This window comes from Terrapene carolina, unplaced genomic scaffold, assembly GCF_002925995.2.
Source record: "Terrapene carolina triunguis isolate 2854851 unplaced genomic scaffold, T_m_triunguis-2.0 Scaffold629, whole genome shotgun sequence".
NCBI classification, from domain to species: Eukaryota; Metazoa; Chordata; order Testudines; family Emydidae; genus Terrapene; species Terrapene triunguis.
Genome location: NW_020664980.1, coordinates 12,689,797 through 12,747,361, shown reverse-complemented (window position 1 = coordinate 12,747,361; position 57,565 = coordinate 12,689,797). Strand labels below are relative to the sequence as shown.

At 40.9% G+C, this 57,565-nt stretch overlaps 1 protein-coding gene across 3 annotated transcripts; it reads right to left on the bottom strand.

The window, feature by feature from the left end:
- Window positions 1-6,313: 6,313 nt before the first annotated feature.
- RUFY1 (RUN and FYVE domain containing 1) lies at window positions 6,314-38,419 on the bottom strand. 3 transcript variants are annotated; one of them, XM_026659353.1, is made up of 18 exons: window positions 38,152-38,419; window positions 25,659-25,832; window positions 25,170-25,287; window positions 24,352-24,453; window positions 23,033-23,156; window positions 21,783-21,844; window positions 20,197-20,262; window positions 17,245-17,314; window positions 15,992-16,093; window positions 15,391-15,507; window positions 14,451-14,618; window positions 12,605-12,702; window positions 11,311-11,430; window positions 10,288-10,417; window positions 9,159-9,253; window positions 8,782-8,830; window positions 8,478-8,555; window positions 6,314-7,147 (listed from the first exon to the last, which is right to left on the bottom strand). In XM_026659353.1, exons 1-18 carry the CDS (start codon window positions 38,417-38,419, stop codon window positions 7,004-7,006), a joined length of 2,085 nt encoding a protein of 694 aa, XP_026515138.1. In that variant the 3' UTR covers window positions 6,314-7,003. The 3 variants fall into 3 exon arrangements, with proteins under 3 accessions (XP_026515138.1, XP_026515139.1, XP_026515140.1); XM_026659354.1 differs by lacking the exon at window positions 38,152-38,419 and adding an exon at window positions 29,129-29,222; XM_026659355.1 differs by lacking the exon at window positions 38,152-38,419 and adding an exon at window positions 28,323-28,343.
- Window positions 38,420-57,565: the final 19,146 nt, after the last annotated feature.

Here is a 57,565-nt window from a genome sequence, read left to right as displayed (position 1 = left end):
TCTGGGCCCTAGTTTTTCTACCACAGACCTTATTTGGGGTGGCTTGGTTTTGTAATCTTACCCACTTACCACATACCCTTATCATACCTCTCTTCTGCATGATACCATCAGTCTTTCCCTCTTGCACCCTCCACTGACTCTTATTTCCCCTTCCTGGTTACCTTTGCTTTGCTAACTCCCCACCTCTACCTGTTACTCTTTAATCCTGCCTTCCCCATTCTCTTACCAGCACAGCTAGGTTCCTGAACCACCTTCCACCCATCCTACCATTCCTTCCCTCTTTCCACTGCTGGCTCTGGAATAACTGCTCTAAAAAACAAAACTCCACTACTTGTGATCTCTTCATTGCACCAGTTCCTGGCTCAAAGAACTGGATCTGCCTCTGCCCTCTTAAAGTATGTTTATACAAGGAGCTGGGATAGTGGTGATAGACCTACTGTGAGCTTGATGAGAGCCAATGTGCTAAAAAGTGTAGCTGTGGTGGCACAGGCTGGCCATGCCAAGTGCCTACAGGCTCCAGGTGGGTTTGTAGTTGGTGTGGGTAGTCTGTGCCACCACAGCTACACATTTTAGCACTCGTGTTTGAGAGCTAGCCTGAGTATATCTACATGAATCAGGAACCTCACCTTTAACAGTGCAGCCCTAACTTTAAGGAGGCCTCTATCCTCATACTACCTAGTCTGGATAAGACCATAGGAGTAGTGGTGGGCTCCTTTCCTGCTGCTTCCAACTCCTTTGAACAGCACTCTTGTCCCCACCCTGCTGCTATCAGCTACCATTCACCCACCCCAGCCTTCTAACTCTTGGCTCTCTCAATCTCCCACATATCCTGACTAAACTTAACACACTACACTTTTTCTCACCTCTTCGTTCAACTTGCAGCACTGGCTTCAACCCTCAACTCCCCAAAAGAGTCATTCAACTTATCTTCAACAAGCTCTGATCTTTGTGTCCTCCATGAGCCCCTCTATCATCCTGTTAGCTAGCCTTTCCCTGATTTCTAATCCATCAGCATTAATTTGTCTGCATTCAGTCCTCTCCACCCTCCCTTTCATTTATATGGCTGACTTTCTCCAGCCTTACTGTTCTCCACCCTTAACTCCTGTCAACCTTTTTCGACTAATTTTTCAGCAGGCCTCATGCTTTATTTAATGCACAGGTTTGACTCTAATGGGCTCACTCAAATGTGTCTATTTACAGACAACACTGACCTACAGGGCCTAGGATTAAATACCAGTGCATTTTCAGCACCAAGGGTAGAAGTTAATCTCCTATAAGGCCTTTTCTTAGTAATAGCCTTTTCACAGAAACTACCATCAATTGGAAATCTGTTGAAGGGAGAAAATACCAGCTATTGAACAGGATTGGATGTGCTGAGTAGATATTCCCATAGGGGCCACAATACCATTTGGTGGTCTGATTTTTTTGTTTGTTTTTAAAACAGCCCTACACTCTGGTCCAAGATGGATCTTTATTAACTGAACAGGACTACATTGAAAATCTGGAGGATTCTATGTAATGAATAAGGCTGGGATTTACCCACTGAACATATTGTACAACTATCAGCACATACACTGTCCAGCCTGCACACAATAGCAGAGGATTCCTGTAGAGAAGAGAGACAACTTGAAACCAGTTGAGTTTTTTTGGCAAAGGGGGTTTGATCGTAATACAACGGCCCCTGTATTGCTAATGCTGTATTAAAGACTCAAGCCAACTGACTTCATCAGATGCTGCTATATACATCATAAACTGACCATTATTTAATTCTTCAGTTCTTAGTTTAAAAAACAAAAAATAAAAAACCTGTTCAGAACTAAATTCACAATATTCCCAAAGAGTATTAAGACCTGCACCAGCATCCATCAATCTATTATTTGACTTGAATCCTGCTCTTTGCAGCATGGATATGCAACACAAGGAGAGGGAATAAGCACCACTAAGCAGCAGGTAAGTGAGGTGGTGGGAAGGATGTATGAGGAAGGCAGCCACCTAAAAGAAACAGCCAGAGCAGGGCCAGAGGGGAAAGACCAGGAGCAAAATTAGACTGTTGTAAACATTTCCAACAGAAATCCAACCTTGCATTAGGTAGGTAAAAAGACAGTCACTGCTGTACTTGCCCTAGAGTCCCATGGGTAGGACACTGCTTCATAGGGCAGTCAAATGTCCTCATTCAATATCTGAGAACTGCACTATCAGCAAAGAATAGAGCATCAAACCACTTCAAAGAGAGAAACAAAAAAAATACACATGCAAACTTATACCAATGATTGATACCTCACTTCCACTGCTTACCTAACACAACTAATAGGGAGAGTATATGCAGGTAGTTCAGAGTTGACTAGTCACATAGTACTGGCTAATTTCAGCTCTAAAATACCCTTGAGACACAATTCATTTTCCATGTAATCAATTGCTGTGCTTGCCAATAGGATGTACTGTGGGCCTGGAGGGGAGTTAGCCTGCACACAATATATGAATAGGGAGGTAGTCCACATTCGGAAAAAGTAGATGAATCCTTGACCTAATGTGTCTTAGGATAGTTTTATTCTTCCAGTCCTTACCCTTCTCACCAAGTAGCTCTGCAGTTGTGGGTCTAACTTGCTTGGTAGCATGCCCTGTATTTTCTTTATTCTTTTCTGTCATTAGCAGGAAAAGGCTAGAACGGGTCAGCAGCCTTTCAGAAGTGGTGTGCCGAGTCTTCATTTATTCACTTTGATTTAAGGTTTCGTGTGCCAGTCATACATTTTAACATTTTTAGAAGGTCTCTTTCTATAAGTCTATAATATATTACTAAACTATTGTTGTATGTAAAGTAAATAAGGTTTTTAAAATGTTTAAGAAGCTTCATTTAAAATTAAATTAAAATGCAGAGCCCCCTGGACCAGTGGCCAGGACCCGGGCAATGTGAGTACCACTGAAAATCAGCTCGCGTGCCATCTTCAGCACATGTGCCATAGGTTGCCTACCCCTGGGCTAGAATGTAGCCCAAAAACAAAAAGAGCAATATAAGTGAAGCTAGTTTTTGAGAAAAAAGCATTTTCTTACCCTCAAATAGTGTAAAACCATGCAGCTCTCTATTCTGGCAGTCCATCTTACTGAAGCAACATTACCCTAAATAGCATATGCCTATTCAGCTTTGAACTTCTTAATTAGTACTGAAAAAGTGGGTATTCATAGACTGAGCTTCAAAAGAGATCTGACAACTTTCTATTAGCAAGTAAACTGCTGAAGGCAGCAAAACAGATATAAAGGCATTGGCACTGTCAACAATTACATTCTCTTTTCCACCCATTCCCACAACAGGTGTCCATATTTATACAGCCAAATTCAACAGATTGATGAGTTTATCAATTACCAATAAGGTAATCACTACTAGGAATATTCAAGCATTAGCAAGTTTAGATATAGATTGGCGGACAAGTGCTACTAATAATAGGGACCAGCTTTTCCTGGATGTGATATCTAGCAGATTTCTTCACCAAATAGTCACTGAACCAACAGGAGGCGATGCCATTTTAGATTTGGTATTGGTGAGTACTGAGGATCTTATGCTTGTATGGGACAACCTTGGTTCGAGTGATCATGAGCTTATTCAGTTTTAACTAAATGGAAGGATAAACAAAAATAGATCTGCAACTAGCATCCTTGATTTCAAAAGGGCTAACTTTAAACAAGGGAAGTGGACTGGACCAAAGAACTCAAGGATCTGAATGTGGAGGAGGCTTGCAGTTACTTTGTCAAAATTGCAGAAACTATCTAATGCCAGCATCCCAAGCAAGGGGAAAAATTTGTAGGGAAGGGTTGCAGACCAAACTGGATAATAAACAAGCATCTCAAACAGAGTGATTAAGAGAAAGCCGAAAGCCTAGAAGGGAAGGAAGATGGGATGAATCAGCAAGGAAAGCTACCTCTTGGAGGTCAGAAAGTGTAGGAATAGTGAGAACTGCCAAAAGCCAAGCAGAGTTATACCTTGCAAAGGGAATTAAAATCAATAGTAAAAGGTTCTCTAGCCATATACATAAAAAAACAAGGAAAGAAGTGGGACTGCTAAACCCTGAGGCTGGGATGGAGATTAAAGATAATCTAGGTATGGCCCAGCACCCTAATACTTTAAACTGCCTCAGTTTTTAATAAGGCTAATGAAGAGAGATAGTGGCAGGGTGACTAATAGGTACACAGATATGGAGGTAGATATTACCACATCTGAGTGGAAGTCAAACTCAAACAGCTTAATGGGACTAAATCAGGCTGCCCGGAAAAATCTCCATCCAAGAATATTAAAGAAACTGGCATATGAAGTCGCAAGCCTAATAGCAAGAATTTGTAATGAATCTGTAAACTTGGGGATCATACCCTATGACTGGAGAATTATTACTATAGCTTCTATTTTTAAGAAAGGGGGGGGGGGAAATGATGTGGGAAACTACAGGCCTGTTAGTTTGACCTCAATTGTATGCAAATGTATTGGAATACTTTTTGAAAGAGTAGTTAAAGACAGAGGTGAACTGTAATTGGGATAAAATACAACATGGTTTTACAAAAGGTAGATTGTGCCAAACCAACCTGATCATCTTGTTTGAGAAGATAACTGATTTTTTAGACAAAGGAAACGCAAGTAGATCGAACGTGCCTGGATTTTAGAAAGGCATTCGATACAGTTCCACAGGGGAAATTAATCCCATTTTCTCCAATTTAACTAACAGGAGAATTGAAAGGTGGGTAAAGAACTGGTTAAAGGGGAGACTACAATAGTTCATACTTAAAGGTGAACTGTCAGGCTGGAGGGAGGTTACTAGTGGAGTTCCTCAGGGATCAGTCTTAGGACGAATCTTATTTAACATTTTTATTAGTGGGAGGGTGCTAATAAAATTTGCAGATGAGACACAGTTGGGAGGGTTAGCCAATATGGAGGAGAACCGGACTATCATACAAGATGATCTGGATGACCTCGTAAACTGGAGTAATAGAAATGGGATGAAATTTAATTGTACGAAGTGTAAGGCCATGCATCAAGGGACTAACAACAAGAATTTTTGTTATAAGTTGGGGACGTATCATTTGGAAGTGAGAGGAGGAGATAGTCCTGAGTGTATTGGTTGATCACAGGATAACTATGAATCATCAATGTGATGCAGCTGTGAAAAATGCTAATGCATGGGTCACTTGTAGGTTTAAACTGGTGTAAATAGTGGATTCTCTGTAACTTGAAGTCTTTAAGCCATGATTTGAGGACTTCTGTAACTCAGCCAGAGGTTAGAGGTCTATTACAGAGTGGGTGGGTGAGGTTCTGTGGTCTGCATTGTGCAGTAGGTCAGACTAGATGATCATGATGGTCCCTTTTCACCTTAAAGTCTAAAACCTATGAACAGACTTCATAGACGTTACGGGCAGTGCCATTGGTTCTGGAATTTCTCCATTTCCCCCCTTATGGAGGACATTTTGTGTCAAGTTTCAGTTTCTTCACTTTTTCTTTATGCAGAGTGCTTTGAGGTAGTTGCATTTTGTGTAGGTGTTTCAAGTTTCTATGAACAGATGCTGTTTTTTCCCAGAATGTTAGGATGTTTTTTTCTATGTATACATTCTCTTGCTTCTTTGCTCTTGGTTTGCATTGCCTTTTTATCAGATTTAAAAATTTTATTAAAGTGAATGTTTAAAATTAAATAGATATGAGTTAAGAGGGAAGATACTGTATATCTGGGGTCAGGCTTCGGTTATGGGGGTACAGGTATCGTTTGCAAGGATGAAAAGATACATACATATCGCATAATCTGCATAGACCCAGATTGGGGTCCAAGGGTTTTTAACGTGTCAGTGGATAAGTGGGCTTGAGTACGCCACCCATGGAATGTATAAGGAGTCCAAGTCAGTATCGGTGTAGCGGATAAGTACAGGGGGGGTGGGGGGGTGCATCCCTTGGTCCGTCAGGGAAGGAAGTGGGTTATTTCCCTGGTCGGCGGTCTCAGTTACTCAGTGTGGTATTGGCGGTGTCCTGTGATGTGTTCCGTATAAATATCTCTGGACCACCTGATGGTGTCTGACACCATGAGCTGTCTCATGAGCCGGGCGTAGCGTCGACCGACTCCGCACGCTCTCAGAACTGGCTCGTTGCGGGGGGTCCCACGAGCCCAGGGCTCCCACGATCAGGGCGTGTATCTGGACTACTACACAGTACTTCTGTTCCACTACACTCAGTTACTTTAAAAATGTTTTCTTCTTGCTTTATATTCCCTACAAACTAGGAGTAGTATTTTGTTTTGCCAAATGAAAATCTTTCAAAGATTACATGCTTGATTTTACTCATTGCTATTTATTTTCAAGAAAAAAATGGAACAGTGTTAAGACTAAATATCTCGTTTTCATAGTTTAACAAAGACTTTATTGCATAATCACTATTGTAGTCATAAATGCTTTAGAAACAAATATAGTCTATATGCTATTTTTACTTTGAAGTATATCGTGAAGGCACATTCATTTATACATGTAGAAGGTTGACTGTTTTTCCATGTTCAACTTACTTTGTTCACATATAAAACTGTACATAACCAACATAATATAATCTGGAGTATATTAAAAGTGAGTCGTTGGAATAGAACCATGAGGTTACAGTGTGCAGAAAAAAATCAGTGATTTTTTTAAGAGGTCAGATGTACAAATGTGAAGTACAAAGTTTTAAATAAAGAAAATAGCTTTTTATAAAATTCAGAAAAGTGAATTCGCACTTCAAAGTTTCAGCATGTTGAGCACATTTTAAATTATATGTTTTTTTTATTTCTTCTACTTGATTTCATTATGAAATATATTGGCAAAACATTAGCTTTAATAATTCCTATAAATACCTTTATATCTTTTAAATTATTACTTGACCTGTTCTAGAATGGAAAGTGTTGAAATCTAAAGAGATGTTTTCTTCTGCACAAGGGATATTGGAAGTCAGAGTTTTAAAAAAAATTCATGGCTCCTTCTCCAAGCTTAGAATGGTCCTCTTGAAACAACTGAAGCATTAGGAAGCAGTAGACGAACATCTCTGAAGCAGTAAAGTGTGACATGTATCACAAACACGCACAGGTTTAGGGTAGGATGGCAGTGCAAGTTCATTGCTGGAACAAGTGTTGCAAAAGATGTCACCACAGTTTCTACAGTGATGCTAGAAGACAGTTTAAAACATAATTAGGGTTGAGTAAACACAAACTGTACAGTTTAATCTTTAACTACAGCAGGCTATTAGCAAATTGTGATAAGCTCCTGCTGGCACCATCCATGGTTTCCTGAGCCTCCGCCCTCTCCACATCAATGATCTCCTTCCTTCCAGTAAGGACTATACAGAATTCAATCTGGAGGCTGTCATCACAGCTGCTTAGCCAGAAGGAGGTCATGCATCTTGAGGCATTCATTCTTTCAGGAACTAAAAAAACTGCCTTTTAGCACTTCCAGTTCTTGCTGGTTAGAAAAGGAAACCACAATGGGAACTGAACCCAAGTTTCTCAAGGGCAGCGTCGCGCACTACCAGAAAGCTATACATTCCTGCTGTCAAGCAACAGCCTCACTGAGAGCACACACACAAGACTCAGGTTTATGCTAAAATCACAGTTTTTAGAAACAATCACCTTTTTAACATTTTTAAAGAACTTGTTCTCTCCCCCTCCTCAGGTTAACAGGAAAGTGTTACTCCAAGTCAAGTCAATTTTCTCTAGTTAGTAATGTATGACAAGATCTGGAATTTGAGGCTTTTAAATACTTCTTCCCTAGCAAAATGAGCTGTGATACATTAGAAGGGTAGACTACTAGTGCCTCCCCATACTGTGGGGGGGGAGGGGGGGAGAGAGAAGAGAAACAACGGACCAGTTAAAGGGTAGGGCACGTGACTCCTCCCCACCCAGCCCAGGTTACCTGCTGGGCCTGGGGGAGGGGAGCCTCTGCCCTCCCACTGCGCTGGCTCCCCCTGGCATGTTTGGCGGCTCTCCCTAGCAGCCAGGCCCCGGAGCCACTCCTGGATGCTGCCCGGTGCAGCACAGCAGCTGCCTGGGAGAGTGCCTGGCTGCAGCAGCAGTGGGCTGCTTCCCGCCCTGGCTTGGCTTCTGGGAAAGCAGCTGAGCAAGTCGGAGCCCCCACCCTACCCAGCATGCTCAGAGTCGGCTCCTGTCCCCAGAGCTGAGCGGCGGCAGCCTGCTCCCTGCCCAGGCTTGACTTCTAGGGACAGGAGCCGACTGAGCATGCCGGAGGGGCTCCAGCTCGTTTGGCCACTGTCCCCAGAAGCTGAGCCCCAGTCAGCTGGGACACTGCGCTGCACCCCGGGCAGCGTGGCTGGAAGAGGCTCTGGCCCTGCCCCTTCCTCTCCCCACCCAGGCCGGCTGCTGGAGGGTCACTTGATCCTGCGTGCACCTCCCACAAGCCACCAACCACCAAGTTACAATTCTCTTTCATTTATTGCTTTAAAAAATGGGTATTCTTCGTCGTTATCCACTGAACACCACTACCTTTCTTCTTGAAATGGAGAAGTCCTTCTCACATTGTTTACAGTGGGTTGCTTCATCATCTTTTAGCCAGGTATGGCCCTAAAATAAAAACAAACAATCACATATGCAAGAAAGATCAATTCAGTTATGAATTACTTGGAGAAAGGATTTGAAGTTGAAGGTGGTTTGGGCTGCAACACTTGGAATTTCTCACAGCCATATTCTAAATCATTTCACTCAGTTTTAAGAGTTACCTGCAGTATGAGGTCATCTAAAATGAAATATGTACAATACTTAATTTACATTTTCATACAGTGTACAGTACCTTTAGTGCTTTATTTACTTCCTTAATATCTTCCATCTTCAGTTTGGATCTGGAAAAGATAATGAGATAATCATGAGATAAAGGTGGCTATTTACAGAAAAAATGCAACAGAGTTTAGCGGGAACTAAGGGGAGGGAAAAAGAGTCCCAATCCCGCAACCCTTGTGTGTGTAAATAGTACCACTGAAGCGAATGGATAACACATGCACAAGTTGCCCAAACTTTTGTATCTACTTTCTCCATATTCATCCTTGGTTTTCTAAAATTCACACTTCTCATTTATGTAACTGGATGCTCTTTAATTGTTACATTTGTTATTAATTAGTTTGAAAATCCAACCTAATTTATCTACATAGTTCTTCAATTATTGGAACTTACTGGCTAAGGTGTAGTCCCATTTCTTGTAGAGCTTGTTCCTGTTCGTCACAGACCTTCTCTAACTGCTGCTTCTCATCTTGCAATTTTCGCAGTTCCTATAATTAACACACTGAATGCTCTGAACAAGAACGTGAATGCTGAGCATCTTCACCACAGTGTGAAGAATTAGGATTTTTTGCAGTTTAAAAAAAAAACAAAAAACCACAACCCAAACACCTGACCTTATATAACTGGGTCCTAAACAAATTAACTCATACTGAGGAATTTATGATATATTAACTTCTCTACAAAGCCAGATACCTATTCTTGGACTTTAGGATCTTGCTTTTACTGTGTTTATGTTAATAACCTGTTCACATCTAAATAGTATGCACTTTACGTATTGTAGATCATCATGGGCAAGTTTTTAACTGATTATACAAATACAAGGGAGGTGAAGAGATTTTTTTTCAGGTCTCTGCAATCTCTGAGAGTAAGCTAGCATATGTGGCATAAACCAACCAGTTGACCAATGGTGCAAGTATTATTCAGTGAATATGCAGGGCACACACCTCTTATTTATATTGCCTTAGAGCTTAAGAACCATAGTTATATAACAGGACCCCATTGTGTTAGGTGCTGTACAAACACAGAACAAAAAGACTGTCCCTGCCCCAAGGGGCTTACAATCTTAGTAATGTATGCTTTGCTCCTCCAGCACTTAAAGTAAGTACAACAAATGCCAAATGCACACAGGGGAGTGGGTTGTTGTAAGTGTAAGAGTCATTTTAATTTAAAGAATGATGATTTGTAGAAAATGATTTTAAGCAGCACAGAGGATTTGAAAACTTGTAGAATTAGTCACTCATTTTAGTTTTTAAGTTTTAAGTATCCACCATTGAAATCTTCGGTTAGAATATCAATTCACCTTTCTTTTGTAATATGCGGACCCCAAGCTCCTCCTATTTGCATTTTCCTGCACAAAGTTAGTTGAATTGTTGGTCATTTTCTTGTAACCACTTTCACAAGTGGGCAATGGGGGGGAAGTCTACAGAAATAAAACTAACTATTGAAGCAAAGGTGGGAAATACTTGCATAGCTTCTGTTGACTTTCCACCCTAACCACTCACCATGCTCCCAACGTGCTTACCTTTTTCAACCCTTCCATTTGTTGCAGTTCTGTTTTTAGCAGACTAGTAGTATCCTTCTCTTGATGTAGCTCTCGTTGCAAAGTTTGTCTCTGTTCTTTTTCAGATTTTAACTCCTTCTCCAGAATTGAGCTGTTAAAAGAACTTTGGTTGTAACAGAGCTGTTTTTATAAAGAGTTTTAGGAAAAAGGAAGGACAGGAGAAACTTGTGCAATCCAGGGCAAAACTGGAAACATTGTTCTGGGAAGGGGGAAGAGACTTGTTTTAGCAGTGCAGAGATCAATAATTATATTAAACAATCTTTTCCTTTGGTCACAGCAAGGAAGGAGCAGCCAAGACAGTGGGTTTCAGGGGTTGTGGAGTTTTTATTCAGTTAGGTGTGTATTTGACTGCTTATGTATAAATAATTGAACATACCAAACATTACAATTGAGAGCATATGCACACGTACATAGCCCCATCAGTGAAATCCTGGAAAGACTGATAAGAATCAGCAGCACAGTGGGGGATGCATTTGGTATTAAATTCCAGACCCTTTTAATGCAGCAAGAGATTGTTTCTCTATTTGAACACTGACTCTAAAAGTGAATCAGACCGGGTTTGAGAACAGGATGAGTCCTGGGGAGGAGCAAGACAGTGTCCCATAAATCAACATGTCACACTGAATCCTTTCCCATTCTTTTGTCTGAATGTTTCCCATTAAGACTGTAAGCCTTTTGGGTCTAATTTTATGTCTGCAGAGGACCTAGCACACTCCCGGATGCTAAATAAGTTAATCATGCATAGCCTTTTGTTATTAAAGAGCAAAGTATGCAGGTTTAATTCATTTATTAATAAAGCATCCACTCACCATCTTACCTGTGTACATACATAAAGTTAACAATTGCAAATAATTTACCATCCATAAAGAACTAGTTATCTATCACTCTTTAGCACCAATAGAGAAGAAACAAATCTTAAACAAAAAACAAAACAAAAAGCTTTTCTCTTCTTTATATTAAGTATTATAGAAGTAAAAAAAGTACCATTGATTGTCCACCTGGGAGAGTTGTTGCTGCAGAGTCTCAATTCTGCCACCAAACTCTTGCTTCATCTTGTTATTTTTTCCTTCTGCTACCTGCCTAGCCTGTTCTGCATGCTGCAACCTAAAGCAAAATAAGGCATGCAATGCATTTATTATAATCAATGCACAAAAGTATTACTTAAGTATGCACAATTCTTTCCTTTAAAAAATTCTATTGCACTCCTTTTTCTACCATGGTACAACTGAGAATTTGAATGCACAGCAATAGGACATTTAAAAAGCAACAGTTTCTGTGGAAGCCATAAGTCAGCCACATAGGACGTATGCCTTAACTCAGCATACACTATTTAGAATACATTTACACATGCAGTAAGTGTGGTGGTGTGGGCCAGATCTGTATGTATGGGGGTGGAGGGGGCAGAAAGAGAAAATATGCACAAAGGGGAGGTCAGAGGGCGAGCCTGGACCTGTACAGGAAATGAGGGTGTAGTGTGGATACTTGGAGGCTGTGCAGGGGAGGGGGAGAGTGGAGGGGCAAAATTTAACAATCAGTGCTCTGCAACGTGGGGAGAAGTGGATCTGTGTTGGGGCAGCCACAGGGAACCCCCATCACACTTATCCCTATCATCTAGTTTTCCTGCCCCCTCCTCAGGTCCATCAGAATGGTCTCATTCAGTGCTGCCTCTGTTGTGGCCCCTGTCACAGACTGTCTGGGGATCGCTGCAAAGACTGGAGCTATGGAGGAGGGCTGTGAAGCTGGGCCAGGGAGGCAGCCTATGAGAACAGATGTATGCAGTGGATAGTTTCAGACCTGTCACAGCTTCTCTTAATGTATGGTTATGCCAAATAAGGAGAGTAACGGATTAAGTTTTATATTTCTATATACAGATATTTATATTTCCAGTATATGGTGATCATGTGGAAGTGCCTGAAGTTTGGAGTTCATGGTGTGTGTACATCTATTTGAAGGCAAAAGAAAGTAATACATTGATGGCTACACTTCAAGACAGGGTGATTTTAATAGTGTTGTCTAGAAGAGTTACCAAGTATTTTATGAAATAGGCAGAACAGAAAATTCAAAGGATCACATGAACATTAACTCTGGTAAATGTGGAGACTAAATTCAGCCACTTGAAGTGTGAAATGGAGGGATCTTAGTCCTGTTTTAATTGAAAAGCTCAACCAAGTCCTAACTATGCAGGCACTACTGAGGCTTCTATAATATGTAAGAATATTGGAAGTTCATGCAATATTCTTTTTCCAGCATCGCCTTTTTAAGAGTTTGTAAATATCACCTCTCTTCCATTTGTTTCATAGTAGACATCATCTGATTTGTTTTTCCTTCAAAAGAGGATATTGTTTCTTTTTTCTGTTGCAGTGAGCTCTCTGAATTCTGTAAGAAGAAATTTGAGCAGATAATTTCACAAATTATTCTTTAATATTCCAAAGTATAACTAAAATAAGGTTTAGAGCCAAAGTTTAGTGCTTGAGAAAGAAAATCAATGATATTTTGAAGAATTTGATGCAGTAAGAAGAAAACTGAAAAGGGCAAGATGTATTAAATGGTGTTCTCTCTTTTGATGTACTAGAGGGAGTAATGGGAGAGCAAAGGTCAGGGAGTTGGCATAGGAGGGGTTCTTGAGATCAGGCAACTGAAGGCAGAGGAGGATAATGGAGGATTGAGAACATTAGAGGTTGCAAGGAAAGGAAGAGGACAGTAGTTAAAGGGATATGTTAGGAGATAAGGAGAATTAAAGGGATATATAACTACTGTTGGCACACCTTAAAAAAAAAAAAAAGAGCTAACGAAAGGATAGGACTGATTCAAGGATCTTGAGTCAGTGTTTGATTTTAGTTATATCACTAGCTGAAATAGTACTAAAGAAGTTAAAAAGTGAAAGAGGAACACCCCCGTTTCTCCTTTGGGAGCCAACAGTCACACACCATCTCTCAAATCTGTGTTAAGGGAGAAGTGAAAAAACGCAAGCACCACACAATTTTTAAACGGCTACTTGGGCAGGATGAGAAAAGTCATAAGAGCTATTAATTGGACCATGATATTTCAAAATAAGATAAAAGACCAGCACCTGCTTCCATATAAGTAAAAATTCAGCACAATCAAAAGCTTCTCTTTTTAGAAATAAACACTCAGAGGAAATGAAGTGATCGGGTTGGATGAACATGGAGGCTAAGTTAAAGAGATCAGTGAAGGTGCTTAAAGAAAGAGGAAGTGAAGATGCATATGTAGAAGCTGAGATAGGGCAAATGTCAGACCAAAACAGGAAGATGCATACGTAGCATTGGAAGTAGGAGTATATGAAGAGAGACAGGGTGGTGAAAATCTAGGTACAATTAAAAATGAAATGAACAGATGAACAAACTAAAAAGTACATTAGTGGAAATAAAGCTTACTGTTATTAGACTGTGTGCGCAAATGTTCATTTGTACCTGCAAGTTTTTGTTGGCTAACTTACACTTCTATAGCACCTTTCATCTTAATATTTTCAATTGCTTTACAGACATCAAGGAATCTTCATAATACTTCTGAGGTAGATCAGTATTATATCCATTTTGAGGAAACAGGAAGTAAATGACTTACCTAATGTCACATAGGAAGTTAGTGAGAGAGTAGGGAACAGAACCTAGGGGATTCTATTTTTCCACCCTGCAGAATGCAACTAACTTCCATCACCAGTTTGATCTTATAGCCCCATCTGCTCCAAGGAACTGAACTTAAATAATCTACTGGCTTGAACAGAGGACCAATAGTTAAGACTCCTTGGATCCTATTCTCCCCCTGTACAACAAGAAACTAATTGATTTTTAGTGCATTCCCTTGAGGGTACCAAATGGTATTCCAAAAGGGAATTTATATAATAATTTACAACAAAGTCTACACCACCTACAATAAAGACGCATGAGACGTAAGAGAAAGCTGTGGAAGGAAAGGTTAAAGATAAGTGTTAGGGAAGGACTTCTCAGAGGATTATTGAATAGTAAGACTATCCAACACATATTGATACAACATACATGAGAGTTTGCAACAAAGATAATTGTATACTTGCAACAAGGAACACCTGTATGATTACCAAATAGCAAGACATTTTTACTTCTCTCCATCTACAAATTTGATATATTTACCTGGGATTTGTGAAACATCTGCAAATTAATAGCTTTAACTTCTTCCAGCTGTTGGCGAAGAGCAACCAAAGTGTCTTGTTTTTCATGAGTATCTTTTTCCAGAAGTTTCATGGCAATTTCCATTTCTGTTTTCATTCCAATCTGCAGCTCCAACTCTTTTTCTAGTTCCTTAGAAGGAGATTTCCTAGTTATTGCTATATAGGACATACATTATGTGTAAGAAATTTCTAACATGCTAAACCTACATAAAACTTGTCTATGTATTATGTCCAAGGAATAATGTTGAGTTGTTATTTTATATGTAATGAGACAAACAGCCCAAATAACACAATATGAGTAAGTTAGTAAGAATGGTAAGAGGGAAAGCAGCACACAGTATATTCTAACTCTCAGCAGTCTGCTACTTTATTTTATTTGCAGTCCTGCTCTAGACGGTAGAATTGAAGGTTTAAGTCAGTCTTCTCCATTCTGGGAATTTCTTTTCAGGTAGGGACTGGCTACAGGAGCTGAAAGTCTGAAATGAAGCAAAGGGCTCTTAATCCAGCCAGTCCATAACTGCTGAGAGAATGCTCCACCTGAGAGGTGACTGTTATAAGTCACAACAATGCATGATAGCAAAGAAAGAGACAGTCGCTTTTTTGCGTTGACAATTAAAAAAAAAATGTTAAAAATATAGTATTCATTGCAACAGTATAGCAAACAAGAGGAGGACTTCATTCTTAACTTTCCATGAGCTCTACGTTTTATTTTCTTTATGGACTGTTGCTGTCCATCTGTTTAAGCTATTTTGAGAAAGATGCTTGAAAATCCACTGTGCAGCAAGAAGCCTGGATTCAAGCAATCCACAGCATTTTCGTATTACATGCTTATGTTATAGCACTAAAAATAAAGACAAAAAAAACAATCTTTCATTTCACCCTCTGCCATGTAGTATCCTCACCATCCTAATTTTTTTTTCCTCTTTCAACTGCTTCCAGACATCACTGTACATTTCATCCAGACCTTGGCGTGACTGTTTATAGGTATCCAGTTCTATTTTTGTATCCTGTATTGTTACCTACATGAAACATTAGGAAAAGTTGTTTTTGAAGTTTGCTTGCAATTTGGTTATGGGACATAAAATAATATATTTCTATTCATTCTTTTAATATAAAATTACTTCCTGTGATTGCACAGAATTGATCTTACATCTAATCAGATGGTCAATATTAAAATGAATTCTCAAAAATAAATTAGTACTGAGGTTTTTAAATGTCCAATGCTTTTGAAGATACTTCACCCCCTTCTTAAAAAAACATTTGCAGCCTACATCTGAACAGACATGACTTCATTATATTGTACATTATGGTACTAATTTTATTTTTTTTAAATGTGCATTATAGGAGAAGCAAATTTTAAACAGAAGGAACATGTTCAATACCCATATCTATAAACAAACAAGGTTAGCATTCAAATTAAAATTGTTTTATAATACTGAAGCTAATCGATCAGAGGACAGCCTATCTTAAATATCTCCCATATTCTTGAACTGGATGTCTAACCTCTACACTCTTTTCACTCCGCTCACGAATTAATTCATTTTGATGTTTTAACTGTTGCTGTTCTTCCTGAAGTGAACCGATACGATCCGTTGCTGCTGCAAGCTGGTTAAAGAAAAAAAAAAAAAGACTATAGTGATTAAACACAGACAAGTGTGCAGCATCTGAATGAGATTTAAACATACCACTTAGAATATTGTTAGAAATAAATCTTAGTACCGTATGTTTCATAATACAGCTAAGTAAAAAACAGTCACTGCTAATCTTTAAACTATTCATTATGGGGCTATTTAATTTGGTGAGTTACACATTTGCCTCCCACCTTGAAACACCAGTTTGAATTCTGGCATAGATCATATGTGAGCTGCATTGTTTTATCATAGATAGCTTTGGGATGTGCAAGGTTGGGACTATCATGTGTTTTGTCAACATAATTGTCTTTAGGATGCTCAGAAATGAGGCACACTGAAGGTTAGACCCAACATGCTTTGAGCGGATGACAGTGTTGTCACGACGTGACATCTACAGCAGGGGTAGAGGCTGGACTTTGCCGAATGCCGTGAGAAGTGTAAAATCACACTCAGATAATTTAAAATAATCTGTATAGGTACAGTACTGTGGTAGGATGGGCATCCTATTCTTATTTGCAAATTTTTTTTTTGCTGGGAAGCTGAAATGTGACTCCTCCTTACAACTTTTTTCCTATTCACTGTTTCATTTTTTGATTTAGTCTTTCCTCTCTCTTTTAGATGGGAAACGAGAGCCTGTGCTGGGGATAGATGTACGTCCTGTTGACATAATTTAAGGAGGCAAACATTTTAAGGAGGAAGTGGAATGAGGTATTTAATGCCTCCTCATTATTGGGCAAGTTTGGATTTGTTGTGTTTAGAAAAAACACTTTATAAAAACACTTGATCAGACAGATCAGAGTCTGCAGACATCTTGAAAGCACTGGTATAACAGGGAGTCTTCTGCCAACATCACTTCTAACAACCAAAACTTTCTAGGTCTTTATACCACATTTATCACCATGGTATTGTATGTGGGAAAGCTTTCACAGTGTTCTGACTCAAGCCAGTCCTATTAGTCCCCACATTTCACAAGCATGAAACTCACTCCAGATCTGGGGTGAAATCCTGGCCCAACTGAAATAAATAGCAAAACTCCCCTTTCCTTTTTAGGGATGTAACAATTAAACTTTCTCAGTTGACTGTATAACACATTTGTATTTTAAAAAGGTAAAATTAGCCACAAACCTCTTCCTGGAGTTTTGAATTGGTCTTTTCTAAACAGTCTATCTTGCTCTGGAGATCACCAACTGTGCAACTGTGGCAAAAGATTTACATTTGGCTTTAAATAAAAAGAATGACATGTTCAGCTTTTATTAATCCTCACAATTATATTTTTGTAACAGTCTCCCATAAACAGCAACTAGCAGATGAAAAGGCAAAAATTCGAGCTGGTATAGAGCCCCTAGGTGAGCCTACTGCTTCTTTCGCAAGGTGCGGGGGAGCAAAAAGAGAAAATGTATCATCTTTATTGATTTTTCCAAATGTATGTCTTTGCAAGTAGGTAGTCTCCTACAATTAGCATACTGTCTTCATTTCTGAGGCCCCCCTCTGAGCTGTGTGCTCTGAGTTATGGTGGCCTGGAATGCTCTGCTACAGATCTACCTGGATTCCAGCTCCTTTATGTATCTAGAGCTGTGAAAAGGTGCTAGAACATGGCCCAGGATTGGGTTTGAGTTTGTAAAGAATCATAAAAGCCTACAAAACCTAAGTTATTTTCCAAGTGCCTTTTCTGCAATTTTAAATATTTAAGACCTCTTATGCCTTACATTAGTACATTGTTTTATTTGCTTTGGTACTTTTCCAGTTCAGAGCCCATAAAAATGGTACCACATACAATATTGTGTCAAAAATCCAAATTATCTGGTAATAAAAGATCAACACCGTTAAAGAGCTAAATAAAACTAGTACTATGTAACTTAGTAACTGAGGCTACAGTCACAAATTTATCCACAGTCATCAGTAGATAATGGAATACCAAGAAGAAAAAGTACACACTCTGACTAGACCAATATTGATATAAGGGTAATCTCATTATCTAAAGAGCGATTACTTCAAGTTGCAACAGAAAACAAATAATTAACTTTTAATTATGTTAGAGATCTCCAGTGGGAACCAGTTACGTTCATCACCCCAGTGGTAGAAGTTATGTACCCAGAAAAAGAATTTAGGGCTATCCTCTGTGGAGACAATTCAGCACAGCACTCAAAAGCAGACTAGCTTTAAAAGCATGAGTAGTACCGTTCAGCTTTCTCCCATAGACTTCCCGGATCAAGGACTATTGCCCTGCCTGAAAATAAGTCTGATAACAGAACTATTTGTCAGAGTTCAACTGCTGACAGAATCCCAAGGTTAGTTTGTAATCCTTGGTTTAGTCACAAAAGTTTAATGCTTCTCAGCTGATTCTGAAGAGCTGAAAAGTGCCATAGTTAAAATGCAGAGAAAACTGGATTTCCTCTCCAGCCTAGCCATGGAGGATAGTTCACATTCCTACAAGTATTCTCACTTATCGTACAATTTATTTCTAACATCATCAACAGTAATATTACATTTCTTTTGCAAAAGAAAGTCAGTTGCCATTTTAGATTGGAATAAGATCTTTAAGTCTGGTGTGGTCTGTTTATGTGAAGTCTTTCAGGAAAGAGCCAACACACTGGCTAAGAGACTTGAATATATTCTGCAATGTTATTTAGATTAATTCCATTTTAGGAATGATTGACATCAGTGCTTATTTTGCTTAGTCACTGAAGTTGTTCATAAACAACGCAGGGTGCAGACTAATGACTAAGTACTGATGTAGGTGTGGTTGGATCAGATAATTTAAGTTTTGTTTAAACAAGTGTAAGCTAGTCATGCTAAAAAAAACAAAAACAAACACATTTGAAGCAAGAGGCACAGTTACAAAATAAACTATTGAAAGATTCCTTTAGTGTTTAGTCAAGGTTAAAATAAGAAAAAAAATGTATTAAACATTCTAATAAAGTTATAAATAAAAACATACATATGTGGACATTGAACAAATTGCAGGTTATAGATTTTTAACAATAGGGTAAGCAAATGTGCCTGAAAAAAGAAAAAAATATAAGCACACCAACCTCTTTTTCTAGTTAATATTTTAAAAACACATCTGGTCATCCAAGAACTCACACACTGGATACAAAATGAAGTTTAATTTTTAGGAGGAGTGTTGACAGCATAATGATTAGTACTTCTCTAGGACTTTCCACCAAAGTTGCATTTGTTATACAAATCCAGTCTTGGATGCTTCCTCTATGCATTTTAATTTAAAATTACTGCTAAGATTATAATGAGTGCTATGATATATTTAGAAATAGAATATGATAATTTTGAATCCACACTTTTACAGTAGTTATATTTTCTGAACACAAAATTTTAGGCAATACTTAGTTTTTTTGTACAAGTGACCAAACTGAATAAGGTTCCTTTTCTTAAAATTACACATCAGTAACTTGAAACTTCCTAAAATCGAAGAGGACTATATTTCTGAATTAAGTGTGCATTCATATTTTGAATGTTAACTCTTCTTCTAAGGAGGATGAAAAGGTAAGATACGATCTAAAACACTAGCACGATCTCAGAATTGGAAGCTAAAGAAGGCAAAGGCATTCTGCAATAAAACGCTGATTTTTATTAAAACATTATTACTATTTGCAGGAAATTGTATCAACTTTAAGAATTAGTAAACTCACCATATGGAGTTGTGAATTATGTTCACTGGTTTTATAAGCCAATAGTACCACCTCCTTACAGGCAAAATATTTTGTTTAACAGACAGACTTCAACTTATACTACACAGTTATTTCCCAGGAAAGATTCTCTCAAGCCTTCTAGGCCAATTTCTATTGCTTTTATTTTGAGACTGAGGAGTGTTAACTACAAAACTGAAAGAGACTTGCTCTGACGTTTAAGTATCCAAAGCAGAAGAGGGGGGAAAAAAAATTATGTAACTGATGAGAAATTAGTTTCCTTTAGAAATCCACATATTGTGAAAAGAATCATCATTTAGTGTATGAATTTGTGAGCAAATTCTACAAAAAGTTACAGGCAGGGCACAGAGAAAAGTCACAGGAAAAATAAAAACAGAATGAATGTTTGCGCATTCAAACAGACAAATCTTACCTTAGATGACGGTTAAGTTCTTCCACATAATGCTTCTGGTCAAGCACAGCAGTAATCCCTGCATCTCTAATTTTTAAACATTAAGAAATGTAAAAGGGTGTATTAATTTTGAAGTGTTAATCTGTACTAGACATGGGATCACCATGCCCTTCCCACATTGTTGAATAAAAGAAGTGTCAAGTTGACAACCTCCGTGCAAGACTTTAAAATTACGTTGTCAGTGCACTTAAAATAAACAATGTCATACTACTGATGAAAGACAGAAGTTTGAAGAGGCAAAGTAGCAGCACTATAAGCCAAAAAACCATGAGCAAGGATAAAGGAAGAAGTGAAATAAAAAAAGAATAAAACCCCCCACAAGGACATAGAAACAATAGAATGCCACCAGAAATTTAAAAAAAAGGATAGGAGTTGGTTACCAAACACACATACAGACCAAGTGAGGAGGCTCTATAGGGCAAACTTAGAGATGCCGATGCTAAAAGGGTCCCCTGTGACAATGAGAGATTTCAGCTAACCTGACATACTGGAGCAAAGTCAGAAAAGTAAGCAAAGGGGTAGGGTATCTAAGTGTGTAATAGATGATGCCGGTATAATTAAAACTGTAAGGGACAAGAAGGTAAACTTCAGTTTAATCTTAGGAAATATTAAGGGAAGTAAAAATAGTTAATATTTTGGGCATAGCAACCAACTGCATTTGATATTTCTAAGGGGCAAAAGGGAAAACAAATGAAGGACTCATTCTAAAGATACTAAGTCATAGCAGCTGTTAAATGACACTGTCAACTTAAAATCTAGTCAGTTTCAATAAAGTGGCTACAGAGGCAGCACCTGCCCCGAGTCCACTTAGACCGTTTTTATGGTTTTACATTGACTTTTTTCTCTTTTTGTAAATGTGTCTCCTCTGTTCACCTGTGTGAAAAGACCCATGCAGAGCAGGGGGAAATGACAATGTAAGGCCAAGTAAACAACCTACAAACGTAAAAAGATATTTTTTCCACCAATATTTTAATTAATAGTTATGGTGCTGCTTTACCACGAATTAAGTGGTAAAAATGTTCAGAAAGAAGTATCTTTTATTGGACCAACTTCTACTGGTGAAAGAAACAAGCTTTAAAGCTCCACAGAATTCTTCTTCAGGTCTGTGGAGCTCAAAAGCTTGTCTTCTTCACCAAAAAAAAGTTGGTCCAATAAAATACTATTTCCCCAACCGTATCTCTTTCATAACCTGGGACCAACATGGCTACAGTAACACTGTAAACAGAAAGTAGTAGACAGTTTCCTTTGTATGCCCTTCACCCACCAACCCAGACCAGGGGAAGCCACACCCTATATATCCACCCCATGAAAAGAGTCACCAATGCAATCTGATGTTCCTTTTTAAGGAATTTAATGCACAGAACCCCTGCAAACTCAGATCATGCTAGTTTAAAGACTATGGGGGCCCAAGCTCAGGAAATGAACTCTGATCCAGTTAGAGATGTCTCCAACACTGATGCACTCCGAGGGAGTACTAACATTTAACAGTTTCATATTCTGAGTTTTCTATAGAAAGAGTAATTAAGATAGTTCATCATCATACTTACTGTTTGCTATCATCACTGTTCTGTATATCCTTAAGGTACAAGGAAAAATCAATCACTCCAACCTGATAAAAACAATTTTTAAAAGTTACACATTGTTACAATAAAAGTTAAAGTCTTTCAAGCAGTAGTTGCTACCATTATCTAAGTTTCATTTACTTTTTACACATTTAACATTTAAGTTTAGAAATACAATTCTTATCCTCTGAAGCAAAAGAAGTTTGCCTTTTTATTTAAAAAAAGATCAAAATGAAAATGAACAAAATCCATTGGATATAATTAATCTATCCTTGTCTACACTAGGAAATTGAATATTGCTGACAATTACTTTCAGCAATGATTCCCTTGAATAGGTACTGAAAAAGTATTTAAGTGCTGCATAGACAGGGCAACGGTTTCCAGTAATGATTCAGAAAGCATGACAAACTGATATATGGCAGTCAGCAAGTCTTAATCACACTTTCTGAAATTGTGCTGAAAAAGATTTTAGCACTTAAATAATTTTCAGTATACATTTGGTACCATCTTCAATAAGAGGTAAGTTTTCTAGTGTATGCTATGTGTTTTGTGAATTTCAGTATTGTGCTCTGTAACAGAATTTATTTCCAATGAACTTAATTCTTGATTTCTCTGTAATAATTCCATATAGGTCTTGTATTTATCAGTAGCCCTTGGTCAGATGAAGTTTTATCAGAGTTTTTAATTTTTATTGCATCACCAACCTATACTATAGCATCACTAACTCAACTATAATTAGCATTCAGCTGGATTTACAGAAGGTCATATTAAACTATAACAAACTTCCCTTTGGCCTGAAAGCAAGATATGAACTCAAGCTGAGAGTAATTTTTTTAAAAACTAAATATCAAATTGGATTAATTTGCTGGCTATAAATAAAACAAATCAAACTACTGGAACTTCTTTAAAGGCAACACAGGGACAGTAGGTACAGTGCTGTTATTAAAAATGCCAGACTACTTTTCACAAAAGCATATATTTAAATAATTAGCTTTCATTTATTGTCTATGGGCTCCATTTCTCATAAAAAGTCTTCAAATGTCTGCATGTGACATAATGCTTCAGACAGCATTAACCCACGAAGCGGACCAGGTTTGCAAATTACAGCCCCAATTAAGCTAAGTACTTATGCATGTGCTTAAGTGTAACGAGACCTAAGCACATGCTGAAGTGCTTTGCTGAGTTGGAGCCTTTTGAGATTAGATTAGCTTTCTATTTTAAAACCTAGTTTTCACCTGGGAATCCAAATCTTCTCCTTTCAAGCAAAGGTTTGCATCAAGAACATTCAGTCCAACCAGCAAACCTACAATCACTGCTCCTTCCTCCTCCATCATCAATGCATCAGGTTCATAAAATTCACTAAAGAAAGATAATTTAGAGGAAATTCTCACACGTCATGATTTCAACTCCAGCAATAGCAGAAATTCAATTTAACGAAAGTATTATATAAAGTGGTATTGTAGCTCTAGATAAAAGAGTAGAATGTATACTGATCCTCTCCTTATCACGTACTGTAATACAAGAACAAGAATAGACTTTGAAACCGAAAGGCAACAAATGCAGAACCCCAATAGGAAATATTTGTTTGCTAAGCCTACAGTCAACTTGTGAAATTCACTGCCATTGTTGCTAGATTTTTTTTTTAATTTAAATTTACATTCACAACCACTAGCATTTGTAGCAACGTAAGATTTTGTATGAACATTATAACAATCACAGAACAGCATTCAAGGGCTCGAGAGGTACCAAGCCTTTTATCTAAATCAAAGATAACAGAAAATACAATCTCTGTTTAAAGAAAGATTGTCCTTGATAAAGATTCTCCAACTCTCAACTGTCCATTGTATTTAGAATAAGATTTTGTATGTTTTGTTTCAGTAGTACTCTGAGATTAAAAGAGCACTGGTAATAAGTAACTAATTTCATCAATTTAGACTAAATTATATTAGGGGATGTTGTATGTTGTATATGGTTTGCTGAACAAACGTTTCCAATAGTATCCCAAGGTTTTAGAGCAACAACTACATTGTATGATCTCAAAGCTCATTGTATGGGTTCCAAACTACTTTAGAAAGTAGAAAGAAATTCCACAGAACTGTGTGTTCTCTGTCCGATCACCAGACAGGATTTTGAAGAACTATAATGGCATCCTTTTACAAACATTGAGCAGTTTTACATTCTCCCCAAGTTTTGAATGGCAACCTTGCCTGCTATTTCAAGTCACTGGCTCACATAATTTATTCATTCCATGAATTTATATGCATATTTTATTTAGTTCAATTCAATCTTGATAGGTCCAGCAAAGTTGAAAAAAACTGCTCAATTCATTAATAAACTACATGCAATTTCTGCTCATTTATATACAGAGAACACTGTCCAACACTTTCAAAAATTAAACTATAATCTCATCCATTGTTTTTACTTCCTGAGAAACTTAAAGATGAAAGGAACAAAGGATATTTATCTCAAAACCAACATGCACAGATGTTTCTCTTTTCTATATATAAATGGTACAGTATATCATCAAAATACTACAAATTGGGTGTATGGGTACCTTAATAGAGGTTTGTGGTCTAATAGTACTTTCAAGTAATCTGCCAGTTTCTTTTGCATGAGTGCAAGATAAAGCCAAGCTCTTCCTCTTCCTACTGCGGTTCTAGAATACAATACAGATGCAAACCATCATCAAAATTGCAATAAATCAAGATTTTAAAAGCAATTTTTAAAGTATTTCTGTAATTCAGCATTAATAAAGATGATACCAAGTTGGAGGTAGTATTTTATTAAATGAGCACAAAAACCCATGAAGAAAATTAAGTGAGAATAAAAATGTTTATACATCTATAGAGAAATTATTAAACAAATCAAGTATTTAAGTGAATGGGAAACATCTGGTCAAATTTGGCCCAAATCAAACACAAGTTTTTACTATATCTTAGACTAAAAGAAAAATTTCTGTCATTATTAATTCCAATAAAAAACGTTTTAAATATAAATATTCTTCTGTAATGTTTGTAACCTAACCATTGCAGCATTCTGCTGGTGCCCAAGAATTTGAAAGTGAAACTAGTCTACTTACATCATCCAAAAACAAAGCAAGAAAGCAGACAAATGATATTAAAAACTATTTTAAAATTCTCTCATTTTGAATAGTTTAAAGGTTATTTCTTGCACAGGTAAGGAATTTTTAATATACTTTTTTAGCCTGTCAGGTTCTTTTGAAGATTGAGTGTTGAAAACTGGTATCATGAAAGACATGTAGAACTTTGTGCTACATTTATACACTATGTTCTCTGGCTCAGAGAATGAGATCTCCCCAACTGAGAGAGAAAGAGACGATACGTTATTATATTACCCCAGTCTTCAACTCACTTCAACTCTGGCAGATTTTTAACACTAGTTGCTATATCTGATGCTTCTGGACAAAGTTTCTCCACCAGCTCCAAAGGACCAAAAAATGACTTATTCTGTCCAATAAAACTCTTCTTGGCTAAGAGGGAAGAAATACAGAGGTGTTAATAAGCAGGAAAATGACAAATATCGTCCTTCAGCTCCACAATCACAAATAGTATAAAAAGAGACCCTTAAAATGCACACCATCTTACAGGCCCTCAGTACGTACACTGAGTTCATTCCTCAGTCAGGAGATGACAGAGACCTGATACAGAGCATATCACAATGTAAACAGATAATGTAGTTGATCTTCGCTGTATCCCAATATTTCTCCACAGAATTTTGCTGATAAAATATTAACATTTTACATTGTAATATGATCTGAAACCACATTAAGGCAAATCTGAATGGATTTCCACAGCCTATGATTTCAGCCAAACTCATTTAAGAACGAACTATGGTGCTCACCTTTTAGCCCATGCTTTAGACAGTGCTCCATCACCACAAAGAACTGTTGCAAAGGAGGAAAGTCGGAATCCAGAGTCCTACCCAGGCTCATGGCTGACTGGATCAAGACTTTGATACTGAGCTTCATCATATTCATCAAGTTTGAACGCTCTTCCATTGTGTGGCATTTAACAGCTAAAAAGTTTTAGGGGGGAAAAAAAAACACCCCAATGAAAGCATACAGGCTTGTTTGTCCTTAAGATAACATTGAGAAAGATAGTGCCCAGGTATAGTTTTCAACTCTTAGCCTCCCAAGGCCTGAATATGTGACACTGTATTTTTAAATATGTTAGACATAAAACATAAGGCACAGAAGAAAGAAAATCTATTCATAGGAAGAATACTGACTGACTGACCAACCAGAGGTTCATTTAGGTGCCATGTGTGAGTATTATGTGATTTCAGATTCAAGAATCAACATATCAGATTCAAATTTACAATAAAAAATGAAGTAATAGTATGACACTGAGATGTAGCCAAAATTTGGCTCTAACAAGAAACACTTTGTAATGAAGTACAGTTATGAGGTATATGGATAACAACCAGACAGCTTCTGTCACTGTCTCTAGATTCAGGCTGACTCCATGGTACTCTAGACTGTTCTTTGAGTCCCAAGGCTCTAAGCAGGGCTGGATTAACCTTTTGTAGGCCCCCATGGAAGCAATGGAGCATGGCACCGGGAGGTCAGTCCCCAGAGCAAGGGGTCAGCCAGGGGCAATCGGGTGAGGCACGGCAGGAGTGGCCCTGCTCTGCCCAGCCCAGTGCAAGGGCACTATTAACAAACTGGTAGTTGCCAGACATACAGTGGCCTGCCTGGCCCTGTGCTGCCAGCATGCCCGTTCCCCTCGGGGGCGGGCCCATGCCATGCCACACAGCCCCCCACCCACCCAACACCCCCGTCTCCCTACAGCCAGAGCCTCCCCGGTCACGCTATGCCCAGTGCCCCCCTAGACCCTGCCACAAATGCTCAGTGCCCTGCCCAGCACCCCCCTGCCCACAACCGCCCAGCACCCCACACAGAATTCCCACTCCATATGCTCCAACACACAGATCTTCTCCACCCCCTCACAGCCCAGCAAGCCCCAACAGACCTACTCCCCCATACCCTGCCTCCTGGCTGCACTCACTGACCCTGCTGGGAGGTGACTGTGTCTGCTGGGCTAAGCTGGCAGCCCAGCCAGAGCTGGTCCCGGGGCAGGGAATCACTCCAGCCCTCAGGCGTGGCGCAATCAGCCAGGCCAGGGCATGTCTCGGCTGGGCTCGCTCAGGACCCACTTGCCTGGAGGGGCCCAGCCAAGCCCCCCCATGCTGTTTCCCCCAAACTGTCAGACTGGCCAGGCTTCTGCACCAGTCCCAGGCAGCTAAGCTCCAGAGAGACAGGCAAGGCCCCACAGGTGGTGGGAAGCAGAGACTGCCCGGAGCCGGAGGTGCACTGGGGTCCGGCCAGAGAGGAGCCGGCTGGTGGGGCCAAGAGGAGCCCTTGGCCAGCCGGTGGGCAGGCTGAGAGGAGCAAGTGGTGGTGGTGGCGGCAGGGGAGCCAGCAGGCTGGTGGGGTCTTGGACCACAGTGCAAGCGGAGGACAGGGCCCCTTCTGAGCATAGCCCGGGTCCATGGCACCACTATAAACCTGGGACTGGCCCTAAGCTATTGCAACAAGCAACACACATGCTGAAACTCCATCCTAATCCTTCGCCCAGAGAGTGGGGAACATTGTTGCATGTAATATAACTTCATTTTATTCCCATCCCTCCATCAGAGGGGTAGTTAGGGCTGGCTGTAAACACAAGCAAACAACTTGTGGCCCTGAACGTCTAATGACGACAAGATCTTCCAGTGGGTCTGAAGAGAAACCCCATGCCCTGGGTAACCCTATGGTAAGGTTGCTTGGGTTTCCACAATTAATACCTGTTTAGCAAACTTAGGAGAGAAACAGCCAAGTGAAATAACTTTCAAGTATCAGGGGGTAGCTGTGTTACTCTGTATCCACAAAAACAACAAGGAGTCCGGTGGCATTTTAAAGATTAACAGATTTATTTGGGCATAAACTTTCGTGGGTAAGATGCATCTGAAGAAGTGGTTTTTTACCCATGAAAGCTTATTCCCAAATAAATCGGTTAGTCTTGAAGGTGCCACCTGACTCCTTGTTGTTTAAGTGAAATAACTGGCACTCTGCCTAACTTGAAGGGGTCCCCTCCACAGCCTCCTGTCCCCCCTGCTCCACTATCCAATTGCCTCTTGTCCTTCCCAATGGGGATTCTCTCTAGGGCCTTCTGCCCCCTAACACTATTCCCCTCAAGTGGGACCCTCATTATATCCCCTGCCCCCAACACTATCCTCCCCCAGTGGAACCCCCATGGGCCCCCGCCCCCAACATTATTCCCCCAAGTGGGACCCCCATATCTTCTGCTCCCAGCACTCTGCCCCCTATGGGAGCTCTCCCATTACCTCCTGCCCCCTCATTATGTTTTCCCCCTCCCCTCCTCTCTCCCCTCCCCCCCCCCCCCCCCCCCCCCCCCCGAGGGCCTCCTGGCCCCACAGCCCCTAAGCAGACTGAGGTCACGGGAATGGCCCCAGGCCGAGTCCCCAAAGACCATCCCCACCCCGTTATCCCCACTGACTTCTCACCCTCTCCAGCGCTGCCAGAGAAACAGCTCCCTCCCACCCCACTCTCTCCAAATAGAGACCATTGATTGGGCGACGGAGGCCCATCATTAACTCCCCATCCAAGCCAATCAGGGTGCAGGGCCCACACAAACACCGCCTCCAATTGGCTGCACGTTCAGACAGGCCCCTCGCACGTTCCCATTGGGTGCGAGAGCCTTCGCTCCCTGTCCACCTCGATCCTCATTGGCTCGAAAGGGAGGCACGCGGGACCTGAGAGACGGGATATAGAAACCGCCCAAAGGAGTGCTCGGGCCGGGGCCTGTCGCGAGCTAGCCTAGAGAGAACGAGAAAGATGCGGCAGGGGGCAGCCGCCATCTTAGACGTGTGAGGGAAGCCTGCCCCTCTGCCCCTCCCAGTAAGCCACTGTCAGTGTAGGTCCCACGACCATTTCACAGCTCGACCTGTAGCGAAAAAAACCGCCCGCTGCGCGGCTCGGTTCCCATGCGGGGGGACGCTGAAAACCCCCATCCCTCCATTAACTCCCCCTCATGCGGTGAGTGCGTGGGAGGGCGCTGCCTACCCCCATTAGCCCTTCCTGATCCGGGGGGGCTGCCTACCCCTCTCTCTCCCATTAGTCCTCCCTCTCTTCTGTAGTGTGTGGGGGGGATGCGGTCTATCCCCACTAATCCCCTTCCTTGTCCAGTGAGAGAGTGGGGGCGCTGCCTACTCCTATCTCCCCTCTTAGTCCTCCTGATTTCAATGGGGGTGTTGCCTGCACCCCCATTAAGTCCCCTCCCACACCTGATTCATGTGGGAGCGGTACCTACCTGCCACATCCCGACTTCCAGCAGTGACACCTCATTCCCAGGAGCGTGCAACTGCCTATCTGCTGCAGTCTCCCTCCTTCACTCCCCAGCCAGCAACACCCCTGCTCTTGACAGCGTGGACAAAACAACCTCACATGTGGTACTTTGGGATAACAAATATCACCGTGATGAGAAGGATTATTGTTTATGCCACACCTAAAATGCTCAGAGGTAAACACAAATCTAAAAATAGGAAATCCATTTAAGGCATCAACAACCAGATCCATCTCCACTCACATGAGCAGCATTTATTATTACCACTGAAATAAAACACACATGCTGATGAATCACAACACACTTCTTCCCAACAGACAGCACAATGCATGCCTCAAATTCCTCAAAATCACACTCAAACGCACATGCTGAACTCTGATGTCAGATGTTTTTAGGTAACAGATTTTGGATATATATGATTAATCTTGCTGAGATTGCAGGTAAACTTGTGTGTTTGTGAGAGATTTTTAGGAACCTGATAGTGTCTGGTTGCACAATAGAAGTGAAAAGAAAGTTGATTGTGGAGGTGAGGAATTAATGGCTTTGTTTAGGTGTTATGTTTCAGCAGTAATTCATTTATATTGAAGTTGTTGGGATAGTTTCCTAGATCTGAGTTTGTATTGAAAGGAAATATACTTTTGCAACTGTAACCCTAAGACCTGGTTTACATCCAAAATTGCATTAGTTTAGTTAAAAGTGTAATTTTAAATGGATTTAGTTAAGGTGGTGCAATTTTGTGCATGGGCACTTTTAAATAGGTTTAAACCTGACATATTGGCTGAGTTGCACCTGTAACTTAATGCAAATTAAACAAATAAGTCATTTTTCAACTGATATAAAAGTGTCTGTGTTGGGATTTGCAACAATTTAACTAAATTGTTTTTTTTAATTATTTAAGTTAAACTGGTGCAGCTTCTGTGTTTAGACAAACCTCCAGTTAATATTTGTGTGTGTGTATATACACGATAAAAATTATATTTAAAGGAACATGAAGGTTGCAAAGTCAAGCATGCAAGAGCTAAGAAATGCCAGAAATAAAGTTGACCCTCTTATGCATATGCATTGTGATACAGTCCAGTTATATTACATGATCACACACTATTGTTTCCTCAGGACCTCTGCCTTATTCGGTGCACAGGACAGATGGTGCTCACTGAATGAGCAGCTATTCAATATTTTGTTTTAGCCTCATTGTGTGGTCCTGTGCCTTGTTTACTACACACCATTCAAACTCTTCTGTGAATACAGAATTAGTTTCCTCACAGGCATTCTATAATACTCAACACTATAGTATTGGCAGGGCCAGATTAATGCATAGGCAAACTAGGCCCAGATTCATGGGGGAGCCCAAAATGGGGTCAAATTTGCAACCTGGCATACAGGGTCCAAGTGCCACTCAGGGCAGGTCTAAACTACAACAGGGATCCACGCGCTGAGAGCAATCCACTGGCAGTTAATTTAGAGGGTCTAGTAAAGACACGCCAAATCAACTGCAGATCGCCCTGTACTCTACCCCCGATGAGAAGAGTAAGGTAAGTCGACAGGAGAAAATCTTCCGTCGACCCCCTGCAGTATCTCGACCGAAGGTACGTAGCTGGAGTTGCATAGCGTAGGTCGACTTACCGCGGTAGTGTAGACATAGCCTCAGGTTTGGCCCAGCTACCTTTCCATCATGATGGAGGGGGCAGCCAGGCCAAATTTGAGTGAGTGGCGTTGAGACCCCATTCCCCAGGTTGCAATGCTACTCACTCAAATTGGGCCTGGCTGCTCCACTGTCATGGTGAGCAGTGCCCCAAGCAGCTGAAGGATAAGCAGATGGTCCTGGTAGATCCACAGCATTGCCAGCCCGGCCATGGGGAATGTACTGTACAGCTGCTTGTTGCTATTCATGTTATAAGGTAAGGACCCAGAAGTGCATGTTTGCCTATGGCCAAGTAATGGTTTAATCTGATCCTAGGTATCAGAATGCTTCACAGACAAGGAATAGTCAGTTGCACACATACAAAATGGGAAATGATTGCCTAGGAAGGAGTACTGCAGAAAGAGATCTGGGGGTCATAGTGGATCACAATCACAAGCTAAATATTAGTCAACAATGTAACACTATTGCAAAAAAAGCAGATATTCTGAAATATATTAGCAGGACATGAGAAGTAATTCTGCTCTACTCTGCGTTGATTAGGCCTCAGCTGGAGTATTGTGTCCAATTCTGGGTGCCACATTTCAGGAAAGATGTGGACAAATTGGAGAAAATCTAGAGAAGAGCAACAAAAATGATTAAAGGTCTAGAAACCATGACCTATGAGGGAAGATTGAAAAAATTGGGTTGGTTTAGTCTGGAGAAAAGACGACAGAGGGGACACATAATTTGCAAGTACATAAAAGGTTGTTGCAAGGAGGAGGGAGAAAAATTGTTCTCCTTAACCTCTGAGGAAAGGACAAGAAGCTATGGACTTAAATTGCAGCAAAGGGCAGTTTAAGTTGGACATTAGGAAAAACTTCATAACTGTCAGGGTAGTTAAGCACTGGAATAAATTGCCTAGGGTGGTTATGGAATCTCCATCACTGGAGATTTTTAAGAGCAGGTTAGACCTGTCAGGGATGGTCTAGATAATACTTAGTCCTGCCATGAGTGCAGGGGACTGGACTAGACGACCTCTCGAGGTCCCGTCCCGTCCAGTCCTATGATTCTATGATCACCTCTGCGAGGCGAGGCGGTATTGTTATCCTCATTTCACAAATGGGGAGCTGAGACCAAGAAAGAGTCCACTAATTTCAGGGTCCAATTTGAGATGCCTGATTTTTTAGAGTACTTAGCGAATGGTAACATTTTATATGTTCAAACACAGCTCCCATTGACTTCAGTTGCAGCTGTGAGTGCTCTGCACTTCTGCAGATCAGATCCCAGCATCTCAAGTTGGAAACCAAGAAAATGAGGGACACACAATTAGTGACCATCTCTGAAAAAATCTGATTGAAATGACTTGCCCAGCATCACATAGGAACTCCGTGGCAGAGGCAGGAGTAGAATCCAGTTATCCAGGGGAACTTTCAATTGCCTTAACTATGAAAGCATCATTTCTCTTCTTGCAATCCCTTCCTCATTCACTACACACTGTGCGACTTGATGCAACAAATGAGGCAGGAGACCTACAGACGAGTCTCCGCTGCACACAACCCTGATTCCTTCCCAGAGCAGGTTCATGCTGTGCACTGAACAAGGCATGGATCCTGCTAAGAGAGTTAGCCTCCCTGCTATCTCTTCCCCCCCCCCCCCCCCCCCCCCCCCCCCGAAAAAAAGAAAAATTCTGGCTCTTGTTCCCTTTGCATTGGATTCAGGCAGCTTCCTCCTCCTCTGCTTGGGTGACAACATGGGGGCATTGAGAGCACAGGAGAAACAGTCTCATGGTGGCTTTCCATATTTGTGTCTGGCACCACAGTAGCCATGAGAAACAATTGGAGGGGAAATCCTGATCAGCCATGCTGGCTTGGCTGTAGCATACTCTGTGCAGATAGAATCTTTGGATAATTTATCTGCCAAACTCTGACAAGTCTTTGACCATGTGTGAACTGTGATTTTTTTTTCAAAGGCTTGTAATTAATCAAGTTTGGGCAGTTTTTCAGGGGGACAGCAAAAAGTACATCCCTGACACCATAATAAGGGCCAGATTTCAAGGCCTTGCTCCCATGGATGGGAGTGCTAGGGCTTCTCAGAGATTTGTAATTTTTTTTTTTTTAAACATGGACTATAAGCTCCTGTTTTTCCCCTAATCATGTTCTCCAAAATGGATGAACCATTTTCACTTAAGTTCCTCCAGAATGTTTCAGCCTGAAGCAGAGACCTGGCATGGGAAATGTCAACCCAAATGGTTAAAGTTTGGCAAAGTTACAAGCAACTGAAAACAGTCTTATAATGGGACGTGCTGGGCAACCTTAACTATAGGCAGTGCTACCAGCCCCATCTGTAATATTTATAGAGTGCCAGTTTGTATAGCACTGTAACAGAGAGAATGTACCAAAACAAACAGGAACCTGCCTGGAGTGACTAACAGAAGTTGGCCCAATAAAAGATACTCATCCAGCCTTGTCTCAAACTAAAAACACACAGGATAGCATGATTGGGTTACAGCCAGAATGGGGCATAGAATAATTTACATACACTACACATTTTTAGAGGTACTTATGAATTAATAGTTCTAGTTTTGTTTGAAGTTTTAAACTTGAGTTGTTTGAGTTACACTGGATAAGCAATAAAAAAAAAAAAAATCCAACATAAAGGTATCCCATCCCCTTGTTTAGCGTAACAAAAGCAGCCAGAACAGATTTTGCTTCAGTCTTTTGTAGTGTGACTTTGGGTTTAGTCAAAGTGAAAAGTTTCTGACCAAAATATTTTTAAAAGTTTGGAATGACTGAGAAAGAGGGAGTTTAAGATGAAAGTACATTCCCTCACAACAATGTAATGAAACAAATAACTGCACAGCAATAGACCTCAGTTCCAAGGTGGGTTATCAAATGTTAGTTACACTGGAGTTAAGTAACATACCAGTAAACTTCTCTTTTTAGGACTTTATAAATAAACCCAAATACAGGTTGCAAGAGTAAATTTGACAATATTGTTCTTTGCACTTCTGAAGCATCAAAATATCTAGTCTGTTGCCTCCTGCCCCTTCTGATCTAGCTATGAATGGCCCTGGAATCATTAAACAGATGGCCAAATTCAGAACTGGTGTAAGTGAGAAACTCCACTGGCCGAAGGTCATTGGAGGACAAACATAAATGCTTAGTAGTTACTACAGTAAATTAATTACTGTGCTTTCTATTTATTTGCATGTTCTAAATATAATCAGGATGGTATCAAAAAGCAGACTATTTGCCTCACATCATGACAATGGAATTCACCTCTCACAATGAGCCAAGTAAGTAATTTGATGCAACTACAAAATACCCAGTTTACTAAACAAAACCAATAGATATCAAATTGTGTAAATTATGTATTTTAAGATCTACAATGGGACTTTTTTTTAAAAAAGGAAACCAAAACTAGATTAAAATAAGAGTAAATTACCAAAGAATCCCACAAAAGCAAGGAGTCCTAGAATTTAAGGTCAGAAGGGACCACCAGATCATCTTGTCTAATCTGTATATCACAGGCCACCAACACCCAAAATTAGACTGAAGTATTTACAGCCCACAGGAAACTAACCTATTATGTGCCACAGGCAAACAGTAAGAGGGACTCAGGTGTACCAATTCCCAGGGCCTCTCAAAGGCAGGGAACTGATTCAGATATACCCAGATGATCTTGGCAAGTAGCCCACACCCCATGCAGCAGATTAAGGCAGCTCCCACCCCCCCAAGGTCACTTCTCAAAGAAGGAAATCAGATTAGTTATGGGACTGTCTACCTTTGGTAAAATCATGTTGTATAACATCTATTTGCCTCCATGAATTTAAATTATTCTTTCCTTCACAATTTGCTCTAAAACCCTGTGTACTACTAAAATCAGATTAACTGGTCTGTAATTGCTTGGATCACTTCCCCCTCCCACCCCTTTCTTAAATATACATATGGCTTTAACTATTTTACAGACATATGGTAGTATCCCCAAATAGACAGAATTATTAAAAATCCTTGCTATCTGATTAGCAATCTCCTATGCCAATTATTTCAGTATTCTAGGTGCATTCAGCTCTATGTTTTTCTTCAACCTCAGATATGGTAATATTTCTATACACTTTCCATATCCCAGTCCAGCCCTGGGGTTTTACGACAGACCCTAACACTATCCCAACAGAACCTCTTTCATGATCCTTCTCTAATGATTTTGACCCAAACAGATTCACTTTGTTCATACTATCACTTTGTAGTTCTTTATAGTTTACCAGATCATTGATGTACAAAGCTACCCCCATCACCTTTACCTTTATTTCTGACTCTCCTAAACAGCATATATCCTTCAGTTCTTTTACTCCAATCATTAGTGCTATTTCACAACGTTTCTGTAGTCCCTATAATGTCTGGTTCGACCTTTGCACCAGTAATTCCAGTTCCTCCATTTTAATGGCAAGACTTATTGCATTCATATACAAGGATATGAGTTTCCTTCAGACCTCACCCAGTTTTCCAGCTGGAATTGCAGAAGCATTTAAAAATGTCACACATCTTTGTATATTGCCAAATCAATCATGGGCACTTGCTCCTCAGGCAGCAAATCTATGAAGATCTCCAATTTGCGTGTCTGAATTTTACAGGAGCTGTAGGGCTGCCATCCTTTAATACTATGGAGGCATCCCTTTAATTTCATTACACTGCTGTCTAATAGTGGCATATACAATTTTAATAACTACACAAACATACAGCAATTCACTTAATATGGATGGGATCATACACATGCATCAAAGGAATATATTTTATAGCTTTGATTGTTTATTTACAATCCTTTGTGCCTCTCAGAGGATCGCAACGTGCTTTACCAAGGTATGTGTGTAATATCACTATTATACAGATGGGGAAATTGAGGCATGGGGAGGTTAGAGGGACATTCAACTTTCAGTGTTTGTTATTTTTGCAAGTAAAATCTGATTACTATTGAAAAACTAGAGGAAAATTCTAGTCTGTTTTTCAGTTTACTGTGCACTTGACAGCACTTTATGTATTCACGTTCACTGTTTCCCCTGTATAGTCAGTTCCCTCTGTGCACACTGAAAGGGAAGGGAAGATATTCAAAAAGAGCTAAATGTGATTGTAAAGCTATAAAAACTGACAAAGTAACATAGGGGCAGCTGTACTGCCTGAAATCACTTAACTCATATTTTGAAAATGATTAGATTTCAAGTTGATGTTTCTAAGTGACTTTTCCAGGGTTATGCAGGAATTCAGTCAGGAACACACTATACTGTGTGTGTGTGTGTGTGTGTGGAGGGTGTGTGTGTCCAGATTTGGGAGCAGAGGAAATCATAATATATGGCTCTCCCCTTCCCACTGGGAAAGTTGCTCGGCCACCTCTGCAGCACAATTCACTTCCCTTCCCCTCCACTAGACCTTGTGAAGGGCGCTCCACATAGGGTGGGAAAGGCTGGAATGGTGGTGGTGGGTAAAATGGGGCAGGAATGCATATCATCTCCCATCTGGCCCTGTGGAAATTCTGAAGAATTTCCAATACAGCCTGGGGATTTATTCTTTTTCCCATGGAGTGCCCATTTCGGGGAAATCCCCTTTGTGGGATGGGAGGGTGGGGTAGGTTTCAAAGGCCACTTCATTGCAGCCACACTGCCAGGGACCAAAAGGGGTGTAGAAGAGGCAAGAGTTGCTGCAGGAACATGCAACTGCCACTGAAATGGCCTTAGTCTTCTGCTGTCTCCCCTCCAGGAACTACAAGTGTTCTAGCCAGGCCATGCACCCTATACCACATGGGTTGGAGTGAGAGGGGCAAACTCACACCAAGCTCCTCCCCAATGGAATGATGCAGGGATGGGGAGGGGAATTCCACAAGAGGATTCTTGTGGACTTTTCCTTTTCTTGGAGGGTGCAATCTGAGTCCTGGTCTAGTGGCTTGACATTATGATATACTGAAATTTATTTGCTGATTAGAACTAGACATTCAGTTATTAGTTTTCTACATGAAAATCACTCCTGTGTTATATCTTAGTGGACATACACAGAGCATTGAGTATCTTGTTGCTCCTACATAGAAACACATACCCTGCTATTCTTTTTTTGTAGAAGCTTCATTAGGCACCTATTGAAGTACAGTATGAGAAATGCCTTTGTTGTAAGACTCCCAGCTCCTGATCTTTGTGGAAGTAATTAAATATATAACATGAAATCAAGCTACTTCAGAATATTTTAATCAGACCCAGTAACTTTTGCACTGTTCATTCCAGATCTCTCTCTCTCCTTGTCCCTCCTCCCACATTTCCTCTTCTGCTTTTCTCTTCCTTTTCCCTTGTTTCCTTTTCTACTAATCCTTTCCTCTCTGGTTGCTTATCAATAAAATGTTTGTCTTTAGGTGGGACCTGAACTGTGCTATGTCAGCTCACCTGGGGATAGAGCTTTCAGTAAGTACAATAAACCACGACACCCAATGATAGGGTAACCTCAGAATCTGATACCTCAATATAGAACTCCCCCATAAAAGAGGGGCCAGCCCCATTAGAGGATGTAGACAGACCCTTCATGTCCTGTCTTTCTCCCCCATGCCTGGCACTATTTAGTCTCCTCCAAGTTGATGTTGCATTTAGTCTGCAATGTTGGAAGACTTTTGTCTGGCATTTTTTGGAAGACTTACAAGAAACACTTTAGCTAATGTATGCAGCAATACACACTACATAGAAGGTGACATCCTAACCCTGCTGAAATCAATGGCAAAACTCCCATAGACTTCAGTGGGGCCAGGATTACACCAATTAAGCAGATTTAAGCTCCTTAAAGGACATTCATAAATGTTTGCTAATAAACCGTTCAGTTTCTCTTAAGAATCTTTTTCTACATTATAAATAATTTTAATATCTTATTAGATATTAAACTCTTTATTGCACAATTGCTTCCTGATGTTTCATTACTATGTGTGTATCAGAGAGACTGTGAAAGTCATATGATTAGAAAACAATATAGATAAAAGTTTCCTTGTCCCAGTCAGCCCACCTATAAGTAAGGAAAGAGACCATACTAGATACTGATGCAGTCATGCTACATCTAAGCCAAACTTTTCTGGGAAACAAATAAAAATGTAATGCACAAAAATTAAAAGCCATCCTCCCCAAAATATCAAAAAGTTATCCTTTCCCTGATCATGTAAAAGTTTGCTGAGATTTGTTCTCTGGGTTCATAAGTACTTTGTAGAAAACATTACAGTATCCACAGGAGATAGTTTTTTAATAAATGCAAAGTAATAATAATGCATCTTTGACACTAAATCATGCTACTTGCAGGCTATAACTAACTTATTTGTACAGGGTACAAGAAAGTTTACTGAATAAACATAACCATACTTGTTTTTGCTGTGTTGTCATTGCTGACTGGTTTGGGCACGAGTCCTACCAAAGCTGCAGACTTCAGAGCGTTGCCATAGCTCACTGCTAAGTTTTCTGAAGCTTTCTTGGCCAGTGAAAAGATGGGAGCAGACCATCCTGATTCTTCAACAGTTTTCTCTCTCCCCTCGTTTTTGAACTCAGTTACATTAGGAATCAGGTTTCTGTCAATGATTTCAAAATCTTTCTGTTCCAGAACAGATGCATTGCAACTCTCTCCTTCAGCCATCTTTAAAATGTCATATGACACTAGTCATGAGCAATCGAGTGAAGCAGAAACTCTCTGCCCTGTCTTCCAACTTGTAGTTGATAGGAGTTGTCCAAAAAAAAAGTGTGCTCTGAGTGATTGTACAACAGCCACTTGCATGAGCAAACGTGTCAGAGACCGAAACCTCTGTGATTGTGGACATTTTGCCTTGTATGCTTCAAATTATACACACAGCTATATATTTTCTGGTTACTGATTAATTACAACAAATGATATCCCTTTAGGTATTGTGTATTGGATGTGCTTTTGTATTATTTCCAATTGTTATTTGTAGCAATCTGAAAAAACAAATGAATCCTCTGCATTTCTACACAATATTTTAAGTTAGCATTTTGTCAGAGTATATGAAAGTCACAGATTTTGCAGAATTTACAAACACACTCAACCTTTTGAGACTGGATTGTCCTGCCTAAAACTGGACCATCATAACCTGAAGAAGAGGGTTGATAGAGATTTATTATACTTTTTGAAAGTGAAGTATGCTCCCCTGCACTATCTACACTACAAAAATAGCCATATTTAAGCAGAGTTGGGAAACATGGCTGCCTGTGTGGACAAAAAGGATATGTTATAATCATGTTGGGGAATCAACCAACCTGATCCTGGTTATACAAATGTAACCTTACCAGGTATCTATAGATTAACATAGGGTGCCTTAACATGGCTGTAACATGCAGGTTTCTGTCCAGCAACTATATAACATAGTTGGACTACAGCTTGTTTAAACTTGTATTAAGCATGGTTGGCTCACCTGTTTCTAAACTGGCTATTTTTGTTGGATAGACTTAGGAAATATTTTGTTTGGTGGAGGCTAGAAGGACAAGGAGGTAATTTGGGACATCTTGTTACCAACAAACTTGGTAGCAGAAGAAACATCTTTAGACTACAAGTCCCTCATCTTTTGTTTATTTATATATAGTTTCTACTCAAATATTTTTATTTGATTGCAATACAGAGGTGCCAAACTACAAGGAGAGTTACAGAAGTTCCCTTGAGAGAATGTATGTACAGCATACTTAATAGGTTTCAGAGTGGTAGCCGTGTTAGTCTGTATCAGCAAAAACAATGAGGAGTCCTTGTGGCACCTTAGAGACTAACAAATTTATTTGAGCATAAGCTTTCATGGGCTAGAACCCACTTCATCAGATGCATGGAGTGAAAAATACAGGAGCAGATATAAATACATGAAAGGATGGGGGTTGTTTTACCAAGTGAGAGGTCAGTCTAATGAGATAAATCAATTAACAGCAGGATACCAAGGGAGGAAAAATAACTTTTGAAGTGGTAAGAGAGTGGCCCATTACAGACAGTTGACAAGAAGGTGTGAGTAACAGTAGGGAGAAATTAAGTTTAGGTTTTGTAATGACCCAGCTACTCCCAGTCTTTATTCAGGCCTAATGTGATGGTATCCAGTTCTCATTAGACTGACCTCATACTTGGTAAAGCAACCCCCATCCTTTCATGTATTTATACCTGCTCCTGTATTTTTCACTCCACGCATCTGATGAAGTGGGTTCTAGCCCATGAAAGCTTATGCCCAAATACATTTGTTAGTCTCTAAGGTCCCACAAGGACTCCTCGTTGTTCATACTTAATAGATAACTTTAGACAAGACTGATAACAGTGGGGGAAAGGAAAGAAGCTGGTCATCATGCCCTGTTGTGAAGGGGAATGTCTTTTTGAGCTGGTTAACTTTTGTAAATTAGAAAGTTTGGGGCCAGACTGAGGCCCCTTTGGCCCAGGGAAATCTTTTAAAGGGATCTGAGGGGAGGAGTCTGAGTTTCTGTTCAGTGACCTTGTGTGTGGTGGCATGCTAGAGTGGATGGCCTGTGGTATTGGTGAAACAATAGATCTTCTCCCTCCAGGGTCCAACTCCTGCACAGGTGCTTCCAAGAATGGGGAGTATGGTGCCATGGTGGTGGATGAACCTCCCCTTTCATGCAGAAGAGGGAGAGAGATATGTATGTAAACGTAGGGAACACAGTCTGGCCCCAAATCTGTATCTTCCTAACATTTTGTATTTAAACTACTGTTCTACTCTCAAGTATTCTCAGGCACTGTAAAAATGTAATATTCCACAGTTACTTATTCTCCACAAAACAGAGGGCAACTTCTGAGTGCCTGCGGAGGATAATAGAACCTCTGAAAGCTGAAATCTCTTATTCACTCAGGATTTATTCAAACAGAATATAGGCTTTAACTGCTCAGCAGCAAAGCTACAACCATATGTTTTGAACGCCATCTAGTGGGATGAAATGGTATTTGACACAATGCCCATTTGTTTGTTTTGTATGGAAACTAGAACAAAGGACAGTTGTTTTGTAATAGTTGTATAGGCCCTAGTCCTACAATTGACAGCATGGCCAAGGCCCCATAGACTTCATTGGGGCTCCTGCAGAGGTGCAGGAGCCACCTGGAGAGTGAGTTGCAGAAGCAGAACCCCATGGGACTAAGTAGGTGCTCACACAAGAATGATATTCTCCAAGGGCCTTTGATGATGTCATCTCAATTGAACTGTATTTAAATAAAACAAAATAGATTTATACTTTCAAATAATGTGAAAGCAGAAAGGGGGCAAATAGAGGGTGGAGATTTCTTCCTTCCCTCCTGAACTGCTGCTCCCAACAATTAATTATGCAGCAGATACAGATTAACATTACAGTACACATGTTCAATTGCAAAATATTAACTGGAAGTAAGACACGCACAACAAAATAATATTCCGTCCCATAAAATAAGAGAAAATGAAAAACTCAAAAGAAATATGTGAAAGTGCACAGTAAGGTAATAGTGGAACATTTTAGTTCAATCTTCCCAGCATTTGAGCTCAAAGGAGCTATTTTACTGTGCACAAGGTGACTAAAAATATAAAACTATACAGCATACATTTTTAAAGTAATGAATAGAACCCAGTTATATATCTAGTAAAAGTGAATTTGAAGTTAATAAGTCAACCACTGAAATAGCATTAAACAATCCCCCCCCTTTTAGCAATATAAGCAACGTGAAATGCTAGCGTTGTTCCAGTTAGGTTCAAATTCCTATTGGGAGTCTTAAGAAAGCAACTCAGGATGTTGTTTAAGTGTGGTCAGGCTTTAGCAGAATTGCTGGTATATCACATACTAAGACTAAATTACTATTTGTTTCATATAACAGGTTGTTAGTCCCCCCCCCCCCACATTTATCAATACAAGGGTCATTAAACAGGGGCAGTGCTACTACTTAAAGTTCCTTATATTCATACAGATCCCAAAGCGAGTGCAGTGCTACTTCTGCATTAGATGGTCCCCTTCTGCTGTGACATTTTATTTCAGTAGTCACCTCTGCCACAGATTGTTAGTGCAGCTCTTACCATCTGTGTGAAGGCAGAGCACTATTTTCTTCTGACAGCCCATTAAGTTAGTTGCCTAGCAAGGTTGTGAAGAATGCAGAGGTCAAGTCTGTTACTTAAGTGACATATCTGTCCTATTTCTACTTGCCCTGATGTAGAAATCTGCCAGATGCTTCTAAACATGGGCTGCTATAACAGGCCATCTTTGATCCTACTGAAGTCTGGTTCTGGTTTCACACAGCTCTTATGTCTTACTGTTGTGTTTTACTATTTTTTAAAATACTGTTTTAGATATCAAAATCATTCATATGATAATATAATGGAGGGAGGCAGAGTAATGATATATCTGCTTCTTATGGACTCTCAACTTTGATCTTGAAATTACACACTTAAGAGATTCTGTCTATCTGAAATCAAAGGTTCTGAATTTTAAACTAAAAGAGGATGGCTTATATCAACTTCACTGATCTTCAGTGACATTGAAAAGGATGGAGGAAATATCACTGAATGAAGATTAATACAATTTTATATAAGCAGATTCTTCTAGTTCAGTTTTTCCCTGAGCTCTATTCTGATGTTCAGTAATACGGATTATTAAAGATATATTTTTTGCTATAGAAAGTAGTCTGATATATTTCAAATGCATCATGCACTATTAAAGGATGAAATTTTATTAATTACTCATTAATAAAGTATCTGATTCTGATCAGCCATTAAACATACCTTGCATTTCTGTAATGTCTTCCACTAGAAGATGGGTGTACTTTACAAATATTAAAGTGACACCATCAAATTAAAAAGCATTTCTATCTGTTTTTTAAACATTCTAGTATTACAGGTGACACCTAAAATTACTGTACCAGGAAGAGATGAGAAAAAAATGTTTGAGTATATTTTGTGCATTTGACAGCACTTTGTATTTAGTCAACTAGGCCTGGATCCTGCCCACTACTTACATAGAATACAATGGGACTACTTATGGGAATAAAGTTATTCAGATGGGCAAGTATTTGTAGGATTGGGGTCTTAGTTTCCCCTGTGTTTGTGTATTTTTCCACACAGCAAGAGGAGAGAGAAAAATCTAGTAAAATAGGAAAATGGGATTGAAAACCACAAAAGTTGCCAGGGGAATTCAGAGACAGATACAGTATGGGAAACTGCCTTTAACTCATTTTTAAATTTATCAGATTTTGAGCTATAATCATAGTTTAAGGCTAGAAGGGGCCACCAGATCATTTAGTCTGACCTCCTGCACATCACAGGTCACTAAACCCCACTAGTTACCCCTCTGTTGAGCACAATAACCTGGATGAGACTGAAATGTTACAGCCCTGGGGAAACTAAACTCGTGTGCCGCAGGCAGAAAATAGAAGGTGCTGAGGTGCACCAGTTCCGTAGGCCTCTGCAATGTTAGGGAACCGATTTGGTGAGATATCCCAATGATCCTAACAAGCTATTAGACCCTTAGAGCACTGTCTGGTGTCACATCTCCAGTTGTCACCATTTCTGATGCTTCAGAGGAAGGGGAATCCTTCCTCCCCAGAGTACATCTATCTGGGGGACAATAATCCTTCCTGACCTTGTACAGGCTGCCAGCTGAAGCATGAGATTTAGGTACATAAGACATAGGCCTGGAAAGGACTCCCCATGATAGTTTCTCTTTAGTGAATTAAGCCTTGGACACCTCTGTGGGTGTCCTATTTCAGAGCTAAGGAAACTGATAAACAGAGAGGTTAAGTGACTTACCTACAGTCACATAATCTGTGTATAGCATGTAACAGAACTAGATCTCATGACTCACAGTTCTATTAACTGGAAAGTCACCCATCCTTTCCAATACTGGTTTGTTTTTCCAGCGGGATAGAGGGAAAAATACAGCTTTGTTATAGAAATGTGAACATATCAGTCAATCAGCATGTTTGTTTGGCTTTAGGGAAGACACTGTTGCATCACCAACAGCACTCCCAATTTATTAGATGTTATAAAGTAATAGTAAAAGAAAGATCTGTGTATTTGAGTGATTCTAGGAATATAGATGTGCCAGAACTTATTCTTTACACTGTCTATCTTAAGTGCTTCGGTGACCCCTGTTACTGTAGTAGCTGAGCACCTCACATTATTTCCTAAATTTATCCTCAACACCCCTGCAAAGTAGGGAAGTGCTATTATCCCCATTTTAGAAGGGAACTGAGGTAGAGACTCTGGCCCACATCCTCAAAGGTATTTAGGCTCCTGTCTTTCACTGAAATCAGTGAGACACAAGGTGGGTGAGGTAATATCTTTTACTGGACCAGCTTCTGTTGGTGAACGACAAACTTTTGAGCTCCACAGAGCTCTTCTTCAGGTCCGGGAAAGGTAATCCCTTGTTTCTCTCATATCCTGAGACCAACATGGCTCCAACACTGCAAACAACTGAAATCAGTGGAAGCCATGAGCCTAAATACCTTTGTGGATCTGGGTCAGAGAGACTTGTGTGACTTGCCCAAAGTCACACAAGAAGTCTGTAGCAAAGCAGAGAATTGAAACCAGTCTCCCAAGTCCCTGGCTGGTGCCTTAACCACTGACTCATCCTTCCTCTCATGTCCTAAAGGCATAAAATATAAGGCAATCATTGGCTCCAACCTGTTGCACATGTGGTGACATGGAAGCCACCACCTCTGTCCTAATCCCCCAGCACAAGCAGTGCTGTGTATATTTTCCAAAGCACTAGAAAAAAGCAGGGCTGAAATTACTCACATACCAATTATGCTAGTATTAATGAAGGTCTCTGGTTTTGCTTTTATATTCACTGGGTATAAGTTGATGGGTACCCTATTTTAATATCTTTTAGAATATAGACCTTATTTCTAGTATCACCCGGAGGCCCCTCTCAGGAATGGGGTCTAATCATGTTAGGCACTTCACAAATACATCAGACACAGATCCTGCTCCCAAGAGCTTACAAGTTAGTTTTAAGACAAGTTGCAACAAGAGAGTATAACAATAGAAGGAAGGGGGAGGTCATACGAATAAAATTATACACTTACATAACTCAGCAATGTAAAGTGTTCAAATCATTAAAATGTTTTTTAAATCCTTTGCCTGTTTGTTTTGATTTTTTTCAGTGAACCTCTGGGATAGATACAGGAAACATATGAATAAACATGATCTGGACATTCCCTAATGGGTTACCCTGCTAGAATTGGGACATCCCCTACGGACTCCTGAGAGTTTTTCCATGTGTGCAGTGGGGTGATGGGACAGCAAATAGGGGGCATCAGCAAAAAATCTCCTGTTTTCTTTGGGAAATTACTAAGAAAATTGCATAGCACTGTCAATATTTTCTTACTTGTCCCATCATTGCACAGCAATTAAGTTATTACATTTTGCAGACACAACAGTTTTAGTTGTTGTTCTATCTCTAGCATAGCTAATCAACTAATAGGCATCCCAATCACTTCTAATCAGGGAGCTTGCTTTAAACATCTGAAATTATTTCCTGTTTTGCTGTTGCAACTGTGCTGCAGATCAAACAGACATTCCTTTCCTAATCACACTCTTCTCTCCCACACAGTACACCAACCAACACCCTCCTTAAGGCAATCCACCCATGATTGCTACTGCAAGATCAGCTTTTAGGTACAGGAGCTTCCATGAGATGGGTTAGGGTCCTTGAGGTGAGGAGGTAAATTGTGGTGGGTGAAAGTGAGTGAGGGGAGTAAAAAAGGTAAATAAGGCTGAATATTTGAAGGAGCCCCTTGTTAAAAGTTCATCACCAATTTACTGGTTAATATTGGCTTGACATCAGAAGAATGTTGCCATTTAACATTTCAAACATTTAGGGCCAAATCCTGCTTCTATGAATATCAATAGGCGTTTTGCCTGAATAAAGGAGTGTGAACTATGTAAGGACTGACCTTAGGATTTGAGAAGCGATGTTATAGTGATAAATAACTAGTTCCTACTTTTCAACTGCAAATAAAGCAGTTAATAGAAATGAAATTGATTCAGGAATATTACAGAAACACTTACCCTATTACTGTGGGAGCTGAGGCAATCAGCAGGGCCCCCACTAGATGGCACCATAACACTTTAGTCACAGAGAAGAGCCTCAGAGACCAGATTTTTACCTTGCATTGAAATCAATAGGCGTTAGGCCCCTAAATACCTTTAAAAATCTGGTCCCAATGTCTTGAGAAGCATGTTGAAAGGATCAAGAGGGGAAGTGGTAGCTCCCTTTGGCTCCTGCACAGTGCATGGACTCTCTAGAACAAATAGTGGGGATCATGTGAAACTACCAGAGGCAGAGAAAATACCTTGCAAGGACTCATCTTTTCACCAAACTCTTTGCAGTACTAATAGACTGAGTGCAACCCTTAATAAGATATTGATTTTGGGGAAACCTTTTAGTGGCTTTGTGTCAGGACAGAGGCTGAAAACAATGACTCACATTAGACCTATTCCCCTTTCAAAGCCTTACTTTTTCTGAGAACACTTAGTTTTTATTTGAAAGGAAATCAGCTGATCTGCTTACCTGAGCAACTCCTAACATCATGGTCCCCAGTGAATGTAGCCATGCTAATGGAGGCCATTTTGGGGGAGGAAGGTAGTTGTCTGGCATGCATTTATAGAAGTTACAAAGATGTGATCAGTGGCCATATGTTAACCTACTTCAATAACACTCCCCTTTGGCACACCCACAGAATTGGGTAAACCCAGGTGAATTCAGGGTCACTTGATTTTCAAAGGTGCTAAGCATCTGCAGCTCTGAGTGACTTCTGTGGGTGTTCAGGGTTTATGAAGAAAGAGCACACATTTCTGTTTAACTTTGTGTGTATGTTAATTTCATTGTAGAAGCCTTAGTTATTTATGTAGTGTTACAGGGTCTTTGTAAGAGCCAAGTGAAGTTGCTTTACCTAGCCTACAGTACAAGAAATCTGAGGACACCTGTCTAAATGGGAAGAGTTATGGACTTTGTGAAGCTCAAACCTATGATCTACTTGTGTTCCCCCCCCAGTGACCCTGTTAATTACTATCTGAGCCAAAACTGGTCCCATGTAAAAGCATCCAAGTTGGGAACAGAATAGTCCAGCTGTATAAATATGTGATGTTTATATTTAGAGTTAAGTTACAAAAAAAGTTAGCTGTTTATATCATCAAATTAAACAAGACAAAATAAGGACTAAACTGACTTTTTTTTTGGTGTTAGGATTCATAAACCCACTTGGGAGAATTTCAAATGGTGATGGGGTATTAAGTTAATTTTATAATTGTGTTTTACTTAAGTTGACGATATAAAAACCTAGGCTTTTTCGAATATAACTTTCTCTTTTTTATGTATTACATCTTCTCATGGCTGACTGGTTTTGTGTTGGTTTTTGTTTCATGCCCTTATTTTTTTTAACTTCGCTGCTATTGCATGTGGATTTTTTTGTGTCAAATATACTTTTTTGGGGCTTTAGAAAAGTGGTAAGAATTAATCAGTAACTGGACTGACTGGTGGGTGGTAGAAAGAAGGGATAAAAATCCTAATAAAAGCCCAAACCTAACAGAATTTGAACGCAGTACCTTTGAAACATGAGACAAACACTTCTGCTGATACAGTTGTCAACTAATACCCATGAGACTATTTATATGGGGGTTAAGTAACCACACAAAGGACCCTATATTGTTCCAAAAATGTAATAGAAACTTTGTGAATTAAAAAAGAAAACAGAATCAGATATTTTATATTAAGTCTATGGAATGCAAAGCACATTCCCTAGATGATTCCCAGAACTACCATTATGAAAAACTATGCTGTATGTTATGGTTTGATTTTTTTTTAATAAAGCATTTAAATGTTCATTAGATGTTTTAAGTTTATTACCATAATTTAGAGTTAATAAATGCAACAATTTATTTGAGAGAAGAAAAGAATGAACGAACTTGTAATAAAAATAGGACAAGCCTAACTGGGTTGATCAAAAATCACCAGACCATCACTTTATTTACTAGGCTATATTGTCTTTGCATAAAAGCTTTGTAAATTTACAAGCAATGGTCCCTGGATGCAATAGAAATATATTGAGAATTATTTTTAAAAAGTGGTTAAAAACCTGACTATTATTGCAACAGATTTCCAGAGGCGTTTACATTTTATGCAAAACCTCATGCAAATCAGATGTAATTTACTGAGTTCTTTGCTTCTTCAATTTAAAAAAAAATGAAAAGGAATCAGAGGAAGAATACTTAGTTTTTTATAGAATATTTAAGTTATAAGTTTCTCCTTTGATAGGGAGCTTATTAGAATGACTTTCAGTAACTGATGTAAAAAGGCTGTCAGATGCATGCATGCAATTCTGATGGGAGCTGGGTGTGCACATCTGAGGGTAGAATGTGGTATGAAGTAATTACATCTTTCCAAGATAATTGTGGTGTTCTTTTTATAACTTGCCTTGAGTCACTTGAGTGTAATGCATCATTCCCCTCAACCTTTGTTGGCTTAGTTTTCTCAGAGTCTTCTGAATGTTTTGTGAATGGTACTGCATACTGACTAGGGAAGGGATCTGAGGAGCCCAGATACCAATGTGATGGGTGGGTGCCTAAATGAATAAATATTCAGCTAGAAGGTTTCTTTAAATACAAACAACTTTAGTATCTCCTCTCCCTCATTCCTCTTTTATCCTTTCTTTACTCGTCTTCATTTCCTTCTCCCTCTTTTTTCCTTCGTTTATTTTCTCCTCTCCGTTCCTTTCTTTGGGTCCCTAAGGCTTCTCCTCTCAAGACTGTGCAGCCAGAAAAGGTGTCATGTTTTCACACACACACACTTGAGAAGATCTGACAATATTATCCTGTCCAATAAGGGGCAGTATATGGGAGGGAAGTTTTACAGATGTACAGTAAAACTTTGATTATCCAAAGATCTCAGGGGAAACCCAAAGTCTTTGGATAATTGGTTTACCTAGCTCAGTAGACTTTAAAATGTTCCTCATTCCAGCTTCTCCTGATCCTGATTCTTCCTGCTGAGCTGAATCCTCTAAGGGTATGTCTACACTACGAGGGTAATTCGATTTTACTTAAATCGAATATGTGGAATCGATATTGCAAAGTCGAACGTGTGTGTCCACACTAAGGACACACTAAGGACAGTAATTCGACTTTGTGAGTCCACACTAACGGGGCGAGCGTCGATATTGGAAGCGGTGCACTGTGGGCAGCTATCCCACAGTTCCCGCAGTCCCCGCTGCCCATCGGAATTCTGGGTCGAGCCGCCAATGCCTTCTGGGTAAAAAAAATTTGTCGTCATCCGTCCGTCACTAACGCCCTCCCTCCCTCCATGAAAGCGCCGGCGGGAAATCAGTTCGCGCACTTTTCTGGTCAGTGACAGCGCGGACGCCACAGCACTGCGATCATGGATCACGCTGCGACCATCGCTGCACTTGTGGCCGTTCTCAACACCTCGCAGCTTATCATACACCTTTCCCTGAGGCAGATGCAGAGAAATCGGGCGAGGAGGCTACGGCACCGCCGTGAGAGCCTGAAGTCGGAGAGTGGCACAGAGCTGTCAGAAACCACGAGCCCCAGCGCCCAGGACATCACGGTGGCAATGGGTCATGTGGATATCGTGGAACGGCGATTCTGGGCCCGGGAAACAAGCACGGACTGGTGGGACCGTATAGTGCTTCAGGTCTGGGATGAATCCCAGTGGCTGCGAAACTTTCGCATGCGGAAGGGGACTTTCCTCGAACTTTGTGAGTTGCTGTCCCCTGCCCTGAAGCGCAAGGACACCCGCATGCGAGCAGCCCTCACTGTCCAGAAGCGAGTGGCCATAGCCCTCTGGAAGCTTGCAACGCCGGACAGCTACCGGTCAGTCGCGAACCACTTTGGTGTGGGCAAATCTACCGTGGGGGTTGTTGTCATGCAAGTAGCCAAGGCAATCGTCAAGGTACTGCTCCCAAAGGTAGTGACCCTGGGAAACGCGCAGGTCATCATAGATGGCTTTGCCGCGATGGGATTCCCAAACTGCGGTGGGGCTATAGATGGGACTCACATCCCTATCCTGGGACCGGACCACCAGGCCAGCCAGTACATCAATAGAAAGGGCTACTTTTCAATGGTGCTGCAAGCACTGGTGGACCATCGGGGACGGTTTACAAACATCTACGTCGGATGGCCGGGCAAGGTTCATGACGCTCGCGTGTTCAGGAACTCTGGTCTGTTTAGACGGCTGCAGGAAGGTATTTACTTCCCAGACCACAAAATAACTCTTGGGGATGTGGAGATGCCTACAGTCATCCTCGGGGACCCAGCCTACCCGCTAATGCCCTGGCTCATGAAGCCCTATACTGGCGCCCTGGACACAGAAAAAGAACTGTTCAACTACCGTCTGAGCAAGTGCAGAATGGTGGTGGAGTGTGCTTTTGGCCGTCTCAAAGGGAGATGGAGAAGCTTACTCACTCGCTGTGATCTCAGTGAAACCAATATCCCCATCGTTATTGCAGCTTGCTGTGTGCTCCACAATCTGTGTGAGAGCAAGGGGGAGACCTTTATGGCGGGGTGGGAGCTAGAGGCAAATAGCCTGGCTGCTGATTACGTCCAGCCAGACAGCCGGGCCATTAGAAGATCCCAGCGGGACGCCCTGTGCATCCGGGAGGCTTTGAAAGCTAGGTTCCTGAGTGAGCAGGGCAACCAGTGACTTTTCAGTTTGTGGACAGAAAAGCTGAACCTGCCCCCGTTTCTTTACCCAGTCCATTTTGACTATCCTCTCCAGTTACATACAACCTTCACCCCCTTCCCCTTCCCAAAAAATAAAATCATTTCGATTTTTTAATGAACACCGTTGTCTGTATTGCTGTTTTCGCGGGAATATTTTAAACCGGGGACGCAGACTGTGGCGGGGGGCGGGTTTAGTGTTCTGATGCAAATGATACTTCTAAACTCCCGGAATGACAGGCTCCGCACTGGTGGACTGGTTATTTCAATGGAGCCTGCCAGCACTCCTGGGGGGGACTGTGTGTATGTGTCGGCTATGTGACTTTCTGGCAGGGGGGGTAGGGTTACAGATCCCCTGCTGCGTGGATCTGTGAGCCAGGATAAGGACCGCTGCATAAGATCTGTAACTGCCCTCCCCCGCCACAAAGTCACAGAGCAACCCCCCCCCCCCAAAAACATGAAAAGCACCTCCCAGACTGACCAGGGTAACCAGTGACTGCACTGTGTATGTGTCCTGATGCTGGACCTGACACCGCCTCTGTACCCTGCTAAAGGTGACTGTCCTGTCCAATTACCAAGCCCCTTCCCCCCCTCCAGACAGACTCTCCCTCAAAAGAACCTGACTGAAACAGTAATGAACAGAAACAAACATTTTATTGCGAACCAGACATGAAACGTGGGGGGTGAAACTTGGACGGGGGCTTGTGTGAGGTGGGTAGGAAAGGACTTATGAAATTTTGGGGAATGTCAGCCTTCTACTGCTAGAGCAGTCTGCAGGGGTTGACTGAAAGTTTTAACGGCCCTTGCCGCCCCTCCTTCTTTGGACTTTGGGTGAGGGTGGTGTGGGACTTGGTGGCGGGTGAGGGCGGTTACAGATAGACTGCAGCGGGGCTCTGTCCTCCTGCCTCCGGTCTTGCAGAACATCCACAAGGCGCCGGAGCGTGTCCGTTTGCTCCCTCATTAGTCCAAGCAGCTTTTCAGTAGCCTGTTGGTCCTCCTGACGCCACCTCTCCTCCCGTTCCATGACTGCTCGGTGCATTTGTGACAAGTTCTCCCTCCACTGTGTCTGCTGGGCTGCCTGGGCTCGGGAGCAGCCCATTAGTTCTGTGAACATGTCTTCACGCGTCTTCTTCTTCCTCCGCCTAATCTGCGCTAGCCTCTGGGAGTGTGCTGACAGGCTGGGTTGGGAGACAGTCGCAGATGTGTCTGTGTGAATTTTAAAAAGGGAGTGAATTCCTGAGACAGATAAATGAAATTGTATACAAAGAACCTAGTCTTTCTCTGTGAACAAGACCATGCACTGAACCTCTCACATGCGCACTCAGGACAAGGTCGAATTTTCGGCCGTCGCCTTCAGTGCCTGTGGACTTGCGGAGGTCTTGGAGTGTTCAGAGAACTGTGGCTGGAGACCTGAACTTCTGGAGCGGGCAATAATGGTAAGCCGCAGACTTGTGGCTGCTTAAAACTCCAGCAGTAGCACTGGCCTCCTTTCACATTGAAAGCAATGCCAGTCTCTGCTGCCAGCAATCAGGACAGCATCAACTCTGCCCCTGTCCCACCCCCTCGCGGCTGTCCCAGGGAAAGATCCCTGTATGCTGCCCCTCTCCCTCCACCGCGTGGCTGTAAAGCAGTCCCAATACTAACAGTCCCCTCCCTAATTCAAAGCAGGGCGTCATGAGCGACATCACCCTCCTGAGGATCCCGGACACCCAGAGAGAACGCATGCTGCGGGAAAGCATGCAGAAACCGGGGCCGTATGCCGCCATGCTATGTCGGGCCATGATCCCCGAGTACCTGATTGTGGCATGGAGGGGACATGTCTGCTACCACGGAGGGCCCACTAAGATCGCCCTACCCCGGAACCTGATCAACAGGCTTGAGCTCTACCTCCACGAGACCTACGAGGAGTTCTCCTACGAGGATTTCTCGTCGATCCCCGGCCACATTGACCGGATTTTCGCGTAGGTGCACTGGGACTTTGGAGTGGAGCGTCTTGGGCCTGGGAATCATGTAGTAACGGACATTGTGAAATTTTTTTAAAATACTTGGGACTAAATTGAGAAGAGCCTAAGACAGAGAAATCATGCAAAACCCATTTGTTACCTTTGTAAATATTCCTGTTTTGTACCTGATTATTTTTTTACTAGTTTACAGCACTTTTATAAATATACATTGTTAATAGTATAAATATTACCGTTCTGTTTTAAATAAATGTTTACATGTTTACAGCACTTACTGCTTGATCCGTCCCCTGATTCTGTGTCCGGGGTAAGGGATGGGGACGGTTGGTACGGGATCTCGGTAAGGGTGATGAAGAGCTCCTGGCTGTCGGGGAAATCAGCGGTGCCAGCGCTGTGGACTGCCTCGTCCTCCTCATCTCCTTCCTCCTCTTCCCCGTCCGCTGTCATGTCCGACATGATCCCATCCTCGGAGTCCACGGTCAGGGGTGGGGTAGTGGTGGCGGCCGCTCCCAGGATGGAATGCAGTGCCTCGTAGAAACGGGATGTGTGGGGCTGGGATCCGGAGCGTCCGTTAGCCTCTTTGGTTTTTTGGTAGCCTTGTCTCAGCTCCTTGATTTTCACGCGGCACTGCGTTGCATCCCGGCTGTAGCCTCTCTCTGCCATGGCTTTGGAGATCTTCTCGTAGATCTTAGCATTCCTTCTTTTGGAGCGCAGCTCTGAAAGCACGGACTCATCGCCCCACACTGCGATGAGATCCAAGACTTCCCGATCAGTCCATGCTGGGGCCCTCTTTCTATTGGATTGCACGGCCATCTCTGCTGGAGAGCTCTGCATAGTTGCCACTGCTACTGAGCTCCCCTCGATGTCCAAAGAGGAACTGAGATTCAAACTGCCCAGACAGGAAAATGAAAATGAATTCAAATTTTCCCGGGGGTGTGGCTGGTCAGAGCATCCGAGCTCGGACTGCTGTCCAGAGCGTCAACAGAGTGGTGCACTGTGGGATAGCTCCCGGAGCTATTAACGTCGATTTCCATCCACACCTAGCCTAATTCGATATGGCCATGTCGAATTTAGCGCTACTCCTCTCGTTGGGGAGGATTACAGAAATCGATTTAAAGAGAGCTTTATGTCGAACTAAATGGCTTCCTGGTGTGGACGGGTGCAGGGTTAATTCGATATAACGGCGCTAAAGTCGACATAAAAGCCTAGTGTAGACCAGGCCTTTGACACCTGTCCAGCTAGCCCAAGGCTTTCCATCTAAGCATGGCTTCAGATGTAAGTCTCTATAAGCTGAAGCTTCCTTGAGCACATGAAGACTTATACCTGAAGCCCCACTGAAAAACAAGAATATTGGATCTGGGGGATAAGATTCAGGTGTGTCCCTAACTCTGACATGCTGTTCTGATGTTGGCACACATCATGACCATTGTCATGTTGCCAACTATCACAATATAAGTCAGAAGTCTCCTGATATTTGTTTTTTTTACCTTAAAACCCCAGCTCCTGGAATCAGGTGACTAATGGAAAATCTCAGCTTTCATTAAAAAAGTAAGGGTATGTCTTCACTATGGAGACTATACTCACATACCTACATCACTGTAGCAATACCAGCATAACCCTGTAGTGTAGACGCAGCCTACACCAACAGAAGGGTTTTTTCTGTCAGTGTAGGAGCATCACTTCCCCAAATGATGGCAGCTATATTGATTGAAGTATTCTCCCATTTTGATACAGCTGTGTCTATGCCGAGGGTTAGGACAGGATTTCACACCCTTGACTGATGTAGCTATGTTGATCCAACTTTTAAGCATAGTCCAGGCCTAAGTTTCTAGTCCTCCTAGATATAGAGAAATGCTTGAAAATATTACCTGAATGCATCCCAAAGGCTCAGCCCCCAGAAGGCAAATGAAAGGAACTTGATGTTTATTATTTTTTAAAATCTCATCTCATGATTTTATGGGTGCCTGATTCAAGATTTTTGAATATTTGGAAGTACTGCCATTGCACCACGTAGCTTATGTTACTTCCTTCCCTGAAACCTCATTTTTCAGTACTTTTACAGCTGCCATATCATGTATACTGCAAGCTAGGAATCTGCCCCATTGCATGAAGTACTCAGGCTAGGAAGCATTACACGTTTTCTGCCTTGAAACAAAGTTGAAGGGAATAGTAAAGCCCAGAATCCTTATATACAGCTGGCAAACCCCTATTGTTCTCTCACTTCATGTAATATAGTCCATTTAAAATATCTCTCATATTCAAGATGATTCCTTTTATGTATAAAGCCTCCTTTTCGGGTGTACTTTTATCAAACAGTGTAACAGCTGTAATTTATAGTAACTAGGGTGGAAAATAGAGATGAGCAATAATGCCCTATGTGAAATAAAGTGGAGATCTTTCTTCTTTTAGGTGAAACTTGTTTGAATTGTTCAGCTGTTTGAAAGGGAAAGGGATAACTAATTGAATTGCTTCTCTGTACAAGTGGGGAGATAAGAACACCTCCAGTGGGTTGCTATGTTTTCTTAACAGAGAATTATAATTGGCATCCTGCTGTTAAGATTCAGTGTCTTGTCATCTTTGCTTTTCCTCTTCATCCTATTAATTCCAAAAGATTTTACATGTTGCATTGGCTGCAGTCTGGAAATATGGGGTTAGTCACCATAGCAAAATTTTCAGTAGTGCATATGAATAATATCCTTTTTTTAAAAACTTCATCTAAAGATGGTTTGGATCATTGAGGCATAAAAGAAAAATGCAGGATCCTAAAACTAATAAAGGAGGCTGAAGTTAGATACAATTTTATTACCCCCCCCCCAATAAACATAAAACAAGCTAGTTCATTTTTTTATTTAATAAGAAAAAATTAGGCATGTCATTGTTCTGGCCGTTACTGCCTGAGCCTATGGTCTTGTCAGATCTTATAAGCTAAGCAGAGGTGATTTACATGAGCATTTAGGTAGGAGACCTTTTCATTAACTCCTGTACTGACAGGATATGGTGTTATTGATTTTCCCGGAATCAATACTAAATCAGTGCCCCACAGCATTCAGGGCATTATGCTACCAGAGGTGCTGTCTTTCAGATGTATAACACAGATAATACTGAGGCCCTAGCCTTAAATCAGTGACCACTTCAGTGCTCCCTAATGTACTAAGGGAGTAATGGGCAAAACAAATCTCAGTTGTTGTCCCATGGTATTGTACCTGTGTGTTCCTACTGCAGTCTTAATGTTTCTATTCAAATTCAAAGGATGCTTCCAAAGATTTCATAGTACTTTTAACATTAGTGGTGTCAAGCTTGATGTCCTGGCCAAATTTCAGTTTGAATAACTACATTCTTCTCAGGAAAGTTCTCCACTAGTTTCAGATGGAGATGAAAGTCCAGATATGTTTCTAGCAAAGAAGGGCCAGAGGTTGTTGCATATCAGTGAAGGAATGAGTGAGCCCTAAACCATATATGCTATCTGGAAAGCACTTAATTAGCCTTTTGGTTGAAATGTGCTGTATACATATAAGGTATTACAGAGTCATAACAGTGTGACTCCATAGTTAATGCTGTAATAAGAGCAGCTCCATTTTCTTCCTGTTTACACAAGGACTGAATTTGGCTCAGATAATGTTAGATTGCTTTGTTTGGGGGTTCTTTAACCACATTAAAGTAGTACAGGGAGATGCTACTCACCATCTATTGCAACTTTCTGACTGAGAAAGATACTGATGTCTCCTCTCCTAAGACAGACACATAGGCCTTCATCCTGCTAAGTATTGGGTACCTCCTGAGAGGTTGGCCTCCACCCCATGGAAGCCAAATAATATTATCTCAGAATCTACAGACTATTGTGGAAATGGTTAGTTTCACCCTTGGAACTTTGCAACATGAATACTAACCTGATTGTCCAGATGACTGGGCCTTTTTAGAATCGGGTTATCAGAACCTTCTTAATTTGTGGGTTTAGGTTTTGCTTTAATCGCCAAATTCTCCCCTTATTGTTATTATTAATTTTTTATTTCAGTAGCACCTAGAAGATCCAGTCATGGACCAGGACTTCATTGTGCTAGGTGCTGTACAACCACAGAACAAAAAGACAGTGTGCCTGCCCTAAGGAGCTTCCAAGCTCCTTATCATACTGATTTCCTGTGGCATGGTGTGAGTTTATTAGACACAGGATTGGTTGACTCCCTAGAGAAGGTTTACAAACCAAGTTTAAAAAAGGCTCAACCTTCTTTCATCCCCATCTACCAGGAAGGGTTTCTATGATACACATTCAGTTTCTCTCTACACTATAGATTTTACTGTTATCCTGAGGGGTTCCATCTTATCTGGTTTGCTATACTAACTTGTAGTCCATACATCTAATGATTGATTTAGAGAAGAGTGCCACCTATTGAATTGCTAGTACCACTTCTGACAGTATCTCAATATCTCCCATCCACCTACTGAACCCACCTGTTCTTTCAAAAACTGACACATCACCGCATGCTCCCGACCAATAGCCTAGCTAAGAGAAAAAGGTTGATTTAGGATTGGATCAGAGCAATATAAAATTCAACACTGTGTGTCAGTATAGTCTCAAAAAACCTAGCTAGGAGCTGCTTATGTTTACATAAGCCTTGCCAATCACCCAGCCATCTTACATAAGTCCAGGTAGTTGCTATAGCTAATCAATTTGGCATGCAGCCCAGCAAGGTACTAAACCTATGTACACTGAAGTGGAAAAATTTCATTAAGACAAACTTCACCAATTTGGTTGATAAAATTAACATAAGTTGAGATGCATGTAGGAAGGCTGGTTGTTGACTAGTAAAGGACAAAAGGAGTGAGTTTCCTGTGTCCAAACAGTGCTGTGAGGTAACTGCTTGAGGTTAAAGTGGTCATGGCATGATCCAGAAGGCCCAAGGAGTGCCATTGTCTAATTAAAGCAGATTTAAAGTGCCCTCACAGGATGAGCAACAACTCTGATCTTTAGAAGATTGTTACTGAGTAATAGCACGTTTTAGTGTCCAGATGTTTGCAGTTTGAATAAACTACAAGAGAGTGAATCCTGCAGATGTTAGTAGAAGTGATTTTCATTTCAGGGAGCTTGGAGCAAACACAAAATCAGCTATTCTAAGGGTCCCTGTAGAGGTCAGAACAAACTATTAA

What these genes read in the sequence shown, in the direction of transcription:
- RUFY1 (XM_026659353.1), bottom strand. Translation starts at nt 38,419, where the DNA reads ATGGCTGAAGGAGAGAGTTGCAATGCATCTGTTCTGGAACAGAAAGAT. An exon ending in TCCCAGGTGGACAATCAATG is followed by an intron (nt 10,418 to 11,310) that starts GTACTTTTTTTA and finishes TTCTTTTAACAG; the next exon opens with CTCAATTCTGGAGAAGGAGT. An exon ending in AAATGGAAGGGTTGAAAAAG is followed by an intron (nt 9,254 to 10,287) that starts GTAAGCACGTTG and finishes TGTTAATTATAG; the next exon opens with GAACTGCGAAAATTGCAAGA.